At 42.2% G+C, this 68,621-nt stretch overlaps 1 protein-coding gene across 1 annotated transcript; it reads left to right on the plus strand.

Moving 5' to 3' along the window:
- The first annotated feature begins 23,135 nt into the window (after positions 1-23,135).
- LOC145359699 (uncharacterized) lies at positions 23,136-55,539 on the plus strand. Its single transcript, XM_080214462.1, has 6 exons — positions 23,136-23,428; positions 29,654-29,737; positions 32,816-32,915; positions 32,996-33,054; positions 47,723-47,781; positions 55,446-55,539. Exons 1-6 carry the CDS (start codon positions 23,136-23,138, stop codon positions 55,481-55,483), a joined length of 633 nt encoding a protein of 210 aa, XP_080070588.1. The 3' UTR covers positions 55,484-55,539.
- The last annotated feature ends 13,082 nt before the right edge of the window (positions 55,540-68,621 follow it).

The raw sequence follows: 68,621 nt of genomic DNA on the forward strand, positions 1-68,621 counted from the left end.
CGAGTGCCTGGAACTCATTGCCGGGGGAGATAGCAGAAGCAGATATGGTAGTGACTTTTAAGGGGTGTCTTGACAAGTAGATGAATGAGTTGGGAATAGAGGGATATAGTCCCTGGAAGGGTAGGGCGTTTTAGTTAAGTCATGCAGCATGTTCAGTACAGGCTTGGAGGGCTGAAGGGCCTGTTCCCGTGCTTTAATTTCTTCATTCTATGTTCTTTGTTCTTTGAGGATACAGATTTCTCTAAAGGCCCCAGCAATTTCCTCTCTCAGTATTCTGGGGTATATCCCATCAGACCCTGGAGACTTGTCTACCTTGATGTTTCTCAAGAACCCCAATACCACCTTTTTGATCTTAACATGACTCAAACTATCTACACATCCTTTCCCAGACTCAACATCCACCAAGTCCTTTTTGGTGAATACTGACGCAAAGTACTCATTTAATACCTCGCGTATTTCCTTTGGCTCCACGCATAGATTCCTTCCCTTGTCCTTGAGTGGGTCACCGTCTCCCTGGCTACCTCTTGCTCTTTATATATGTGTAAAAAGATGGGAAATCATGTTGCAGCTGTATAAAACCTTGGTTCAGTTACATTTAGAGTATTGTGTTCTGGTTGCCACACTACCAGAGAGATGTGGAAGCTTAGAGTGCAAAGAAGGCTCACCAAGATAAACCTAGTCTCAAGGGTGTTGACCAGGAGGAGAGGTTAAATAAACCAAGATTGTTCTCATTGGAAAGACTGATGCTGAGGAGAGAGCTGATAGAGATCTACAAAATTATGAGGCATAGACAGGATGGATAGTTGGACGCTTTTTTCCCAGGGTGGAAATGTCAATTATAAAGGGGCACAGATTCAAGGTGAGAGGAGGAAAGTTTAAGGGGGATGTGAGGGGGAAGTTTTTCATGCAGTGTGGTGGATGCCTGGAACGCGCTACCAGAGGTGGTGGTGGAAGCAGGCACGTTAGCAACATTTTAAGAGGCATCCAGATGGGTACATGAATAAGGAAGGAATAGAGGGATACGATCTGAGAAAGGCAAAATGTTTTTAGTTCAGTTGAGGCATCATGATTAGCATGGACATGGAGGGCCCAAAAGGCCTGTTTCTATGCAATAATTTGTTGTTTCTATCTCACTGGAGAGTAATGAGGTTGACCCTGAAGGAACCTGGCAGAGGGGGAGATGGCCACTAGATCTATCTACCTTGAGGCCCATCAGGGCACAAGGCCATGGTGCCAGGGGACAGTATACTGTTGGCATTGTCAAGGTGAATGGCCTGAAGGGGGACTGTATGGAGTTCTGACCGGGGGGTGTGCTGTGTGGGGATTCTGACTGGGGAGGGGGGCTGAGAGGAGTCCGGGTCAAGTCACCCTCTTGCCTGCGTGGTGTGCAACTGTGAGCTGTATCACCTTTTGCTTTTCCTCTGCCGCGATTTCATTTGTAGTAATGCAGCCTATCAATATACTATCCCCAGTGTTCCACTTCAGGGTCAAATGGTTTAATCTTTCCCATCAAAGGCATTTTAATGTACTGCCTCATAGTTTTGACACTTAACACTTCCCCCCTCTAGTCCTCTAGTTGCAGACTGCGATCCCTGATAATTATCGAATCCTTTTCTTTGTCTCCAGTGTAATAATTAAAACTTATGCCTTCAAGTTAGTCAAAAGTACTTTGCCTTGCATTATTACTGTGTTGTCTATTTAATACATCATTAACCCATCAATACGTGAAGAGAAAGAGGTTGCTGAAGACAAATGTAGGTCCCCTACAGACAGAAACGAGGGAATGTATAATAGGGGACAAAGAAATGGCTGAGTAACTGAATACATACATTGATTCTGTCTTCACAAAAGAGGACACAAATCAGATGCCAGAAATGTTAGAGAATGCAAGGTTTAGTGAGAGAAGAACTGAGGGAGATCAATATTATTAGTGAAATGGGAAAATTGATGGGATTGGAGGCGGATAAATCCCCAGAGTACTTTAGGAAGTGGCTCTAGAAATAATGGGTGTATTGATGGTCATCATCCAGGATTCTATAAACTCTGGAACAGTCCCTGCAGATTGGAGGGTAGCGAATGTCACTCCAATATTCAAAAAGGGATGTAGAGAGAAAACAGAATTATAGACCAGTAACCTTAACATTGATAAGGAAAATTCTCAAATCCATTATCAAGGACTTTTTAGCAGAGTATTTAGAAAGCAGTGGCAGAATCAGTCAGCATGGATTTATGAAGGGGAAATCATGCTTGACAAATCTGTTGGAATTCTTTTGAGGATGTAAATAGTAGAGTGGCTGGTTCCTCCTTGCCAAATGTGGTATATTTGGACTTTAAGTGTTTGACAAAGTCCTGCACAAGAGATTACCATGCAAGATTAAAATGCGTGGGATTGGATGAAGTGTATTGAGATGGATAGACAACTGGTTGGCAGAGAGGAAACAAAGAGTGGGAAGGGTGCTTTTCAAATTGGCAGGCAGCAACTCGTGAGTGCTACAAAGGCTGGTGCTATTCACAATATATATGAATGGTTTGGATGCGGGAATAAAATGTAACATCTCAAAGTTTGCGAGTGATACCAAGTTAGGTGGGAGGGTGAACTGTGACAAGGATGCAGAGATCCTTCAGAATGATCTGGACAGGTTGGGTGAGTGGGCTAATCAATGGCAGATGCAGTATAACTTGGATAAGTGTGAGGTTATTCACTTTGGAAGCAAAAACAAGAAGATAGATTACTACCTGATTGGCTGTAAATTGGGAGAGGGGAGTGTGCAGCAGGACCTGGGTATCCTTGTACACCAATCACTAAAGGTAAGCATGCAAGTACAGCAGGTGGTAAAGAAGCAAATGGCATGTTGGTCACCTTTTGAGAGAAGTTTCGAGTACAGGAGCAGGGATGTGTTATTGCAACTGTACAGGGCCTTGGAGAGGCCATACCTAGCGTATTGCATGTTGTTTTAGTCTCCTTTTCTTGCATGTTCTTGCTGTCAAGGAAGTGCAGCAAAGGTTTACCAAGCTGATCCCTGGGATGGGGGACTGATATATGAAGAGAGATTGACTGACTAGGTTAGGATTGTTTTTACTGTAATTCAGACAAATGAGGGGGGAATGTCATAAAGACACATAAAATTCTAACACGTCTAAACAGGATAGATGCAGGGAGGATGTTCCCAACGGTGGGGGAGTCCAGAACCAGGAGTCACAGTCTGAGGATTAAGGGTAGACCATTTAGGATGGAGATAAGGAGATGTTTCTTCACCCAAAAAGTGATGAGCCTGTGGAATTCATTACCACAGGAAGTAGTTGATGCCAAAACATTGAATGTATTCAAGAGGCGGCTGGATATAGCACTTGGGGCAAATGGAATCAAAGGCTCTGGGTAAAAAGCGGGATTGGGCTATTAAGTTGGATGATCAGCCATGATTATAATGAATGGCAGGGCAGGCTTGAAGGGCCAAGTGGCCTCCTCCTGCTCCTATCTTTTTGTATGAATGCCACCATTAAGATGCACACGATTAAGACCAAAGAGTTGTACTTGCTTGAGTCCTCTGGTTAAATAGATGGCTAACAGTTCATTGAAAACCACAGCCCCTTGGATCACTATTAGGAATTATTATAAAAATGAAATGATTTTTCTAGACTGATATGTGGAACTCACCACCACACAGAATAGTTGAGCTGAGTAACAACAATGTGTTTAAAGGAATGTTAGATAAGCAAATAGAGGTATAGGCTGATAAGGTTCCATAGACTACAATGCAGCATCTCAGCAAAACCCTTTGAAAATTCAGTCTGCAACTACTACTCCATTGCACTTCTTCTCTCCCTTCCCTTCCTATTACTACTTCAGAGATTCAGTAAGATTAGTCAGCCTTTCCTTTCAAAATCCGTGCTAGCAACTCATTGGTCTTGGATTCCTTGGACTGACTTTTTTTTAATGTTAGGATCTTGTTACCTTCCTGCTTGATCCTTAACTTTTTCTAATGACATTTATTTTAAGTATTTGTTCCTCTGCTATTACTGGCATAATTTTTAACGTGCATATGCAATCATCCATGTCAGGGGCTTTATCCTCTGAATTTCATTAATAAATTATCTCTCCTCTTTAATATTCCACTGTCATTCTCACCATTCTGATCTCCCCGGTAAATACAAGGCAAGGTAATTATTTAATCTTTCTGCCATTTTGCTGTAATTACCTGCAAATTCATTGTATATATCCGCAATGTAATATTTCATTGTTATTTGTGTCCATAGATAGTGAACATTTGCAGATTATTCATTCGATCAGAATTGCAACCAAAAGTTGTCCACATGCACACTCTCTTTCTCTCTCTGTCTTAACATAGACCAGTAGCAATTGAGCAGAAACCTCCAAATCTACTTTTCCCATAACCCAAGGTTGCTGAACAAAACTAGAATAATGGGTAGCATGGTGGCACAGTGGTTAGGAACTGCAGCCTCAGCGCCAGGGACCCAGGTTCAATTCCACCTTGGGTAACTGTCTGTGTAGAATTTGCCCATTCTCCCCATGTCTGGGCTTCCTCTGGATGTTCTGGTTTCATGCCAAATTGCCCCTTGGTGTCAGGGAAGTTAGGGTAAATACGTGGGGTTGCGGGGATAGGAACTGGGTGGGATTGTTGTGGGATATAGGCCAAATGCAGGCAATTGACTAGCTTAGTGTTTTTCTTTTTTTAAAAAAAGGTGACTGTATGGGCAAGTTAGCCCAAAGGGACTGTTTCCATGCTATATTCCTCGATGAGTCTATGATGATGACTTGACTGACCTGTTATATACCACAGGGTACGTGCAGAAAAGTACAGTTGCTTCACAATGATTACACTAAACTTCAAGGATTTGACAAAATATCATGCAACTTCATAGCAATTGTAAAATAATCCTTTGATGCGTGACATTTCAGTATAGCTCCTGAGAATGTTCAGTCTCGTGCCTATCTTTGATATGGTTCAGAAATGTCTTAGACCTCCTGCCAGTGGTTTAAATATCCAGTTTGTCTGTAGTTACAAAAGAAAATCTGTCGTAAACAGCAAACGTGTGTGTCTTGTAATATCTAGAATAATTTATTATTTTGACACCAAATTGAATGATGTACTGAAAGATAATCCAAAATGAGATTGATGTGCAAATTGAACTTGGACAAATCAGCTTGCATGGCAAGAATGAAAATGATCTCCAGTAACCAAACCAACTGTTGCTCATCCAAGTTTGAATTTGTCTTTCGTTTTAATTTTTAAAGTAGCAATATTATTAAATTCATTTCTACTACCTTTTTTGTGCAATGGAAAGCTCTTTGAACTTGTCACATCAGATGAAACCCTTTTATTTAATTCTCCACTGCCAATCAGACTCTGAGAATGGTCATTTAATTTCTTGTGAACTGATTTATCATTACAAGTGTTGTGCTGCATCAACAAACCTATGAAGTGGGAGCACGGAATTTTGCAATGCGCACTCACATCTGTGTCAGATCTTGGCCATCTGTTTTGTTTCAATAGACCCTGGCCTGCGTACAATGATCCAATGATGTGTTTGTGCTTAACTTGACAGGGAGAGAACATGGTACGCATCCCATGAAATCTTCAGTAATATTCCATGGTTGGGTTACATTTGGGCAAGCTTTTCCTGCATAAAGCTTTTGCTTTCAGCTTCTACAAAGTCTGTCTGCTAATGAACACCATCTTTAAGCGATTAAATTAATGAAAACGTTGGGGCTGGGATGGGTGGGGAGTCTAAACAATTGACAAACCTGTTAAAATAGATAGGTTTCTTGTTTTGTTAGAGGTTATTCTGGGTTGACCTGATGGGCCAAGATTGTATTTCCTGGTCACGTACATTCTGGTATTCATCTTGAAATTGTTGACCTGAAGCTGAAAATCCAGAAGGTGAGCCTGTCACTTTGCCAAATGTTTTGCCTTGCTGAATGATCTTAAGACAAGAGTAGACTGATGGTCTTAAAAAGTCCCACATCTCACCAAAATGTAATAGCAGCTATTGTATGAAAGGAAAATTCTAGAGTACAACTGCAGTCAATTGTAACAATCTAAATTATAAAATGTCAATGGGCACATTGAAATCACAATCAAATTGGGTATTTGATTTGTTGAGTTGATTGAAAATGTTATTTGTTCAGTGTTTGCAGGCTTTGCTGTCTAACAAAGCTATTTTTTGTTAATCTAGGAAGTGAAACTACCATCAAATAAGTTTTCAAGGAGGATGTCCACAAAAGGTCAGATCCCAGCAAATGAAGTGCACACATCAGGCACAACTCCAAGGGTTAGAGTTCAGTCACTGAACCAGAGTTGTGGAGAAATATTTTTAGAAGTTGTTATTTTTATAAACCATCTGTTAAAATAGAGTTTTTTGCAACAATTTACATTAAGGCAAATATAACAGTGTCCCAAGGTAGTTTACAGAAGCATTATCAAAAAAAAGTAATTTGTGACACTGAGCTGTTTCAGTTTGTGAAGGTTTTTTTGATAAGTAATATATTTGCAGGAGTTGTTTTCTTTTAAAGATTTTCCAAATACTGCTTGCATGTTGGAGTTCAAATTTAAGACACAGATGTATCATACTCTATTTACATGATGCAGTCTGCAGATCCTAATGATGTTGTTTTTGTAACACTGCAGTGGGAAACTAGAGCTCTCCAGTAAGTGAGTTGTTGTTTGCTTTTGAACATGAAAAAGATTCAGAAATTTGGTTTCTGAACTTTTGCATGTGGTTCACTTTTAAAATTGAAATGCAAATTTACATAAATTCCTGGTAATACTTTCGTTGTCACTTTGTTACAGTGAATGTAAAGCCAAAATGAATTGATTAGAGATAGTCAGCATGGTTTTGTAGCGGGAAGGTCGTGCCTTACTAACCTTATTGAGTTCTTTGAGAAGGTGACCAAAGAGGTGGATAGGGGTAAGGCAGTAGACGTGGTATATATGGATTTTAGTAAGGCGTTTGATAAGGTTCACCATGGTATGCTTCTGCAGAAAATGCAGATGTATGGGATTGGTGGTAATTTAGGTACTTGGATCAGGAATTGGTTAGCAGATAGGAGACAGAGGGTGGTGGTTGATGGTAATTATTCATCATGGAGTTCGGTTACGAGTGGTGTGCCTCAGGGATCTGTTTTGGGGCCACTGCTGTTTGTAATCTTTATTAATGATCTGGATGAGGGTATAGTTGGGTGGATTAGTAAGTTTGCTGATGACACCAAAGTCGGAGGTGTGGTAGATTGTGAGGAAGGGTGTCGAAGTTTGCAGGGTGACTTGGACAGGTTGCAGAGCTGGGCCGCGAGGTGGCGGATGGAGTTTAATGCGGAGAAGTGTGAGGTAATCCATTTCGGTAGGAATAACAGATGTGTTGAGTATAGGGCTAACGGGAGGACTTTGAATAGAGTGGAGGAGCAGAGGGATCTAGGTGTATGTGTACATAGATCCCTGAAAGTTGGGAATCAAGTAGATAAGGTTGTTAAGAAGGCGTACGGTGTCTTGGCGTTTATTGGTAGGGGGATTGAATTTAGGAGTCGCAGTGTCATGTTGCAACTGTACACAACTCTGGTGCGGCCGCACTTGGAGTACTGTGTGCAGTTCTGGTCCCCACATTACAGGAAGGATGTGGAGGCTTTGGAGAGGGTGCAGAGGAGGTTTACCAGGATGTTGCCTGGTATGCAGGGGAGGTCCTATGAGGAGAGACTGAGGGATTTGGGGTTGTTTTCACTGGAAAGAAGGCGGCTAAGAGGGGATCTTATAGAAACATATAAGATGATTAGAGGTTTAGATAGGGTGGATGGTGATAGCCTGTTTCCTCGGATGGAGAAAGCTAGCATGAGGGGGCATGGCTTTAAATTAAGGGGGGGTAGTTATAGGACGGATGTCAGGGGCAGGTTCTTTACCCAGAGGGTGGTGAGGGACTGGAATGCCCTGCCTGCTGCAGTTGTAAATGCGCCTAGTTTGGGGGCGTTTAAGAGATTGGTGGATAGGTTTATGGACGAAAAGGGATTGGTTTAGATTAGTGGGTCAATGTTTTTTTTTAAAAATAAGACTGGTCGGCGCAACATTGTGGGCCGAAGGGCCTGTTCCGCGCTGTAATGTTCTATGTTCTATGTTCTAAAACTACAAGACTATTTTCTTAATAGGCTCATTGCAATTGGATATCAACATACCCCACATGACACCATTTGAAATTATAAAATTCATTTTACATTAAAGACAGTATGTTGTCTCTCATCTGAATTATAGCATTGAATTATAACCCAATTGAGTAATTCCTTGGTGTCAGCACAAATAACGTAAGTGGGAAGGGAAAAAAAACTTGATACTTGGGACTTTTCTTTCCACAGGTAATCTGTGGTTACAGTGTCATAGAACTACCATAGAATCCATAGAGTGCAGAAGAAGGCTATTCAGTCCATGAAGCCTGTATTGACAACAATCCTACCCTATCCTGTAACCCCCTGTTAATCCTCCTGAGGGCAATAAGGGGCAACGAAGCATAGATAATCAACCTATCCTGTACATCTTTGGAGTGTAGGAGGAAATCGGAGCACCAGAGGGAACCCAGTCAGACACAGGAAGAATGTGCAGACAGTGACTCAAGGCCAGAATTGAACTCTGGTTCTTAGCGCTGCGAGACAGCATTGCTAACCACTGTGCCACCATGCTGCCGATGAGAATATTTTGTGAAAGTCTAAAGCAACCAACATTGTTCAGTCTTTTGTTGGCATGATACTTGCATGATAATTTCTCTCCCTCTTTATTGTAATCTTTAATTCTATTTTATACATTCATATGCAGTCTTTGATTTTAAGATGTAAATGATATATTTTTGTTTCTCCTTGGAGTCTTTTTCAGGTCTGCTGTTCTGTTGGGTCAGGATTATTCTTAGTCTCAGTCTTAGTGTTTAAATCTGTAGAAACACAGGAAGAGTATGCCATTCAGTCCATTGATCCTGCTCCACTATTCAATATGATTTATGGCTGATCGGACACTTCAATGCCTTTTAGACCCACAATCCTGATGACCCTTTATATTATTGTTAATCTATCAATGTCTGATTTGAAGGTACTCAGTGACTGAGCTTCCATAGCTCTCTGAGGTAGAGAATTCCAAAGATTCACAAGCATTTGTGTAGAGAAATTTCTCCTCATCTCAGTCCTTAGTGGCATCCTCTTATTCTGAAATTGTGGTCCTGGGTCTACACTTCCCAACCAAGAGAAACATCTTGCCTGCATCTACTCTGTCTATTCCTTTCAAGTATTTTGTAGGTTTCACGCCTCATTTTTCAAAACTGTAGTGTATACAGGCCCAGTTTGCCAAATCTCTTTTCATAAGACAGTTCCGCCATCCTGGTCTGAGTGAATGATTTATCACTGCCAACAATCTATAAGGAAAGAGCAGATTATTTCCTGTAGATATTGTACTGAGGTGCATTGTTGCACAAAGAACCATATGGATAATTTTTACAATGCTGACACGGCACGATAACACAGTTGTTAGCACTGCTGCCTCAGTTAGCACCAGGGACCCAGATTCGATTCCGCACATATTGTGTGGAGTTTGCACATTCTCCCCATGTCTGTGCGGGTTATCTCTGGGTGCTCTGATTTTCTCTCTCAGTCCAAAGGTATGCAGATTAGGTGGATTGGTCATGCTAAATGGCCCCTTAGTGTCAGGGGGACAAGGTCGGATAAATGCGTGGGGTTATAGTGATATGGCCTGGGTGGGATTGTGGTTGGTGCAGACCTGATGGGCCAAATGGCATCCTTCTGCACTGTAGGGGTTCTGTGACACTGAATACAGCAGGTCTGTCCACTAAGTCAGCATAGCTAAGTCAGCAAATGTTCTTGTAACTAAAATATTTGGCTGCTCAGAGGCTGATGTCTGCTTTGTTGTATCAAGTTAAATTATAGTCAGAAAGCATGTTGCAAAGAGTTGGTTAAAATTGAGGGGAAAAGTTAATGTAAACACCAGTGGCTAGACAATGGGTAAAACCATAACGTTTAGAAACTAGCAAAACAATGACTTGTCAGCAGTTTAAAAATACTGGAAAGAATGGCAGTTATATGTAACTTGCCATGAATAATCAGGATGAAAAAAAGTTAAATTATTTTTGTTCTTGGTTGATTGGAAGAATCCATCATTACTCACCTGTCTTCCTAATCTCCTTTCACTTTTTATCTCTTTCTGGTAAGCTCATAACTGCTCTCCGCACATATTGGCATTCTCTGCAGGGTCCATCACAGAATAGGCATTTACTATTGACGAGTAGCATACTTAACTCCCATGTTTCCTTCTCACCTATACCTTCCCCCTTAGTCTGCCAACCGTGGAATCATCTGAAAAAGTGCTTTCCGTGTTCTGTTTATCCTGCTGTTCCCATGATTCTGTCAGCATATCAATAATTACTTCATCGCTCTGCATGTTCTTCCAGAACATTAATTCACTTGTGAATAATGTCTTTGCGATCCAGAGTCACAAGCCTCAATTATGTTATGACTTGAAAGTCTTGCTATCTGGCAACATTTTTATCAACTTCAGTACAAAATAACATCACCAAATCAACCTTAATTCTTCAATGCACAACACCACCCCAGCCCCCCCAACCTGCACCACCAAGCCCTTAAATTCCATCTGTGTTACATTGCAGAGGACCAAAACCATCATAGCAAAAAAAGTTCTACATCAGCTATGCAAGCCTCACAGAAAATTTAAACATCTTACTTTGAAACTCTATGCAAAGAATTGGATGGATGCTGAGGTTTATATCAAGGCTCAAATGGACAAACAAGCAGAGTGAGTATTACAACCCTAGCCAAACCTATGTATACAAGCATAAAACATAAATAGAAACCATTCAGCTCATCCCGTTCAAACATATGGACATACCAAACCTGAACAGATGCAGGCCATTCAGGCCCTGGCGCCTGCCCCACTATTCAATAAGATCATGGCTAATCTGTTTGTGTTTCAAGTTCCACAATCCTGTCTATCTCCAACAATCTTGCCCAACAAGGATCTATTTATGAAAGATGAAAGCAAAGTACTGCGGATGCTGGAATCTGAAACAAAAACAGAAAATGTTAGAAAATCTCAGCTGTCTGACAGGATCCATGGGGAGAGAATAGAGCCAACATTTTGAGTGTAGATGACTTTTCGTCAGAGCAGGTCATCTATATTCTAAAAATCTATTTACTTCTATCTTAAAAATATTTAATAACTCTGTTTCCACTGCCTTCTGAGGCAGAGAAATCTAATGTTGCACAACCCTCTGAGAGAAAGAAATTCTAATGTACGATCGATAAGGACTGAATTTTAAAACAGTGCCCCACTTCTGGACTCACCCACGTCCACCTTGTCAAGATCATTCAGGATATTTATATCCAGTCACCTAATGTAGACAAACTCATCTTATCTAATCTATCATCAAGACAACCTGTCTATTGCAGGTATCAATCCAGTAAACCTTTTCTGAACTGCCTCCAAGCCATTTACTTCCTTAAATAAGGAGACCAAAACCTTATTCATCAATGTCTTGTATAACTGAAGCATAACATCCTTACTTCTATATTAAATTCCTTTCATCATAAAGGTTAGTATTCCATTAGCTGTTTAGCTACTTACTCTACCTGCATACTCATTTTATTGTGACATGTGCATGAAAACACGAGATCCCTCTGCACATTGGAATGCTGCAGTCATTTTCCATTTATCTAATATTCTGTTTTTCATTCTTCCTACCAAAGTGAATAACTTCACATTATATTCCATCTGCCAGATTGTTTTCCCACTCACTCAACCTATCTATATCCATCTGCGATCTCCTTTTATCTTCACAACATACTTTCCTAACTATCTTCCTGCCAACTACAAATTTAGCTATCATGCCTTTGCTTACTTCGTCCAAGTCCTTGATGTAAATTGTAAAAAGTTGAAGCTCCAGCACAAACCCCTGCATGACTCCACTTGTCACACTCTGCCAATCAGACAAAAACCTATTTATGCATGCCTTGTTTTCTGCCAGCCAGCCAGCCACTATTCTATGCTAAACAAGTTACCCTCCCCCCTCTACACCATGAGCTTTTATTTTCCATGATAACCTTTGATTCAGCTCCTTCTGATAATCTAGATACATTACGTCCAGTTATATGCACAGCACGCAATCCTAACATTGTTCCCAGTTCCGGGGAAAGTGGGGGCTGTACTGTTGGGACAGTTTACATCTGAACCATAATGGTGTTCTTGCAAACTGCAGAGAGGGTTTTAAACTAAATAGTTTAAAGCAGAGGCAGACTTGCAATGAAACATGTAGCACTGCAGCATGGGGCCCCGACCAGGTTGGGGGAGGAGGGGGGGGGGGGCAGAGGCACACCGGGAGGTGGCTATAGGAGCACCAATCAGAATTTGGTAGCTCAAATGAGCCAATCATCAGTCAATGCATAACAACATTGGGCTCTGATTGGTGGAGCCCCTGTGGAGCATGAAAACACTGCCCCAGATGTTGAGAGCTGGTGAAGGTTTGAGAGCAGTTCAGATGGATCTCCTGATTGTCTGGCCTGAAGTTTCTGAACTTTCCGTTAGTAAAGCAGCAGCCAGGTTTTCGACATGAGGTCACCAATCTTGCATCTGGGTATGAGCCTACAGGGCCTTTAGCGAGGACTGGAAAGGCAGTGCTGGCCAACGGCCATCTGTGGAAGCAGGTATAATGTGACTATTAAGGGGTGTCTTGACAAATACACGAATAAGATGGGAATAGAGGGATATGGTCCATGGAAGGGTCATGGGTTTTAGTTCAGACAGGCAGCATGGTTGATGTTGGCCTGGAGAACAAAAGGGCCTGTTCCTGAGTTGTAATTTTCTTTGTTCTATTGAGCTATGCCCAAACTACACATTCATCCTCAACAACAACATCATCCACTAAAGGTTTTGGTGATCAATGTGATCACTTTGACTTACTGACTTCTGGAGACAACACATACCTGAAACTAAAGCAGATTAGAAGACGTGAGTCCCATTTCCTGTGGGTGAAGAGAAATGGCCTAATGGAAAGAAGAAATTTGTTGATTTGTTTTTTCAGAAACCTCTAAGGCAGTCTACTGACATGTTTGCAAATGATTCTCTGATCCCAGTAAAGAGAAACAATCAGTGTCGATGGGTACTCCAGTTCAAGAAAGTTTGGAAGAGATCTTGTTGGTGATGAAATTTCCAAAAGTCATTTTAAGGTTGTGTGCATTTAATCAAAGATGCAAATCATCTGGAAGAATTGATCTGCGTTATCAGTTGTTTAAAAAGGAACGCTCTTACTAGAGGAAAGCACTGAGCTGTATTATTGCCACAGTCAAACTGTTGGCTTCCTTTGGACTTCCTTTAAGAGGACATGATGAGTCATCAGTGTCAAGTTGAAGAGCTACATTTTTAGCCTGTCTTGAATATCTCAGTGAATGTGAACTTCTCAAAAATCATTTGAAAAGTTAGCAATATTGTGGCTCAGGGAAGAGTAACTTTGCAATGCACACAACCTACGGTGACTTAATAACTATTGTGGCAAAGAGGCTTCAAAACCAGTTCACTGATGAAGTTAAAGATACCAAATACTATTCCATTATAGTTGATTCAACACCAGATGCGAATCATGTGGACCTATTAACATTAAGATATGTGACCAGTGATGATGAAGCCCTTGAGCCGTTTTTGTTTTGTCCAGCTACAATCCTTCACTTTTTAGTGCCTGGAGACAACTGTTTGGAAATCATTGCAAATTTAGATTTGGATGCCAAAAATCTGCCAAAAATGGGCAGAACTGCAATAATACTGCAAATATGGGAGGAAAACATTCAGGTCTACAAGCAAGACTGAACAATGGAAAACCTGTGCATTATTCATCCCATATTCCTTGAATTTAATCTGCAGTGTAGCAGCTGAATCATGTGAGAAAACCAAGCATTTTTTGACTTTGTTCAAAACTTGTATTTTTTTTTGTTTCCATACCAATGAAATATGTTACAATTATGTGTTTGAATAAATTTGAATATGCTTAAGTTGTCCCCTCGCCAAATTACTCTCCTTTGTGGTATATTCATATCTTGCCGATGTCAGCGAGATTTGCAATCCGTGACCAGTGGTGTTCCGCAGGGATCAGTCCTGAGTTCCCTGCTGTTTGTAATATATATAAATGATTTGGAGGAGAATGTAGGTGGTCTGATATTAGTAAGTTTGCCCAATCTTTGTGTTGTGCGCATGTGGCAGATAGTGAGGAGGATCACTGGAGGATGCAACAGGAGTATAGGTAGGCTGGAGGATGGGGAAATGACAGATGGAATTTATTCTGCACAAATACAAGGTGATGTATTTTTGAAGGTCTAATGCAGGAGGGAAGTATACAGTAAATGGCAGAACTTCAGAGTCTTTAACATTCAGGAATCTAGGCATACAGGTCCACGCTTGCCTTCATCGGTTGGAGTGTGGAGTATAAAAATTGGCAAGTCACATTGCATTTGTACAAAACTTTAGGCCACATTTGAAATTTTGCAAACAGTTCTGGTCACCACACTACCAGAAGGATGTGGGGGCTTTAGAAAGAGAATAGAAAATGTTTATCAGGATGCTGCCTGATTTAAAGAGTTATGATGTGAGATTGGACAAACTTGATTTGTTTTCATTTGAATGTTGGACGCTGATAAATATTTACAAAATTATGAGAGGCATGAAAAGAATGAACAGGCAGTCTTTTTCCCACGGTAGGAATGCCAATTTCTAGAGGCCATAGGTTTAAGATAAAGGGGGGAGAGTTTAAAGGATAAAAGTTCTGTCGAAGGGTCACTCAGGCTCAACATTGCCTCTATTCTCCTTCCACAGATCTGTCAGACCTGCTGAGATTTTCAAGCATTTTCTGTTTCTGTTGTGAAAGTTTAAAGGAGATGTGAGGGGCAAGTTTTTTTTTGAGTGGTAAGTGCCTGGAATGCGCTGCCAGAAGAAATGGTAGAAACAGATACAATAGCAATGTTTAAGAGGCACCTTGACAGATGCATGAATAGGCAGGAAATAAAGGGATATGGGCTGCGTAAAGGCAAAAGGTCTTGAGTTTAAAAAAGTGTCATGTCGGCACAGGCTTTGTGGGCCGAAGGGTCCATTCCTGTGCTGTACAGTTCTTTGTCCTTTGTATACATGCCAAGGGGACTCCCTCCAGGGCACAAAGGTGACCTCATGACATCGAGATTTTTAATAGTTTTTAAAAGATGTAAACGTATAAGGGGATTTTCCCTCGAGGCACAAAGGTATGTATAACCTTCACAGAAGGTGGACATGGCCAAGCAGAGCCCAGCACTAACCTCAGCATAGGTTGTTACTGCCAATCCATGCGGGGGTCAGAGCGAGGGCAGATCTCAGTGAGATTATGATGAGTGTTTTCATTCATTTTGTGGTCTGGAGAGTGGGGGAAGTGGAGAGCATGCACAGAGGAGATGTGCTGAAAATTATCAGAGTGGGGGGGCAGGGTGATGATGCCAACGATGATCGTGGGTGGTAGAGAGGAGGTGGATGCCAACAACGATCATAAAGGATGGGTGGAGAGCCCTTGATACTTCCATGGCAGCAGTGGGGGAGGGGTGTTAAAGGGTGCTCCGCTTAGAACAAATCTTAAGTTCTAGCTGGGTCCAGGAGTCCCCACCCAGTCAGAGTGGTAGTGTAAACCAAATCCACTCATTTATTTTAGCCTAAGGAGCTCAAAATCTGGGGAGAAAACCAGTCTGTGAAGCTGGAGAACTTTATGCTAATTTTCTGATACTTTGAAGAATTTTGCCAGGATTGCCCATGGTCATTTTGAACTTCCATGACACAAGTTTTCAACTGAGGCTAATAATTGTGAAACATTCACTGAAGTTGCAGCAACATCTTGCAGTAATTTGCTAACATCATTGATCCTTTGAAGTCAACAGTTCCACAAAATAGTAAAAACTGCAATATCTTACCTTCTAACCTCCTTTGCTTTTCTGCTAAGGATTTTGATTCAACTTTCACACCTGGTTTCCTGAATTTGCTGCCATGCTTGATGAGCATTCCTTTATATTGACAAAGTTCAGTTCCAAAGCCAAAATAGCATCCAGCTAGGTGGACCACCATTATGAGAATGAACTGGATTGTGTCACCTGAGAGGATGGGATAATCAAGAGATCACAATCTTTGTCGGGCAGATTCAGATTTTTCACCCCAGCCGGTGATCTGTGCATGGAGATTCTGGGCTCAAGATCCTGCCCTACATCTCAGTGAAAGACGAGGCACTAGCATTAACAGAGTACAGGTCTCTGTGTACAAAACGCAGAAAGTTATTTTTGATGAAACTAGAGACAATGAAATCACTTTAAAAGAGAAAAAGCAGGTCATTGTTGAGACTTGACAATCTTATTTGACAATAATGGTGGAATTTCAGAATAGAAGTGAATCTCTGAAGAAAACTGTTCAATTATTTTGTGTGCTTTTGATGAGAATGCTAAGAGCTGCTACAGTAAGAAACTAACTGGATTCTACCAAGAGGACAAAGTCACAAACGATTCATTCATTGATAATGAAGAGCTCTGTACTTCTGGATTATCTGCTAATTTGTACCAACTTGATTGTTTGCAGGCAGTCTTCCCAAGTGTGGAAACCATTCTGAAAATATTTTTAACAATACCTGTGAAGAATGTTTCTGGTGAATGTCCTTTCTCTGTGTTGAAGAGTTAAAAATGATTTTACCTATGGTGATGTTGATGATTTTAAGAAGACAAAATGCAGGGGAAAGCTATCTAGATTACCATGAATTGGAAACATCTGATGAAGAAAGTAAATCTTTAAAAATGCTCCCTCTTCTTATTTTCTGGTTTTCAAATGGGGTTACCATTTGCTAATCTGACGTCATGGCTCTCGCATACAGGCAGTTATAACCGGTGAGTAATCCCCATTCCCCATTGTTCTCAGTTCTGGCCTTCAGACAATCTCTTCTGGACAAAGAATGGAATCCTGCTGGACAATTGCTAGGAAAACTAGTAATATTGTACATATACTCGCTGGACCCCACGTTTGCTCCTGCACTTGACTTTTATTGGCCCATTTTATTCTGCACTGGCCTGTGCTGTGTTGCAGATATATCATTGGTTGATTTCGCCATCTATTGTTCATCATGGCCACTTCCATGTTTGCTCACCTCAAGACGCACAGATCATTAAAATTTACCACCTCTACGTCATATTGACAACAGGTAGGCTTTAATTTCAATTAGTCAATTTACAGGCTTGTTTTCAGAAGTTAAAAAGCAGTGAAAAATAGTGATTTGTGTATTTTTCTGCACTTTTGTGGCTTGCATTGTATGGGTTTAGAGTGAGTGAGATCAGGAGGGCAATGGTGTCATTTGGGGTGTGTTGGTGGGGTTCCTGAGGTGACTGGTACTGCCTAAACTTCAAACAGTACAAGACTCATGAAGCCAGTGTCTCCATTTAAAGGTGTAACTTTATTTAACCAGCAGCTGCTAGGAGACCATCGAAGGGTCAGAGCTGCTCTGAGATAGAGGAGCTAGACCTCTCTGAAATTTGATATATACAATTCAAAACATCAATTATAGGTTTTCTTTCCAATAACTCCTGGCTTTCATTAGCTTAAAATCAATCATCTTCAATATACACAAATCGACAATAATACCTGTCATATATCTAAGTCATATGCATCTTACGCTATGGCATAATGGCATTTTATTAGTCTGTAGAATCCAGAAGCTAACTCTTGTTTTGGCTGACCCCACTTCCCATGTTGCCTAGTAACTTCAAACACTAGCCCAAAGTTCAAATGAATGTTCCCATGCATTACCTTAAAGATCACTGCCAGACCAAATTAACACATGACTCCACATTTGGGCATGCATTCATCTTGTCTGGATAGTGAGTAAGCCCTATTCATGAAATGTTCCTAAATGTTCTCTGTCCAAAATTTTACTGATAAATCTTGCATATTCTCAAAGTCTCTTGGAATACGGCTTCACCCTAATGCCTTTTGCCATGATGCTTTGCAGCAAATAATTATTAACTAAAATGAACAATACATCTTAAGCAATACATTCAAAAATCACATATTTCAAAATCATAATCACTCATTTAAATCTCATACTGCATCTCATGTGTAAACTGCTTTCTTTTTTGCTCGTAAGCTTGTTTTCAAAGTCATTTAACTTAATGTTGGTAGTTCTGTCAATGCTTTAATGTCTAATGGTTTAAAAATCTTACTAGCCTATTAAGGTTCTCCCACTTACAGGTGGGGCTTGATGCCACCAGGGGTAGGGCATGACGTCATGGTTGGCCCTGGCATGAAGGCAAAGTGCAGGACCTGCGGAAGTGTAAGTCTATATGTGAGGGCAAGTGATCAAATGCGGAAAGATGTGACTTACCAAAGGGTAAAGATAAGACAAGAGAAGAAAATAATAACATGGGGAAATAAGGTTCAGAGAATGGCAAGAAGGGATGGAAAGCAGAAAAAGTCAATGGAGACTCTAGGGGTGGAGAATAAATAAATTTTAAGACTGTACCAACAATCAAGACCAGATGTTACAGAAATGATAAAATGACAAAAATTAAGTCATCAGTATCTAAATATGCACCACATTCATAACACAGTAACGGAATTGATAGTGCACATTGAAGTAAATAAATACGATCTGATGGCCAATATGGAGATGTGTCTGCAGGATGCCAAGCATTGAGTCCCGAATATTGAAGGGAATTTGACATTCAAGAAAAATAGGAAGCTAGATAAAGATCATGAGGTAGCATTGTTAACCAAGGGTCGCAGTGGTGAAATAGTTAGAGATGACTTTGGTTCAGGAAATCAGGATATAGAATTTGGTTTGAGTGGAAATGAGGAATAGTAGGGGAAAGAAGTCGCTAGTGGGGTGGTCGCAAGGGCCTCTAATAGTAACCACAATGTAGGGCGAAGTGCACAAGAAGAAATATTGTGTGCTTGTGATAAAGCAATGGCAATATTCATGAGTAACTTTACCTATAAACGGGAAAAATCAGATAAGTAGTAGTCACCTGGGTGAAGAATTAATAAAATGCCTTTGAGATAGTTTGTTAGAGAAGCCCGTTCTGGAACCAATCAGGTTATTATTAGACTTGGTATTGTGTAAAATGGCAGTGTTAATTTATGACTAGAGTGAAGGAAGGTAGCAACAACTGTAATATGATGGATGAAAAATTCAAATTTGGAAAGGAAAAGACTGGATCTAAGACTAGTAATTTAAATAAGGACAAAAATGCTGGTATGAAAACTGATCTAGTTGAAGTAGCTGTCAACCAGCAAGCTAGAAGTGAGATGAGGAGATGCGTCTTTATTCAGAGTTTTTGGGATTTGGAATGTGCTGCCTGGAAGATGGACCAAATGGCCCCTGTCTGTGCTGTACAATTTTATGATTCTATAATGTGAATAACATTGAAAGCTATTGAATGAAGTTAAAAAGTCATTTAGGTTTTGATGCTTGAGCATGGTTGAGCAGATCCAATGTAGAATAAGAGTCAAAAAAGGATGTTGATTCTGTCGCTAAAACAATCATAGAAATGTAGATAATAAGAGGAGGAAATTGTAGATTGTGAGGAAGGGTGTCGAAGTTTGCAGGGTGACTTGGACAGGTTGCAGAGCTGGGCCACGAGGTGGCAGATGGAGTTTAATGCGGAGAAGTGTGAGGTAATCCATTTCGGTAGGAATAACAGATGTGTTGAGTATAGGGCTAACGGGAGGACTTTGAATAGAGTGGAGGAGCAGAGGGATCTAGGTGTATGTGTACATAGATCCCTGAAAGTTGGGAATCAAGTAGATAAGGTTGTTAAGAAGGCGTACGGAGTCTTGGCGTTTATTGGTAGGGGGATTGAATTTAGGAGTCGCAGCGTCATGTTGCAACTGTACACAACTCTGGTGCGGCCGCACTTGGAGTACTGTGTGCAGTTCTGGTCCCCACATTACAGGAAGGATGTGGAGGCTTTGGAGAGGGTGCAGAGGAGGTTTACCAGGATGTTGCCTGGTATGCAGGAGAGGTCCTATGAGGAGAGACTGAGGGATTTGGGGTTGTTTTCACTGGAAAGAAGGCGGCTAAGAGGGGATCTTATAGAAACATATAAGATGATTAGAGGTTTAGATAGGGTGGATGGTGATAGCCTGTTTCCTCGGATGGAGAAAGCTAGCACGAGGGGGCATGGCTTTAAATTAATGGGGGGTAGTTATAGGACGGATGTCAGGGGCAGGTTCTTTACCCAGAGGGTGGTGAGGGACTGGAATGCCCTGCCTGCTGCAGTTGTAAATGCGCCTAGTTTGGGGGCGTTTAAGAGATTGGTGGATAGGTTTATGGACGAAAAGGGATTGGTTTAGATTAGTGAGTCAATGTTTTTTTTTAAAAATAAGACTGGTCGGCGCAACATTGTGGGCCGAAGGGCCTGTTCCGCGCTGTAATGTTCTATGTTCTAGAAAGCTGATCATCCAACTCAATAACTTAATCCTGCCTCCCCGCCCACCTCCATATCCTTTGATCCCCTTTGCCCAAAGTGCAATATCTAATTGCTACTTGAAAACACTCAATGTTTTGGCCTCAACTACTTCCTTTGGTAACGGATTTCATAGGCTGACCATTCTGGGTGAAGAAATTTCTCCTCATCTCTGTCCTAAATGGTCTATACCCTGTATTCTCAGATTGCGACCCTGATTCTGGACACCCCCACCATCCTTGCATCTATCCTGTCTAGTCCTGTTAAAATTTTATAGATTTTTGAGTTCTACCCTCATGGATTCCAGCAAGTAGAATCCTAACTGACTCAATCTCTCCTCATGTCAGTCCTACCCTCCCAGGAATCAGTCTCTGCACACCCTCTAGAACAGGAACATCCTTTCTCGGGTAAGAAGACTAATCACATGCAAGTGGAGAAAACTCCTCTCAAATTATAATGTTCCAGTCAATCAGTTTCTCATGGATTACGTTCTTTGGTTTGTGACCATGAGTGATAATGACAACACAGGAAAAGCAGAATCACCCACATAGCAAAATCTGAAATGAGAATGATTGATTAAGTTAATGAGTGAACTTTTACTTAGCACTGTTGATCTATAGAATTAAAAATACATAAGCCAAGTCAAATGGTCCAGTATAAGGGTGAAAACCAAATTAATACATCCATCAATAATTCAGGGAAACATGTTTTGAAGGTGTCTTTAAAAAATACTTTTTCATCTTATTCTAAATTCTTTGTCCTGTCAAATTCAACATACAATATGCTACTCTATTGCTTAGAAAAAAGCCTAGAAAAGATCTCCAGGTACATATATGCTCACCTTATTCATTTGATAGTCTGGCCCTGTGCATCAACCTCTCCAATGGCAAGGAATACTAATCACAAAGGAGGGCAAACAGAAAGGAAAGCCTGAAGCCAATCTTATGAAGAACATGTGGAAATTCTTCCCCAATGATCCATTTCAACCAAGAAAGATCCCATTGATACACATAATGCATCATAAGAATGGTTAAACTAAATCTCTGTAACGCCTTTAGTTTATTGTGGAACATAGAGGTTGTTATGTCCAACCATCTGGCTGGTCTGAAGAGTCACTATCTCACCACCTCTTAGCTTACTTCACCCCACTTTATACTATTCCTAGATCTCTGCCTCTGATGTTGAAACATAGGAAGTGAGATATTGAAGCCTATGACAAAGAAAAGGAAAATCATAAATATTAACTCTCCTTGCCTTTTTAGGTGCTACTTCCACATTGCATCGGTCTGCAAGCATTCCCTCAGAAATTCCTTACTATGGCAATAGTTATCTGGATAAAGATGAAGACAGTCTCACTCCATTTCCACATTTTAAACCAAAAAGCTTGTTTACATCAGCTGAGAAGTACAAGAAAGCCAAAGGTAAATGGTTTGGGCTTTTGAAGAATGCTGCATATCTTTTCTCTGGTAATTTAAAAAAAAAAGCATTTATAAAAACCAGGTAGAGATATGGATAAAGATAACCAAAGAGAGCTGTGCTTTATAAACAGACATGAATGTATTGGTGAAATAATGCACTAAGTTTTCACATTGAAATTATTCAAATTTTAGTAATTAGGAGATTCCACATGGGGTTGGAATATGGAGTCAGATATGAAACTAAATTATGTGTAAACTAATGCTTATTGCAAGGTGGTTGTTTCAACCTATTGCATTTAACTTGTGGACCACTTCGATGTATTTATTTGAAAACTATTGAAGCTAAGAACTGATAATTGGAAGCATGGATCCTGAACAGCTTATTTTGTCAACCAGATTTGCAAGATATGGGGGAGAATATTCAAAACTCGCTCTCTGAGTTGGATGATGAAGACTCCAGTGGCCCAAACATTAATACTGAGTTTAAAAGCTTCACTGAAGAAATGAGGAAGAAGTTGAGGGTAAACTTGCTCTTCTGATTATCTGACAACAAAGAATTTATTGAGGACCAAAGGTACCTGTGTCATATAGGATATTGGTGCTTTGACTGACTGGTTGTGTGTATTTATTTACAAAATGTATGTTGAACCTAATGGTTGCTTTACATTTGAGGTGCAGTACCTTTGTCACTCAAAACATTTACCACACATTATCACAAAGTGGATGTGATTTTTTTTAAGCTAGATGAATTTTTAATTTTTTTCTTGTGTTTAATCCATCTCTGTGCTTTAATATGATAGAGATTGAGCTAATATGTTAAAGATCAAGGCATTTATAATCTATTTGATTCTATGTGTAAATAAGTTCTTTTTTTCTCCTTTTAAATTTTCTGCTGAATTGTGGAAATAGCCATACAAAAGAAGCAATGTGATGGGCTGAGGATAAATTCCTCTAAGTCCCTTATCTGATCCTCCTTTAAAAAAAGATAAGGTTGCAAAATTTAAGTTCAGACACAGATTCATTGTATCTGTATCACAACAACAACTTGTATTAGTTAGTACCTTTGTAATGAAAGAACCAAATCCACTTCAGGAGTGTTTAATCAACCAAAACACCGAGCTTCACAAGAATGTATTAAGACAGGAGACTAAAAGGTTGGTCAAAGAGATAAGTTTTAAAGATTATTGTAAGGCAGAGAGAGGGATAGGTTTAGGTACATGGGGATTCTTGAGCGTGGGTTTAAGGCAGCTAAAAGCATGGCAGTCTGTAGCAGAGTAAAGAAAATGCCTGAAATGCAGGAGTACAAAGATTTGAGATTTGTGGGAGTGGAGAAGATTCAATGTGGAGCGATGATACCATGGAAGGATTTGAAAACAAGGATGAGAATTTTAAAATTGAGTGTTAGTGGACTAAGAAACAATGTAGTGGCAAGCGCAGTGATATGTGAATGGTGGTTGTATGGGCAGCAGATGTTCTGTACGCTCAAGTTTCAAGAGAGCAAAATAGCAAGGTAGTTATGAATGACTTTTTTGCACATATATAATTTGGTAATTTTACAGAATTCCACACATCTAATGTCTTGTACATGCTTGAACAGGAGTTACCCTTCAGGTCTGTTGAGACTTGAAGACGGTAGAGCGGTAGACAGAGGGGAACTGGTGGATGTGGTGTTTCTAGATTTTCAAAAGGTGTTTGATAAGGTGCCCTGTAAAAGGTTGCTACAGAAGGTTAGGATGCACGGAGTTGGGGGTGAGGCATTAGCGTGGATAGAGGATTGGCTGTCTAATAGGAAGCAGAGAGTTGGAATCAATGGGTGCTATTCTGATTGGCGGTTGGTGACATAGAACATAGAACATAGAACATTACAGCGCAGAACAGGCCCTTCGGCCCACGATGTTGCGCCGACCAGTTACAAAAACAATGACCCACTAGCCTATACCAATCCCTTTTCGTCCATAAACCTATCCAGAGATCTCTTAAACGCCCCCAAACTAGACGCATTTACAACTGCAGCAGACTAGTGGAGTGCCGCAGGGATCAGTGCTGGGCCCTCAGCTATTTACCATTTATATAGATGATCTGGAGGAGGGGGCTGAGTGTAGGGTGATGAAATTTGCTGATGGCACGAAGATGAGTGGTAAAGCAAAATTGTGTGGAGGGTGTGGAAAGTCTGCAGAGAGATCTGGATAGGCTGAGCGAGTGGGCGAGGACCTGGCAGATGGAGTATAATGTTTCCAAGTGTGAAGTTATCCACTTTGGCAGAAATAATAGTGGGAGGGATTACTATTTAAAGGGCGAAAAGCTGCAGCATGCTACGGTGCGGAGGGACCTGGGGGTCCTTGTGCATGAGTCGCAAAAACCCAGTCTGCAGGTGCAGCAGCTGATCGAGAAGGCGAATGGAATGCTAGCCTTTATAGTGAGGGGGATAGAATGTAAAAGCAGGGAGTCTTGCTGCAACTGTACAGGGCACTGGTGAGGCTGCAGCTGGAGTACTGTGTGCAGTTTTGGTTGCCGCACTTGCGCAAGGATATTTTGGCCTTGGAGGGAGTGCTGAGGAGGTTCACTAGGCTAATACCGGAGATGAGGGGGTTGGCCTATGAAGAGAGACTAAATGGACTGGGTCTGTACTCGTTGGAGTTTAGAAGGATGAGGGGGGATCTTAGAGAGACGTATAAGATAATGAAGGGGATAGATAGGGTACAGGTAGAGAGATTCTTCCCGCTTAGAAAGGATAGCAGGACTAGAGGGCACAGTCTCAAGATAAGGGGGGGCAGTTTAGATCGGAGTTGAGGAGGAACTTCTTCACTCAAAGGGTGGTGAATCTCTGGAATTCTCTGCTCGTTGAAGTGGTGGAGGCTGCCTCGCTAAATATATTTAAGTCACAGGTAGATAGGTTTTTGACAGACAAGGGAATTAAGGGTTATGGGGAGAAAGCGGGAAAGTGGAACTGATCCACTTCAGATCAGCCATGATCTTATTGCCATTGCACAGCAGGCTCGAAGGGCTAGATGGCCTACTCCTCCTATTTCTTATATTCTTATGAAACATTTAGTGAAATCCTTTTACTGAACTCCATATAATTACCCTTTGCCTTATATCCCTTAATATATTTGGATGACAAAAATCTATCAATCTGTTTTAAAATTAACAATTGATCTGGCATTAACTGATATCTGAAGAAAGTTCAAACTTTTTTTGCATGAACACGTGTTTACTACTTTCGCACATGAAGGGTCTGATCTAACTTTTATACAGTCCTATAATCCACAACCAGCAGACTTTTTTTATTTTTTTTCTCAAACTGCCCTGAAAACCTTGATTGAATGTTAACAACCTTAATCTCATGTATGACCCTAGTTTGTTAAATCCCTCTTCCTGAGTTAGCCTTTTGGAGTCCAGGTATTATGATGCACTCCCTCCAAGGCCAGTAGATCCTTACTAAGGTATGGTGCTCAGAATACAGCATTGCAGGCATGGTTAAATAGTTAATGCATGACTTCTAATCCATTGCTTTTCATTATTCTGAATATAAAGATTTGCTTTTTGCTAGCTTCTCTGTACCTCTTCATAATCTGAGTAATCATAGAAATCATAAAAGCCTCTACAGTACAGAAAGAGGCCCATTCGGCTCACTGAGTCTGCACCAACCACAATCCCACCCATGCTCTACCCCATATCAAACTTAAGTAACTTTTGAACCTCCACTGTTTCTATTTTTACACCATTTAGAAAATAATCTATTCTGTCCTTCTTGGGTCCAAAATTGATGACCTTACCCTTGCCAACGTTGAAATATATATTTGCCACGGTTTGTTTTCCTCATTTGCTTAATCTCTCAATTACTTGACTGCTTGTCTCTGGCAAAAGTGAATAAATTAATGTCACCCCTCAGTGAATAGAGCTTCAGAGACTACCATCAGAATTTTCAAGCTGTTCATGCCCCACTGCCTCTGCAAGTGAGGACAGAGTTTTTGGCGCTTGGTCAAATCTCCATTCACTGCAGCAGGACCAGAGGGTACTGCTGGCATGAATGGCTGGGGCATTCCAGCCCTTGATTACAGTAAACTGCCATGCTTCAAATATCTCCTGTTCAGCTTGGGAGAAGCCAAATGCATAAAAGTTCATCACCACAATTGCCTTCACTACCGCAATCCTTGCCCTGATCAAATTGTACAGCTGACTTGAAGTCAGCAAAAGCTCCATTAGCACCTGCCACAACATTCCCCTGGGGACCCCACCTCTATTCTTTGTCCTCCGTGCCACTGTGTGGGCAGTGACAGCTGCTGCCACTGCCTTTCAGGCCACATTGGGTCTCCGACCATTGGTGGGGGGGGGTGCGGCGGTGATGGCTCTCCTCTCTTTTCCTCCATGTTGTCCAACACCTGTTCTAGTTCGCCCTCGTGAAGCATGGACAGATCTATGTAGTGCCAACTTCCAGGCGTGACTGACTATGTGTGCATCATTAATGTTTATATAGAGTCCTGCCCTGCTACCATCCTGCTTACTGGTGTACAAATGTGGCCAGTTTGGCTGAGCCATATGCTGTGTTGTGCCTGTCGCACTGTCTGTTTTAATTCTTATACATAGAAAAATTAGAAACCCTACAGTGCAGAAGGAGGCCATTTGGCCCATCGAGTCTGCACCAACTGCAATCCCACCCAGGCACTACCCCCACATCCCTACATATTTACCCACTAATCCCTCTAACTCTAAGGGGCAATTTTTTTAGCATGGCCAATCAACCTAACCTGCACACCTTTGGACTGTGGGAGGAAACTGGAGCACCTGGAGGAAACCCACGCAGACACGAGGAGAATGTGCAAACTCCACACAGACAGTGACCCAAGCCAGGAATCAAACCCAGGTTCCTGGAGCTGTGAAACAGCAGTGCTAACTACTGTGCTACTGTGCCACCCACTATACAATGGACAAATAACTGCGAGTAGACATCTAGTTAGTTTCCCTCAATGTTTATTTAAGCCACATAATCAATAATCACCCACCCAACCAACAATAAGTTATCTTACAGAAAATACTAAAGTTCCAGTCCAATACAAGATCTTGACTCAACTTTGCGTGATTGGCAAGGAGTCAAGCAGATATTGGTCTTTATCTGTGTGGTGGTCTCAGTCATACTCTGTGTAGTCTGGTCTGGCACTCTGGCTCTGGTCTTCCTTTCTTCTCAGGTGTGGTGGTTCTCCTTGTGCTGGTTGTTGCTGGCGATGGTCACTGGTGTTGTAGCTTGTTTGTGGGGTCAAAGAGAGAGAGAGGTTGGTGCGACATTGAGGGCCTGTACTGTGCTGTAATGTTCTATGTTCTAGAGATTCTTGGTTGTACAGCACCCTTTATACCCCCTTGGGTTTTGTGCACCTTTTGGCCATTGTCAATCAATCGATCAGGACTTGATCACCCTGATCGATAAAGTCCAATCGGGTGCTGCCACACCAATCTCTGGGAGTGTCCCCATCGGCCATGTCTGCAGGTGCTGGGAGCACATAGAGTACACACCTCCCTCCCAAATAAGGGGTTACAGCACCTCTATATCTGGTAAACAACCCAGTTTGACCAGAAAGTTCCTTTTTGTCCTGGAAATGACCCATATCCTGTGTATTCACTTGTCTGGGTTGAAGCCTGTTTGTCTCTGTCATTTAGGCTGCAACCTGTCGTTTTAGTTCTTGCCCAATCATCCCAGTGTGCTTTACATATCACAATTTTAGATGGCCTGTTTGGCCTCAGCTTGAAGCCTCGAAGCTGGCTAGAATTGCATCAAGGTTTTTCATTGCACTAAGCATCAAATGATTGTGGTGCAGTGCATGCCGCAAAGACCAACACCTGCTTTTAGACTTTGATGACACTTCATTTTTGTTTTGGGAAGATCACTTCCCACATTTCTGACTTGAAGCTGCTACCTCAGAAGAGTTTCTTTTCATAATTGGACAGCCAGATTTGGCATGAAGCTTCCAATTAGCAGACTAGCTGGCAGATTTGTAAAGAAATGATACTTGCTCTGTGGCTGAGACTTGGAATGGCACAACACAATTGGGCTTTGCTGGCTGACTGAGGTTATGCTGTTTTCTATTGTTTTCCAGGAATTTATCCAATTTCCTTTTGAAAGTCATTGTTGAATCTGTTTAACCACCCTTGTCGATGAAGCATTTCAGATCCTCATAGTTTACTGAATGGTTTTGATAAATTAGGCAAATTTTTGAACAGCTATATTTAATCTGAAAATCACCGCTCTACAAGGTAAACAAATCCAATGTTTCTATTCACTTGATCTATTTATCTTGGCTCTGTTTCCCCTTAGTTAGCCAATCCTCTATCCGTGCAAATATATCACCCCCAACATGGGGTGGTACGATGGCACAGTGTTTTAGCATTGCTGCCTCTCAGCCACAGAGACCTGGGTGTGATTTTAGCCTTGGGTGACTGTGTAAAGTTTGCTCATTCTCCCCATGTCTGCATGGGTTTCTTCCAGATGCTACAGTTTCCTCCTACGGTTCAAAGATGTGAACATTTGGTGGATTGGCCATGGTAAATTGCGCCTCGGTGCAAAAAGAATTAACCGTGGTAACTGTGTGGGATTATGGAGATAGGGCATGAGCCTGGATAAGATGTTTTTTTGGAAAGTCGGTATGAATTTAATGGCCTGAATGGCATTCTTCTGCATTGCAGAAGTTCTATGAGCACCATAAGCTCTTGCTTTTATCTTTTATGTGGCACTTTATCCAATGTTTTTTGGAGAGCTAAATCTGTTTGTTCATCTGTACCATCCTGCTTGTGGCATCCTTGTCAAATGCGTTTCATTTCACAAAATCATGTTGACTGAGTGTATTTTGATTTTCTAAATGCCCTTAATAACAGATTCTAAGACTTTCCTAAAGACAGATAATAGAATAACTGACCCTTACTTTCCTGCTTTCTGTCTCACTCCTTTCTTGAATAGCGATGTTGCATATTGGTGTTATATTGGTAGTTCTCTAATCAGTTGTGACCCTTCCAGAGTCAAAGGAATTTTGGAAGATTGCAAACAACTTCCTTTAAGACTCCAGGATGCAGGCCATCAGGTCAGGGGACATTTCAGCCTTAAGTACCATTAATGTTCCATTACTTCTTTTCCTAGTGATCGTGATTGCCTGAAGTTCCACCCTCTCTTTTTTGCCTTTTGATTTTCTACCATTCTTGACATGCTTTTTGAATGTTCCACTCTGAACAGGACTGCAATATGCATGTTCAACACTTCTGCCATTTCCTCCTTTCCCCAGTCTTGCTGTCCGCCCTCTGCAGGCCCCCCCACCTCCCAACCGCCTGTTCACTTCTTTTATTGTATTATATTTTTACCAACTTTGCATCATGTTCCCTTTCCTCCCTCTCTATCCTTTTTTAATCATCACATAGTTTCTGAAACTTTCCTGATCTTCTGGCCTACTGCTCACATTGTAAACCTTTTGTTCAATTTTCTTGCTACTTTCAATTCCTTAGTTATCCATGGATGGTGCATACTTCAAGTAGAATGTTTCTCAATTGAATGTATTTTTGTTAAGAGTTATGAAATATTTGCTTAAATGTCTGCTATTACTTCTCTACTTCTAACCTGTATACCCATTCTATTTCAGCTAATTCTACCTGCATTCCCTTACTCAAACTGAACGTGAAACTCTGTCATGTTATGATGATAAATGAAGGCTCGTGTGAATCATTCACTAATTTAATGTTTGCTGTAGCTTTGTTACAGGAAAAGGGAACATCACACCAAACAATCCCTGCAGGCTGCTGAACAAAAAACATCTAACTTATTGAATCAGATTCACAAGTGCAGGTTTGAACTTCTGTATAAGGCTATTAGTTGTTCATAATAACTATGCACAGAAAAGTATTCTTAATATACCTTCAGTAATTCTGAAAGTAAGTGTTGATACAAGAAAAAATGTAAATTAATTATAATGAAATGCATTACATAAATCATATTTACATTGCATGTGTTAATGATTGAACTGGTGGAGAACTTCCTGTGTTTATTTACTCAGTCCTAGAAGATGTGCTTTATTCACACACTCAGTTGTTCTCAATAAATTATTTATTAATGAAAGTATTTAAAAACTCCATGTTTTACGAGTTTTTCCTGTACACTTGCTTTAGTCATTAAATTCAGAAAATGATATCCTGTATAGAAAATGAAATACATAGAAAATTACAATTGTTATACATGATACATAGGAACTTAGCTGATTTTTAATAGAATTCATTCGTAACTCAGAAACTTTGTGAAAGTGATGTTAATTGGTGAAGTGGTGCAGGAGGGAGGATTTAGAGACCAATATCCTCAATGAAGTGCGAACTGCTACTTTGAGAGTGCTAAAATTAAATTAGCAAGGGAAGAAAAAAAAGCAATAAAATCCTAATAATTGTCGGGGCTAAATTGAGGAAAATTGCGAAAGTTTTGCAGGTATTAAACAGTATGTACGGTCTTTGTAGTATACTAATAAGCTTGCTCCATAGAATCCCTACAGTACAGAAAGAGGCCATTTGGCCCATCAAGTTTATACTGACCACCCAGGCCCTATTCCTGTAATCCCACATACATTTACCCTGTTAATCCCCTGACACTAGGGTCAATTTAGCATGGCTGGCCAACCAATGTAACTCATACATTTTTTTGGACTTTGGGAGGAAATGGGACCACCTGGAGGAAACCCACACAAACATAAGAACATAAGAAATAGGAGCAGGAGTAGGCCATCTAGCCCTTCGAGCCTGCCCCGCCATTCAATAAGATCATGGCTGATCTGTCATGGCTCAGTTCCACATTCCCGCCCTCTCCCCATAACCCTTAATCCCCTCGCTTATCAAAAACCCATCAACCCGCGTCTTAAAAATATTTAGCGAGGTAGCCTCCACCACTTCAACGGGCAGAGAATTCCAGAGATTCACCACCCTTTGAGTGAAGAAGTTCCTCCTCAACTCCGTTCTAAACCGCCCCCCCCCTTTATCTTGAGGCTGTGCCCCCTAGTCCTTTTATCCTTTCTGAGCGGGAAGAGTCTCTCCACCTCTATCCTATCCATCCCATTCATCATCTTATACGTCTCAATGAGATCTCCCCTCATTCTTCTAAACTCTAACAAGTACAAGCCTAGTTTATTCAGCCTCTCCTCATAGCTCAACCCCCTCAACTCTGGCATCAGCCTAGTAAACCTCCTCTGCATTCCCTCCAAGGCCAAAATATCCTTGCGTAAGTACAGCGCCCAAAACTGCACACAGTACTCCAGCTGTGGCCTCACCAATGCCCTATACAGCCGCAGCAAGACCTCCCTACTTTTATACTCAATCCCCCTCGCTATGAAGGCCAGCATCTCATTTGCCTTCCTGACCACCTGCTGCACCTGCAGGCTGGGTTTTTGCGACTCGTGCACAAGGACCCCGAGGTCCCTCTGCACCGTCGCCTGCTGCAGTTTTTCGCCACGTAAGTGATAATCCTTCCTACCATTATTCCTACCAAAGTGGACCACCTCGCACTTGCCAACATTAAATTCCATTTGCCATTTCCTGGCCCATTTGCCCAGCCTATCTAGATCCTTCTGTAGACTCTCCACACCATCCGCACAATTTGCCTTTCCTCCAATCTTGGTGTCATCAGCAAATTTCGACACCCTACACTCGGTTCCCTCCTCCAGATCATCTATATACACGGGGAGAATGTGCAAACTCCACACACTATGACCCAAGGCCGGCATTGAACCTGGGCCCCTGGCGCAGTGAAGCAGCAATGCTAACCACTGTGCCACCATGAGCCCATGTTGAGGTAAACTGTCAAATTGCCCCATAAGTTTATGATGTTTTGTTAAAGAGGCATAATTCAAACAAGAAGGCCTCTTAACATTCATGGTTACCAAATATTCAGAAATGATTAAGGAGGGAATGTGCCTATTGAATGAGGATATTTTTGCATGTAATAAAAAAAAAATCTAAACTAGATGTTTCTAGACGTATTTGGCTTCAGTTGCGAAATGGGAGAGCTGTTATATTGTGGGAATATCTTTGTGGAGTTCCAGAGAGAGAACGCCAGCAAATAGAATTGACTGGATTTCTGTCCAGAGGACCATGGGGACTTTGGGTTGAAAAGCCTCCTGTGACACTGATGCCAATTTAATTTCATTGGCAAAATAATCAGTGGTGACATGAGAAACTTGTTTGTGGTGATTTGTTGGGACCTAAAGGTGTGTGTGGTGGAAACAGATACAATTAGGGCTTTCTAAAGAAAATGTGATAAACACATGAAGTGGATAACATTGCCGAGTCACTGGGAAAAGGGACAGGATAAGACAGGAAAGTGGGATTAATTGAATTGTTTTTGCGGAGAGCTGATATGGACTTCACAGAATGAAGGTTGCAGTCTTGTACTGAAACCATTCTATAATTTCAAAATGTTTTGCCTCTTTCATTTTTCCTGATTCCTCAAACGGCTTAACCAACGTCACAGCCACCTTAAATCTTGTATGATGGAGTCAAATCTAATACTAATGCTCCTTTCAGCTTTTTCTGTCTGTCTGCTTTTAAGTTTTTTTTTCCTGAGCCATTTTGTCACCCAAGATGATGGTGAACTCCATTAGCCTGATCATTATTTTGACACAAATAAAAAGCTGAGGTGGATAAATGAAGTTAAGGTGCAGATCAGCCATGATCTCATGAATGGCAGAATACGCTGGAAGGAATTGAATTGCCTCCTCGTGTTCTGATGTGCCCATGTTCCAATGTCACTTGTAGATACGTTGGTATCAATTTGATTATCCTGGTTTTTGAAGATATCAATGTGTTCATGGAATCAAAGATTTCTTTTCTGGTTGATGTTTTTTCACAAACTGCTTGTTACAATTTTTCATATCTTGTTTATTTTTGAAAGGTTGGAAGCATTGAACAATTTTGAGGAAATTGTTGTCCAGGAACTGAAGAACCTTGAAGAAGATACACAAATCCTGAAGAACTTGGAGGAAGAAACTCTTGTATGTGGTAATTTCAATGATTGTGCATCATTTCTTTCCATCCGTGACACAATAAATATGCTTTGTTTTTCTCAAAACAGAACTTTTACAAGCAGCAGTGTCTCAAGTTTTCAAAATTTTGTGAAAACCAAAAGCAAAGGTGAGATCGTGTGCACTTCTGTTCATATGTTGTTTTCTCTCATAAGTTTTCTCTGTTCATCCATCTTTCTCATCATAATAGTAATTATATAAATGCATTTATATAAATCCCAAAGCACCTTATAGCTGCATTGACCCAAACGGGTGCCGGACTGTGGTGACAACAGGAATTTCACAATAACTTCATTGCATTGTTAACGTAAGCCTTACTTGTGACTAAAAAAAACTTTAAAACATTCCCCTATTCTGAGCCTCCAACCCTCAAATTTATTTCTCTCAAATGCCCATCCAATTTGCTTTTAAAATCATTGATCATCCTTGTTTTCAGCACCCTTGTAGCCAACCAGCCAAGGCCATTGACAATTGCTGTGTTTTTAAAAAAAATGTCTTCCACAAAAGGGGCAGCATGGTGGCAGTGGTTAGCACTGCTGCCTCACAGTGCCAGGGTCCTAGGTTCAATTCCCGGCTTGGGTCACTGTCTTGTGTGGCGTTTGCACATTCTCCCTGTGCCTGCATGGGCTTCCTCTGGATGCTCTAGTTTCCTCCCACAGTCCAAAGATGTGCAGGTTATGTTGATTGGCCATGCTAAATTGATCCTGGTGTCAGGGGATTAGCAGGGTAAATGCTTGGGATTGAGGGAACAGGGACTTGGTGGGATTGTGGTTGGTACAAACTTGTTGGGCCAAAGGGGCTTCTTCTGCACTGTAGGTATTTTATGAAAAGGTCTTCCAATTAGGCCATGCTTGGAATATATTTTTCAATTCTGGTTGCCACTCTACCAGAAGGGTGTGGAGGCTTTGAAGAAGATTTTACCAGGATGTTGCCTGGTATGGAGGGCTATAAGGAGAAGTTGGAGAAACTTGATTTGTTCTCACTGGAATGACAGAGGTTGAGGGGGTGACCTAATAGAAGTTTACAAGATTATAAGGGGCATGGGCAGAGTGGATAGCCAGCAGTTTTTTCCCAGGGTGGAAGAGTCAATTGCTAGGGGGCATTGGTTTAAGGGGCAAGATTTAAAAGAGCTTTATGGGACAAGTTTTTTTACACAGGATGGTGGGTACCTGGAACTGGCTGCTGGGGGAGATAATGGAAACAGATACAATAGTGAGTTTTAAAGGGCATCTTGACAAATATATGAATGGGATGGGAATAGAGGTATATGGTCCCTACAAGGGTAGGCAGCATGATTGGTGCAGGTTGGGAGGGCTGAAGGGCCTGTTCCTGTGCTGTAATTTTCTTTGTTCTTTGTTTTAAATCCGTCTTGTATCTTTTGCCCAAAACTTTCAATCTCTTAGTCTTTGTACTATCAGTAAATGGGAGTAGTTTATCTAGCTTTATCTATGGTATCTAAACCTGTCATCCTCTCAATCTCCTATGCTCCAAGATCAGGCCCAGCTTTTCCGACACAGCCTTGTTGCTAAAATCCTGTATCCTGGAACCTTTCTGCATCCATTGCATTCTCTCCGCCTTCCTAACATGTGACTGGAACCGAATGCACTACTCCCAATTGTTTATTTTATTCATTGTTTTCTACAGTTGCAAGTTTGGTATCAGTGCTAAATTTAAATTTTTAACCTTTATTCATAAAGCTGTTAGTGTGAGTGGGCGGACACGACCAGTACGGACTCAGAGTCAGGTTCAACAGCAGTACAGCTTTATTTTAATGTTGACGGAGGTGCAGTCGGGACATACAAACAGAACTGTCCCGAAAGCACTCTAAAGGCCCTCCGCAATGGGCTACAGTTATACTCGAACTTTGACACATTGTATGATTCAAATGTTAATGTTTTGTTTACGGTATTTGACTCTGACCATTCTGTTTCGATGTTTTCAAGTATCATAATGATGTTTTTAAGTGTGCGTTAATTGTTTCTGTCTGGGTTTATCAATGGTCTAGAATCTCCGGGGTTTGGTGGATTTTAGGAAGTCTCTGGGTGTTTGGCGGATTTTAGGAAGTCTGTGAGACCAGGGATGCTTCCTTAGTTATGTTAATCTTTAGGTGGTCTCCATAGAGGTTTACTTGATTAGATCAGAGGTGCTGATTTGATTAGATGGGGGTGTACTTTTAATTTAGTTTCTGTAGGTGCCATCCTGTCCTGTTCCCTTTGTGTGCTTTCCCTAGTTTGCATTTTAAAAACATGTCTTTTGCCTGCTTGTCTGGATCTGTTCCCTTGTAACCTTTAGTGGGGAGGTCCTGAGTGCAGCTTTAGTCTGCTTCCATATTGTGTACCCAATTTCAGAAAATTTGTCCGATAACAAAGCCAAGACTTTTTTTAATACATATGACATAACATATAATATCAAAAGGACAGTGTAGCCCACATAGTTTAGAAAGTGTTTTACCATGCTTCATTTACCATGACTCATTGCCTTTAATCCTTAAGTTTTTTTTAACCCAGTCTGACACTGACCCTCCTAATTCATGAACTTCAGTTTTGTTACTCAGCCTTTTACGTGGTACTTGGTCACTGTTTTAAAAATCCATATTGTCAACATCTATTGCATTCCCTTCATCGACCTTCTATGTTACTTCATCAAAAATTCAGTTGTATTAGTCAGACATGATTGTCCTTTTACAAATCTGTGCTAGTTCTCAATTAGTTCAAATCTCTAAGTGGCTTATTAATTATTTCCTTAATCATTGTTTCTAAAAGCAGTAAAGTTATAATGATCAGTCAGTAGTTGCTGGGAATGCCTTTGCACCTTTCCTTGAACAAGGATGACACATTTGTCACTTTCACCTCCAGCAACTTCCCCATCTAAAGAAGACAGGAATATTATTACAAGCCCTTCCACTTGCTCCACCTCCATTTCCTTTAGCAACTTGGGATTAAGTCATGTGGATCAAGTCATTTGTCCACTCTTGCCAACCATTCCAGCATATTATACTAATCAATTTTTTTACCAGGTGTTAAGCACCTCTATTAAATCTCCTCACAACCTTCTCCATGGAAAATAACTCTGGCTTCTCCAATCTATACAAGTAACTGAAGTTGAGGATGATGCTACTCGGACATGTGTTCCTGCATGGATGATCTTGGATTCCTGACCAACAGATTGTTGGACACCATTCTTGGTCCCACAAGATAGTAGGATCTGGGGTGCAGGATTTAATTCCTTTTCTTTCCTTCTCTCCCCCTTAATTATGTCTGAGTGCTGCTTGATGGACAAGTTTTCAGCATTTTGAGCAATTTGCAGCAAGCTCCCCCTAATTATTAATATAATTACTGCCAACTTCAAGGAGACTTTCACAATATTTTTAAAACAATTTATTTGTATTCCATTGGTCATTTGAGCGTTGAGAAAACAGGACCTGGTGGGGAAGATGCCACAATGTCTAATCCTTCATGGAGCCTGTTTTGGCCTGAATTCTTGTGTATTTGGCTTCAGGAAGAATACTAGCATTTGTTTGCTCATCCTCCCATTGACTCTGAAGGATGTAGTGGAGGCATTTCTGATGGTATTTGTCCAGCGCTCTTGTGTCACTGATGCACAATTCAAGTCTCACTCGGACTGTGTCAGTGGCAATTGCTCTGCACACCAAGTCATCAAGACTTGTAGAAATCGTCAAACATTGGCTGTAGTGTGTGAGTTCGTCTAGTGCTGCATCTCCTCATGTCCCTTTGAAGTTTAACTTTTTTTTAACAGTTCATTTTATACATTTCAATTCTTAATCATCCTCTTCTTCCTTCCAATCTAATCTTTCCTCAACCAAAATTTGCCAGTCCAGACAACATCCTTGTACAGCTCTTCTGCACCCTCTTAGTACAATTACATCTTTCCTATAACTCGGTGAGCTGAAGGGTACACAGCCTGTTTTAAACAATTCCAGCATAATCTGCCAAATTTTATGTTCTACGCTGTGGCTAAAAAAAGGGTATCCTACGTGATAGGAACATAAGAACTAGGAGCAGTGTGAGAAACGGTCAGATACTCACTTTATGATTCCCCCCCTTGAATCAAATACACGGATGAGTTCAGCTAACTGTCGGTTTATTCGATCTTGCAAGAAAGGGTGCCGTCCCGTGGGTACACACACCTTGCTTTACACAATCTTAGTTTATATACATTTTTCCTAGATAACAATAGGACAGCCCTCCTTTCTTTATTGGGTACCACTCCTTAATCTCTTTACTGAGTGATCTCCTCCCTTGTTGACATCCCATTAACTCTAATCCAATCACCCCTTTTAAGGCTTAAATCGTTTTACCTCTCATCAATTCAGCTAACTCTTTTTCATTGTCCCGTAAATTGCTTACCCATTTATTTTATATGGTGTAAATCTCTTTCAGGCTATGCTGAAGACCCCGAGCGCCTGCCAGTCTCATGTTTTTATTTTCTTCTTTTTCTGCGTGTTTCATCATCTGCTGGTCTTAGCGTTTAACCCCTCAGGTTACACTAACGGTTCTGTCATGGTTTCCGCCCCAGATGGCTTGACTCAAAAATTACACTACCGCTACTATCCCTCACAATCCCCCCTGTTTTTCTTACGCTTTGTAATTTTTGACATTCTTCTGGTGTTCCAGGCGTTCCAGCAGGTCGAGGGCCTGTTCATCCAGAGTTTTATCGCCTAAGAGGCTTATCCTCTCTTCCGTCTCTAAATTCATATTTATCACTTTTCCATTCAGGACATCCCCCCTAGTCAGGGCTGTTTCGATTAGCCGCTGAGCCAACCCCCGAACACAAGGGATGATACAACACCCTAGGGCGGCCAATACCCCTGCCGTTACCATGAAAGAGACAAGGACGGACATTACTACTCCTTTCCATTTGCCGAACCAAGCTTCCAACCACCCAGTGAGATCTAGGTCTGTACCCAAGTTCTCAGCTAGTTCATTAGCTAGGGTCGTTAGCCCTTCGAGGGCTCGGGTAATTGACCCATCGGGAGCTGTGTTATTTGGGATAAAGGTGCAGCATTCAGTTCCTATCATGACGCATACCCCCCCTTTCTCTGCTAGAATCATGTCCAGGGCTAGCCTGTTTTCCCAGGCCATTCTGCTGGTTGCGTCCAATTGTTCCACTATCCCGCTTATCGCATTTCGGGTATAATTAACAAACCTCTGTTGATTATAATAGATATAGTTGATCCAATCTACATTCTTGTTGACAGTCACCCACCAGAACAGGGATTCAAATCCTGCTGCTATCTGGCTCCTGGCTTTGTACTCATCAGGGACCCCCCTAGGGACCCCTATGGCGTCCAAATATATTCGTTCATCAAAAGAACCCGGGAGGCTCCTTTTCCCTCGTTCTTTTCCACGGGGTCCCTGATGTTCGAATGCCAGGGTAAAGGGTACGGCCAATTGGATAAGTGCACAAGTGCCCTTCCATTTCTGAGGTAAAATGGGTCTCAAAGTCCTCCCTCCACAGTACCACCATAGATCAGCTCTAGGTACCTGGATTTGGGAGTAGTTTCCTCCCTCGGTGGTGTCGCTGACTTCCTTAACTGTTCCACACCTATCGAAGCTTCCCACTTCCCTGTCCAATCCATCCCCAGTCCGGGTGATACAGGTGTGATGTATCCCCGTTACTCCGGAAAAAGGGGGGGGTTGAGACGCCCTGTTCAGTTTGATTGGGGGAAATGTCAGGCTCAAGGAGCGACAAGTGGGGTCTCCCCAAGCGCCTCTGTTTTGATACAGTTTCACCATACACTCCATTTCAGCTGGTTCTTTATCCCATCCCAGCGGGAATGGGACCACCTGGGGAGTTGGCCGGCTACTGGTGCACGCATAACAGTTACCTTTTCCGACACTTTGTACTGTATATTTGACCCATTCTATCCAGGTGTTCGCTTCCCTGAATCCCGTTTCTATTTCAATGGTCTCTCTTAAATCCTTTACCTCCACTACCCTGACTTCTCCCGAGACTCCCCGGCTAGGGGCGGAGGAGTTCCTGGTTTCGGCATTTTTGACTGTAACCCGCACACAACACAGGGCCGCCCCCACCCTCCCTGTGTGTTCCTTGATCTTGACCCCAAAAACTTGTCCGTCGAGGCCCTCTGTCCCACCGTCGTCTGACTTTTTTATGGTGAGGTAGAGGGGGTTACATTGGTTTAGCTTACAGTCTCTGGGAAAGATCTTCCGTGGAACCAGTGATACTTTCTCGCGAATCCTTAACTTAACGTCTTCATTTAACCCCCCTACTTGACAAGATTCTACTTTCCCCTGTTCATTCTTAGTACACTTTGGGTTCTTATCGAAGACAAGTAATTCTATTTCCCTCCCCTGGTATCTCTTCTGCCCCGTAAGGTCGTCTTTGCAGGGTACCATTCGACAGAGGTCGATCTCAATTACCTGTGCCTGGGGTGATTGGATTATAGTAAGGGAGTACACTTGGGCCGCCTGCCCAGCACCTGTGCCCCCATAGAGTAAACATATTATTAGTAACATCCCGCTATTGCCGTATATTGCCCAAATTGACATATCAAAAATCAAGTCCAATCAGTTCTTCGCGGTGTGGTGGCCAGGAGTAGGCACTTCTTCTGCTGGTTCTGGCACCGGTCCTTTCACTCGAGTGTAATGCGTCCAGCCTTTCTCAGCCGTGCGGATAGCCGTTTCCGTGGTCAGAAGTACTAAGTAGGGACCATCCCAGATCGGTTCTAAAGTCCGGAGTTTCCAGTTCTTGATTAGGACCCAATGCCCTGGCTTGATGGTGTGTATCGTAAACTCGAGAGGTGGTGTCTGTGCCAGGAGTCCCTGTTGGCGTAAATGAGATAGAGCAGACCCCAGGACCTCAACATATTTATGCACAAATACATCGCGGGACTCGAATGTGGGGAGTTCCCCTTTTGGCCCATTAAAGGGGAGACCGAACATTATTTCGTATGGGGACACCCCCAAGTCCCGTCGTGGCTGCGTTCGTATTTGCAGCAAGGCAAGGGGAAGGCACTTGGTCCAGGGCAACCCGGTCTCTGTCCTGAGTTTTGTCAGCTGTTTTTTAATAGTCTGATTCATTCTTTCCACCTTGCCCGAGGACGGGGGATGCCAAGGGGTGTGGAAATCCCAGCTTACCCCCACTGCCCGCACTATGTTCTGTAGGACAGTGGACGTAAACTGGCTCCCCTGGTCTGAATCGATGGCCCGGGGGAGTCCGTATCGTGGGATAATTTGTTCGAGAAGGACCTTGCTAACCTGTGTCGCCGAGGCTATGGCGGTTGGGTACGCCTCAACCCACCCTGTCAAGTGGTCCACTATTACCAAAAGATATTTCAGGCGCCCTATGGGGGGGAGTTCGGTATAATCCACTTGGATATACTCGAAGGGCCTATAGGCTGGGCTTCTCCCTCCTTGCTTCGTATTCTGTCTCAGTCCTTTTTTATTTATCTTCCGACAAATTACACAATCTTTCGTGACTTGCTTAGCCACAGTGTATAAACCGGGATGTACGTACTGACGCAGAAATGCATCGCACATCGCCTGTGTCCCCCAGTGTCCTCCCCGATGGAGATGACTAATTATGTCTCTGGTCATCGGTCGGTTTAATAGTTGTCGACCATCGGGTAATGTCCATTTCCCTCTTTCATCTTTCTGACCCCCAAGTGGTTTTAGCTCGGCTTCTTCCTTTTCGCTAAATGCTGGTGTTTCTATTACTTCAGACACTTGGGGCACCCAGACCAAGCAGTCCACTATCTCCTCCTCCGTCCCTGCCAATTTTGCTTGTCCGTCCGCCAACTGGTTCCCCTTTGTCTCTATCCCATTGTCTCTCTGGTGTCCTTTTACATGGACCACAGCAATTTCCCGTGGCCCCAGCAGGTCTTTTAATATTTTAGTAACCAATTCCTCATGTATCAATTCTTTTCCCCTACTATTTATCATTCCCCTTTCCTTCCAAATTTTTCCAAAAGTGTGTACCACCCCGAACGCATACTTGGAGTCGGTGTAGATGGTCCCTATCAATCCCTCTAAGCCCTTGAGAGCCCGGTGTAGAGCATATAATTCACATGTCTGGGCAGACCAGACATTAGGCAGTCGCCCCCTTTCTACCAAATTCCAGCCAGCTTCACTAATGATCGCGTATCCATTATGCCTTTTTCCGTTTACCACCCGGGAGGATCCATCTATATACCATCGCTTTCCAGTGTGAAGAGGGGAGTCCCTTAGATCCTCCCTTACCTTACTCTGGAGATCTATTATGTCCGAACAGCAATGTTCGAGTCCCTCGCCTTCTTCCCCCTTCCAGAGGAATTCAGCTGGGTTCTGACAGGAATTGACCTCTATCTTAAGATCGTCCCGATCTAGCAAAATGGCCTCATACTTCAAGATTCTTGAGTCCGTCAGCCATCTTCCAGCCCTCTGATTTAAAATAGTCCTAACCTGGTGGGGGGTAATGACCGTCAAGGGTGCCCCAAATGTCAGCTTCCTACTTTCTTCCACCAATTTGGCCGTGGCAGCCACCGCCTGGACACATTCTGGCCAGCCTCGGGAAACTGGGTCCAGTATCTTTGATAAGAATGCCACTGGCTTCCTTTTTCCCCCCCAATCTTGGGTTAAAACTCCGAGGGCGGTTCCCTGTTTGGCATTTACAAAGAGTCTGAATGCCTTACTGAAATCTGGCAAGCTCAAGACTGGCGCGGTCATCAATTTCTGTTTCAGGGTCTCAATTAGTTCCTCCTCTTTCTCGTCCCACTGGATTTTGTTAGGAGCCCCCTCTACAAGTTTTAGGTACAGACCCTTGGTTAGGGGGGCATATCGTCTATCCATAATCGGCAATAACCTAAGAGTCCCAAAAACATTCGTAGCTCTCTCTTAGTTCCCGGGAGTCCCAGTTCAACTATTCCCCTCACCCTTTCCGGACTTATTCTCTTCTGTCCCTGGCTTATCAAGTGTCCCAGATACTTAACCTCTCTTTCTGCATATTGGAGCTTCTTCTGGCTCACCCTTAGTCCCTGTCCTGCCAAATAATTCAGAAGGGTATTTGTTCCCGCTACGACCTCCGCTTCTGTGGGTCCGGACAACAGGAGGTCATCCACATACTGTATGAGTTTTAGGGCTGGGGAAAGGATCAGTCCCTCTAATACCTGCTCTAAAATCTGACCAAACAAATTTGGCGATTCAGTGAACCCCTGGGGAAGCACTGTCCAGCGGTATTGCTGCTTCCTGCCCGTGTCAGGGTCCTCCCACTCGAAGGCGAATAAGTCTCTACTGGCCTCGTCCAACGGGCAGGCCCAGAAGGCGTCCTTTAAATCCACTACACTGAACCATTCATGTTCTGGGAGTATCCGCCCCAGTATAGTGTATGGGTTCGGCACCACCGGGTGTCGCACCTGTACAATCTTATTGATTTCCCTCAAGTCTTGGACCATTCTGTAACTGCCGTCAGACTTTCGGACTGGCAAAATGGGAGAGTTATATCTCGACATACATGGTTCCACCAGCCCATCACTTATCAGGTCTTTCATCACTTCTTTCAGGCCCTGTCTCCCTTCCCGGGAGATAGGATACTGACGTATCTTGACAGAGGGGCTCTGGGGCTTAAGATCAATTTTTACAGGCTGAATCGAGAGTCGCCCTCTGTTTCCCTTGGCCGTCCATACTCTAGAGTCTATACCCGTGAGTCGGTCCTCGCTAAGGTATGACATAGTTACCACCAGGTCTTCGTCGTCCCCTACATTTATTCGGAGCCCGAAGCGGATTATCAGGTCCCGCCCCAACAGACCATAGGGGAGATGAGGGAGGTGGAGGAGCTCTGCTAAAAGCTCCTCTTCCTCCCATTGTAGTACCTGTGGTTCAAATAGTTTCGCCCTAAATACCCCTCCCTTTACTCCTGATATGTTCAACATTTTAGTTTGGTAATTGGCTCCTGTAGGATAGATTGGGATTGAAGATCTGCCTGCCCCCGTGTCGACTAAAAATGTAACATCCTCCTTTTGTGGACCCACCTTTAAATTTACCAGGGGTTCTTGGTAGGTCCTTTTTCCGATTCTCCCCTGACCCCTCTAATCAACCTCACATTCCATTTCATAAATCCCTTCTCGTTCCTTCTTAAATTCAGGACACTCTCTTTTGAAGTGTCCCGGTTTCCCACAGTGGTAACACCCGGCCGCCCGGGGCCGGTCACCACCGTAAAATTCTCCTCGTCCTCTACCTCGGCCCCTCCTGGCCCCCCTTTCCTTCCAACCTCCCCTTGACCTTCCTCTACCTACTGTATATCCTTCATCCGTTATCCCGGTGGACTTACATACTTCCCTAACAGCTGCCACCATCATCTTTGCCTTCTGCTTTTCCTTTACAACCTCTCTCTGAACAAAGAACCTTCTGCGCTTCCCGCAATAATTCCGCCATGTCCTTCCCACTCCAATCCTCAATCTTTTGTAGTTTTCTCTGGATATCTGGCCAGGATTTCGTTACAAAATTAATTTTTAGCATTCCCTTTCCAATTTCATCATCAGGATCGATTCCTGAATATTTGCGGACAGACTCCCTCAGTCTGTCTAAGAACGTGCTGGGTGATTCATCTTTTCCTTGCCTAATATCAAATGCTTTTGCCACATTCTGCTGCTTGGGGACACATGTCTGGATCCCCCGAATTATAAGATTCCGGAGATCCGACATGTTTGTCCGCCCTTCCTGGGTATTATGATTCCAATTTGGATCCTCGAGGGTATTTTTGATCTCCCCTGAGTTGTTCTTGCTGTTGGTGATCCCTATCCCAAATTTCCATGGCCCTATTTCGGATCATAACTCCTTCATCGTAGTTGAATAATATGCTCATTATGGCCCGGAGTTCCCCCCAAGTATACATGCTTGGACCCAGGAATTGGTCAAGTTGTGTCGCTACCGCGACAGGGTCCTCTAGGAGAGGGGGCAACTCCTTCCTAAGTTGTTGGATGTCTGCCGAGTTAAGAGGCACCACCACGAACCCTGTCTCTCTTTGTCCGAAGGGAACCTCCCTGAGAGGGTGCATTTCCACCTCGGGCGCTGAAGCCCCATTATTCTGCTGTTGTTCCAGGGACTGTTTTATTACCAACCTCTCGGACCTCCGCAGACCCTCAACTGGGGGTCCGCCTCCTGTGCCGTTCTCAAGATTTATGAGATCATCCCCTCGGGGCCCTTGGGCCCCATTATTATTTGGTTGATATGCAGGGGGTACATTTGGTACAGGAGGGGGTGGCGGCGGGAGGTTGTCAAGAGGGTCCCATTGCCCCGGTCTGCTCTGTGGGATCATTGGATACAGGGAGACTGGCTGTGGCGATCTACTCATCGCGCCCACCCAACAGGCAGCGTACTTACTTTCCTCGGGGTTAAAGGGTTGTTTACTATTAACATATAAATTTAATATCTGACAGACCCAATCCTCATCCGATCCATATTTTGGCCACAATACAGATGGTTTCCGGATTGGTTCCTTCGTCCACACAAAACAACAATATTTTATCATAACCTTCTTTTTTAAGTCCTTAGTCTTTCGGTCCCCATCCCAATTTTCTAACTGTATCCCCAGAGGACTGTCGGGGGGTATTCCCTTTTCATCATTATTATTTCCCGGTTTCCCATCCTTACTCTTGGACGGTTTACCTCCCATGGTTAGTCTTCAGTTGTCGTCTTGGACACAAGTTAATTTATTTGTGCCCTCAGATCAAACTGTCATAACCATAAAGTCGTCAAGGAAGAAAATGACTCTCACCCTTAATCAGCCGAATTCCCGGGAGAGAAATTTCTTACCTTGATCCGTGCACGGAGTTGTCCGACTTCTTCCAATGATGTGTATACCCCCTCACAGATTTCAGTCACAGTCCTAGCAGTCCTAGTGTATAGAAGTCATCCGTGTGATTTCCAGGGTCCAGAATTATCTCAACTGAGTGGTTTCAGATTCCCCTCCTCCCAGACCAAAACGACGTTTTTACGTGTAAATATACACTAGACGCGTCTTATTCCATCGATTTGGTCTAGTCGAGGGAAACCCCCGTTATAATTCCAGATCCCGGACGAGCCCCCAATTGTGAGAAACGGTCAGATACTCACTTTATGATTCCCCCCCTTGAATCAAATACACGGATGAGTTCAGCTAACTGTCGGTTTATTCGATCTTGCAAGAAAGGGTGCCGTCCCGTGGGTACACACACCTTGCTTTACACAATCTTAGTTTATATACATTTTTCCTAGATAACAATAGGACAGCCCTCCTTTCTTTATTGGGTACCACTCCTTAATCTCTTTACTGAGTGATCTCCTCCCTTGTTGACATCCCATTAACTCTAATCCAATCACCCCTTTTAAGGCTTAAATCGTTTTACCTCTCATCAATTCAGCTAACTCTTTTTCATTGTCCCGTAAATTGCTTACCCATTTATTTTATATGGTGTAAATCTCTTTCAGGCTATGCTGAAGACCCCGAGCGCCTGCCAGTCTCATGTTTTTATTTTCTTCTTTTTCTGCGTGTTTCATCATCTGCTGGTCTTAGCGTTTAACCCCTCAGGTTACACTAACGGTTCTGTCATGGTTTCCGCCCCAGATGGCTTGACTCAAAAATTACACTACCGCTACTATCCCTCACAGCAGGAATAGGCCATCTGGTCCCTCGAGCCTGCTCTGTTATTCAAGAAGATCATGGCTGACTTTTTTGTGGACTCAACTCCACTTACCCACCCACTCACCATAACCCTTAAATCTTTGAACAGTAAAGGAATTATCTATCTTTGCCTTAAAAACATTCAGTGAGGTAGCCTCAACTGCTTCACTGGGCAGGGAATTCCACCGATTCACAATCCTTTGTGTGAAGAAGTTCCTCCTCAGCTCGTCTTAAATCTGCTTCCTCTTATTTTGAGGCTATGCCCCCTAGTTCTAGTTCACCTGCCAGTGGAAACAACTTCCCCCTCCTATCTTATCTATTCCCTTCACAATTTTATATGTTCAATAAGATCTCCCCTCATTCTTCTGAATTCCAATGAGTATAGCCCTGATCTACTCGATCTCTCCTCATAAGCCAACCCCCTCAACTCTGGAATCAACCCAGTGAATCTCCTCTGCAGCCCCTCCAGTGCAAGTATATCCTTTCTCAAGTAAGAAGACCAAGTTGTACACAGTACTCCAGGGGTGGCCTCACCCAGCACCTTATACAGCTGTAACATAACCTCACTGTTTTTAAATTCCATCCCTCTAGCAATGAAGGACAAAATTCCATTGCCACCTAAATTACCTGCTGCACCTGCAAACCAACTCTTTGAGATTCCTGCACAAGGACACCCAGGTCCCTCTGCACAGCAACATGCTACAATTTTTTACCATTTAAATAATATTCCATTTTGCTGTTATTCCTACCAAAATGGATGACCTCACATTTACCAACATTGTACTCCATCTTCCAGACCCTCATCCACTCACTTAAACTATCTATATCCCTTCGCAGACTTTGTGTCCTCTGCATGCTTTGCCCTGCCACCCATCTTAGTGTCATCTGCAAATTTTGACAAACTACACTTGTTCCATAACTCCAAATCATCATTAAACAACTGATCCCTGAGGCACACCACTAGTCACTGATCAGCAACCAGAAAAACACCCCCACTCTTTGCTTTCTGTTAGTTAATCAGTCCTCTATCCATGCTATTACGTTACCCGTAACACCACATACCTTTATCTTATGTAGCAGTCTTTGGTGCACCACCTTGTCAAATGCTTTCTGGAAATCCAGATACACCACATCCACAGGTTCCCCATTGTCCACTGCACATGTAATGTTCTCAGAGAACTCCACCAAATTAGTCAAACATGACTTTACCTTTGTGAACCCATGCTGCATCTTACCAACGAGACAATTTATATCCAGATGTCTCGCTATTTCTTCTTTGATAGATTCAAGCACTTTCCCTACTACAGAAGTTAAACTAACCGGCCTATAGTTACCTGACTTTGGTCTACCTCCTTTTTCAAGCAGTGGCATCAGTCTGCCATTTTGCGATTCTGTGCTAAAACAGAAATTTTCAAAGGCCAATATTATGAAAAGACAATGGTAATCACCTATAAGAGAGATCAGTATTAACTGGTATTGCAATACTGAAAGAAGTCACAGGTAAAAGAAAGGTCTGAGTCCCAAGTCTATATTTTGTGTTACTATGCCAACTGACAAATATTGTTTTAAAACCTGGGCACGCCAGAATTAATTTGCCAACCCCCAATTCAAAACTTCATTCCTTTTGAGTGTAGTTCCCCACTAGTAATACAAGATTGGTGGATTTACACTATATTTGAAGAGATTGCTTGCTCCATTCCCAAGATGGAAGAATTTTTCTGGAGAGATGATACCATGGGTGAGATTCTCTGGCCTCCCAGCCACATGTTTCTTGCTGATGGAAGATGGTATAGCGTTTGCTGGTGATGGGATCGTCTAGTCCTGCTACTGTCAGTAGCATTTACCATTGAAGGCACTCTACACCACCAGGAAATCCATGGGCTGGGGTGAGTGCCAGTGGCACCAGAGAATCCCACTAACATGAACCACTGGAGAATTTCAGTCCAAATCTCAACAGGGGTGTGGAATGCTTACACAGCCATATTAAATAGAAAAATAAAAATGCAAATTAAAGCACCAAAGAAGCCTACCTGACCCGACTAGTCAATGTCCATTTTTATGTTGAAAACACGATGCCCTTGAGTACATGAACCTTTTGTTTTCTTTATTTGATGGAACAATTGGTTTCCTATTGAATTGTTTTAAAATTTTCTTTATGACAGAATGAATGCGTGGACCTTACACTCAGAAGATAAACCAGGAATTTCCAAGGAAATACAAGGTAAAACAGAAGTAATATTAATGAAGCCTGTAAAGAAATGGACTGGCTGTAATTCCAAAATCACTGACCTAGCCGTTTCCCAAGATAAACATTGAATTTCAATTTCTTATCACAAATCTTCTCATTTATTTCCCATCCTTTCATCCAACCTTTCCATTTCATTCATTTTTGTCTGTATTTTAGCATACATCAAAGTGAAAGATATTAAAGTGTTGAGTAAACTATTTGTAAGTAACTACATTGATCATTCCAAAGGTGAAGCTAGGGTAAGCAAACTGGGGTCTGTCCAATATTAGGAGACAGAAAAGCCTCAATAAATTACATTCCATAATGTTCCATGTATAAACAGGCACCACATAAATCTCCTCTCTCCCCTTTTCATCTAACCCTATCCTTCTATTCCTTTCTCACGTTTTTCTGACTTCCCTTTAAACGCATCTTTGCCATTTGCCTCATCTATTCCTGGTATTAGTGAATTTCTCATTCTGACTTATCACTGAATTTATCACTGGCTACTTTTATTTATGGTGCCTCGTTTTGGTACCTTCCACATGTAGAACCATCTCTACAGTTGCCTTACCAGACCCAGTCCTAATGTTAAAGACATCTATCAGGTTACCGTCAGTCTTTTCTGGAGAAAAAAGATCCAGCTTGTCAATCTTTCCTGATAAGATTAACTAATATAAACCTATTATTACTCTTGTAAAACTTATTTGCACCTTCCCCAATTCCTCTCCTTTTTTTTGTACTGTGGAAGTGCTAGGTTCCAATGACTAGTGACCAAGGTCTTATAACAGCAACAGGTTATTCAGTACCCTAAGCAGCTTGTGCACACTTCTACTCTGTCCATGCTCTCAGGAGACTTCTCATGGGGCGGCACAGTGGTTAGCATTGCTGCCTCACAGCACCAAGGACCTGGGTCACTGCGTTTGGGGAGTCTGCATATTCTCCCCATGTCTGTGTGCATTTGCTCAGATGCCCTGGTATCATAAGAACTAGGAACAGGAATAGACCACCTGGCCCCTCGAGCCTGCTCCACCATTCAATAAGATAATGGCTGATTTTTGTCATGGACTCAGCTTATCCACCCACTCACCATAGCTCTTTACTGTTCAAAAACTTATCTATCCTTGCCTTAAAAACATTCAATGAGGTAGCTTCAACTGCTTCACTGGGCAGGAAATTCCACAGATTCACAACTTTGTGAAGAAGTTCCTCCTCAACTCAGTCCTAAATCTGCTCCCCCTTATTTTGAGGCCATGTCCCCTAGTTCTAGTTTCACTGGCCAGTGAAAACAACTTCCCTGCTTCTATCTTTTCCCTTAGTAATCTTTTATATTTCTATTAGATCTCCCTTCATTCATCTGAATTCCAATGAATATAGCCCCAGTCTACTCAATGTCTCCTCATAAGCCAACTCTCTCAACTCCGGAATCAACATAGTGAATCTCCTCTGCGCCCCCTCCAGTGCCAGTATATCCTTTCTCAAGGAAGGAGACCAAAACTGTACACAGTACTCCAGGTGTAGCCTCACCAGCACCTTATACAGCTGCAACATAACATCCCTGTTTTTAAATTCTGTCCATCTAGCAAAGAGGGACAAAATTTCATTTGCCGCCTTAATTACCAGCTGCACCTGCAAACCAACTCCTTGTGATTCTTGCACAAGGACACCCAGATCCCTCTGCACAGCAGCAGGCTGCAATTTTTTACCATTTTAAATAAATGTTATTCCTACCAAAACGGATGACCTCACATTTACCAACACTGCACTCCATCTGTCAGACTCTTCCCACAGTCTGAAAGACTGGTTAGGTGCATTGGCCATGCTAAATTCTCCCTTAGTGTACTTGAACAGTTACTGGAGTGAGACAACTAGGGGATTTTCATGATAACTTCATCAGTGTTAATGTATGCCTGTTTCTTAACGCTAGTATATAAACTTAATTCGTACTTCTGTCACGTGACAATTAAGCAGCTGCATCACCAAGTGACCCCTTGGCCTGCATTTTCCCTGTTTAACTTAGGACAACTAGTGGTACTGAGATGTAGTAATGTGTATGAAAGGTAATTACATGTGCAAACTGTTTTATTGAACAGGTTAATAATACATTTACATGGGGTGAAACTATTGCATAGTCCTTCACTACTGTGATGTTTACTGGAGTTGATTAAGATATCCACAGAAGGTGATGCTGGTTTTGCACATAGTGGGCACTGTCTGAACCTCGCATGTAATTGTTTGGATGTGTGGCATGGCTATGCATCAACTCCAATTTGCTGTGACAGCATGTGAACTGGATCCCAACCATTTGACCAAGTGTTAGAGTTCTGAATCTAAGAGCATTGTAATCATAGTTTATTTTCCTCCTTAATCAACATTCCATGAGGGCATAAGTTTCAAGCTTGGGTGGAAAAAGTCTTGGCAGTAGGAATTATGGTCCTGCTGTGCCTAGAGAACAGTTGTTGTGTTGATGAGGGCAGATCCTGTCTTGGCATGTTTCACAGGCTAAAAAGTGCAGCCAAATAATGTGAGATCCAAGATCTTTTTTCTCTGGAAGATATCTAGCTGAGAGTGGTGTTCAAGGCTGAGTGGTTTGGTTGCTCTGGCTGAGCTCCAGCTCCTAACCTCAGACTGACCAGCTGAAAAGTGGCTGGTTTTGACCTGCAGTATTTTGCAGAATCATAGAATCCATACAGTGCAGAAGGAGGCCATTCGGCCAAGTGAGTCTGCACCAATCACAATCCCACCCTGCTAATCCCCCTGATATTAGGATCAATTTAACATAGTTAATCAACCTACCCCACACATCTTTGGACTACGGGAGGAAACTGGAGCACTCAGGTAAAACCCATGCAGACATGGGAGAATGTGAAATTTCAACTCAACTCAAGCTGAGCCTGGAATTGAACTCGGGTTCCTAGTGCTGAGACATAGCAATGCTAACCACTTTGCTGCCTCAAGTTCCATTTTCCACATTTATTGCAGCAGTTATGAAATGCCAAACACGCTGTTTTGTTCTGTGGTTGATGTGGTTGGAGCAGGGTATGCCTCATACTGGGAAAATGTCTGTTTCCCACCCAAACTCGCTGCTACTTTTTTAGACTGTTGCTTTAACATGCAGGATCTGATGGCTGTTGACAGTGTTAAACCTTTTCCTCTCACAACAGCTGTTTGCGAGCAAGATCACTGCGCACCCCACAGACTCTTTGATGTCTGACTAACTCATCAGTAAGAGTGCCTTGTCTGTATTTTTTTTGTGAAGATTTTCAAAGTAGCCATATGCAATTGTGTAAATTTGTCAGATCTTTCATTTGTAATGTTAACCATATACCTATCAAGTATTATGCTCTTCACTGGCAACCAGCTGTTCTCAAACATTTTTAGAATTATTTTGGAGCCCTCTTTCTCCCCCATTTGAAAGACAAACAATTCAAACTTCTCAATAATCTGAGTCTGTATGGTTCTTTACAAATTTAAAACAACTTCTCTGCTATTTCATGCTATCCCTTTACCACCTAGAAGAACAGAGCAGCAGACTTGTGGAAACACCACCACTTGCAAGTCCCTCTCCAAGTCCATGTTCCTGACTTAGGAATATTTCGCCATTCCTTCTTCATTGAATCAAAGTAACAGCACAATGGGTGTGTCTACACCATATGGATGGCAGCTGTTCAAGAAGGTGGCTCACAGTCACCTGAGCGATTTAGAGTGATCACATTCTATGAGCAAATAAAAATGTTAACTGCTACTGCTATTGATTTTTGTATCTATGTCCCCAGATTCCTTTGTTTTTATACTCGCTTCACTCTTGTTTTCCAAAGACTATATCTAATAATGTACCATCAGTTATTTGTGCTAACTAATAAAGTTCATTTTTTAACATTTGTCCTTGGGGTCTAGGTGTCACTGGCTAGACCAGCATTTATTTCCATCCACTAGAGCCTTTGAGAAAATGATGGTGAGCTGTCTTCTTGAACCATTGTAATCCATGTGGTGTAGGTTCAGAATTTTGATGCAGGGACAGTGAAGAAAAAGTGAGCTATTTCTAAGTCAGGATCAAACTACCTTAAATTTGTGCCCTCTCATTCTTGGTCCTTTTTACAAATAGGAAGAATTTCCCCCATCTCTTCTAGTGGACCTTTCATGATTTTGATCTGTCAAATTTTCTCTCTGCTTCCTTTTCTCCAAGGAAGACAGTACCTAACTTCTCCAATTTATTTTCATATCCCTCATCCATGGAACTATTCTCATGAATTATTTCTACACACTCTACTGCCTTCATAGACAGAGTAATTGACAGAAATTAAAGGCTGGTTTAGCTATTACACATGTGACTCTGTCTACAGATCACTGATCTAAAACACTTCTACACAAGAGAACTACTTGTAGCTTAGATCTCCAGAAGCTAGGACAGAACCTTTTTGTGTTCAACTGTGTTGAGGTCTATCTGTTAAGAGCATTTCAACTTAGAGGTTAACATTTTAGGAGCTGACAAGCTATCTCTCTAGGTCATTACAACTTGTCTGACCATGCACATTTGTTAGTATGCCTCATCTATGTAAGTTTTTTTTTTCAAATTTTGATGCAAGAGCTGATTAACATTTAGGGTTAAAAGCTCTCCTGCATCAAAATGCAAAAAGGTTCTGTCCTAGCTTCTTAGAAAACTAATTACAGCTTAGATCTTATGTAGAAGTGTTCTTGGATCAAGCGATCTGTAACCAGAGCCACGTGTAATAGCTAAACCAGCTGTTGCCTTTTTCTCTTCCTCACTATCTTTTTCCATTGCTTGTTATTTGAAGTTGATGTAAAAGTGACATTTCGGTGGGCACTTGGGTGACCCACAGACTGCCATTTGGAAATCAACCAAGATCACAAATTGAGCATTTTGAAATGTCTAGTTTCCATCATTATAAAGTGAGTAGCAAAAAAAATACAGAAAGGTGGTGACGTTTTGCCATTTTCCCATTTAGTTTTTAGTACAATGCCATTCACTCTGACACTAGTGTGTATTGAAAATGCACTTGCAAAAGTCAAATTCAAGCAAGGAATGTAATTTGATAGGGTGGCTGGAAGCCCAAGACGTTCTACCACAATGTAACATGGAAATGTTACATTCAACAGATTAATCTGCAGGATTGTCATTGGAGGAGACATTGGAGAGACTGGATATGTATTCCCTAGAGTTTTAAAAAATGTGGGTTGACCTCATTGAAACTTAAAAAATTCTTACAAGGCATGACAGATTAGAGGTAGATGTTTTCCCTAGCTAGTAGGTCTAAAGTCTGTGGCCATAATCTCAGGATAAATAGTAGGCCATTTAAGACTAAGATGCTGAGGAACAGGGACTTAGGGCAAAAAGGGGCCATGAAATTTCCGTGGCAGGCAGGATTAAGGAGAATCCCAAGGCTTTTTATGCATATATATAAGGAGGAAGTGAGTAGCTCAGGAAAGGTTGGTCCACTCGAGGACAGTGAAGGGAATTCGTGTGTGGAGTCACATGAAGTGACTGACGTCCTTAATGAGTGCTTTGCTTCAGTATTCACAAAGGAGAAGGATGTGGTGGATGGTGTGTAGAAAGGAGAATGTTGATATTCTAGGACATGTTGAGGGGAAAAAAAAGGGAGATGGTATTGGAGATCTTGAAAAAGTTAAGGTGGACAAGACCCCAGGGCCAATAGGGTATTCAGTATCCCAGAATACCGAGAGATGAGAGACGAAATTGTTAAAGCCTTGGCCATGGACGAGGTCATGTAGAAATGCCGGCGTTGGACTGGGGTAAGACTTCTTATGGATGAGGTACCAGAGGATTGGAGCGTAGCTAACATTGTTCCCCTGTTTAAGAAAAGCAGAAGAGACAATCCAGTAAATTACAAGCCTGTGAGCCTTGCATCAAAATTGGGAAATTATTGGAAAGATTCTTAGAGATGGAATGTACTCTCATATGGAAGAGGGTAGGCTTATTAGCGATATGTAGCATGGTTTTCTGAAGGGGAGGTTGTGTCTCAGAAACTTGATTAAGTTCTTTGAGGAAGTGACAAGAAAAATTGGGCTGGGCAGTTTGTTGTATACATGGACTTTAGTAGAGCCTTCGATTAGATTTCTCATGGCAGACTGACTCAAAGTGAAGTCATATGGGATCCGAGGTAAGATGGGTACAAAACTCACTTGGGCATAAAAGCAGAGAGTAGCAGTGGAAGGTTATTTTTCTAACTGGAGGTCTGTGACAAGCAGTGTTCCACAAAGATCAATGCTGGGGCCTTTGTTGTTTGTAATATGATTTGGAGGAAATGTAGGTGGTCTAATTAATTACATTTATAGTAATTAAATGTACAGTAATTTACATTTAATTGGGCAGGGCAGTTTCAGTAATTGTAAATTACTGTAAATTAAATTGTTACTAATTTACAAACTAGTAAATTTGCAGATACAAAAATTGGAGGAGTAGCGGATAGTGAGGACAATTGTCAAAGGATAAAGCCAGATATAAATTGGCCAGAGATCTGGGCCAAAAGATGGCACATGGCATTTAACCCGGATAAATGTGAGGTGATGCGATTTGGAAGGTCTACTGCCGAAGGAAAGTATACAGTAAATGGTAAAGCCCTTAGAAATATTAGCATACAGAGGGATCTAAGAGTGCAGATCCATAGTTCCCTGAAGATGGCAACTCAAGCGGACAAGGTGGTCAAGGCGGCATTTGGCATGCTGGCCTTCATCTGTCGGGGAGTTGAGTGTAGGAATTGGAAAGTCACATTGCAGCTGTTTAAAACTTTGGTTAGGCTGCATTTGGAGTACTGTGTACAATTCTGGTCGCCACAATGCATTGGAAAGGGTGTAGAAAAGATTTATCAGAATGTTGGGTGGTTTGGAGGATATGGACTACGCAGAAAGGTTGAACAAACTTGGATTGTTTTCATTGAAGAGAATGAGGGGGGACCTGATAAAGGTTTACAAGATTATGACAGGCTCAGATAGAGTGGATAGTCAAAGTCTTTTTCTCAGGGTCGAAGGGTCAATTACTCGGGGGCTTGAAAATAAGAGGGGCCATCCAGATCCTATTCCCATAACCCCACGTATTTACCTCGGGAACCGCCCCCCTGATGCTAAGTGTCAATTTGGCATGGCCAATCAACCTAACCCCCAGATCTTTGGAATGTGGGAAGAAACTGGAACACCTGGAGGAAACCCACGTAGACCCTGGGAGAACATGCAAACTTCACACAGTGACCGAGGCTGGAATTGAACCAGGTTGCTGCATTGTGACGCAGCAGTGTTAACCACTGTGCCACCTGTAAAAGGCATCTGACACGGAATGGAGGGATATGGACTGAGCAGAGGCAAGAAAATATTAGATTAGAGAGGCATCCGTCTCGGCACAGAATTGGTGGGCCAAAGGGCTTGCTCCTGTACTGTATTGTTCTTTGAATTTCTTCGCTCAAGTTGTGGTGAATCTTTGGAATTCTTTACCCTTGAAGGCTATGGAAGATCAGTCATCAAGCATGTTCAGAACTGGAATTGATAAATTTCAGGAGCCAGAGTATGTCAGCCAAAAACCCCACCTAAATGAGAATTGTACATTTAAAAACCACACAAACTTTCAATGCATAATCTTTCAAAATTTTAAGCCTTTTCATGATATATTTTCTTATTCTTCTGAACAGAAAGAAGTGCAGCTGACCAACTTGAAGAATTGAATTGATTATTTTGGATAAGTGAAATCATATTCCCTCAATTCAAAAGGATATGGAAAATGGGCACCAGAAAATGTGGAGCTTTACATTCTCATGTTCTGAATGTTCAATATTCATTGTTTCATTTTTGCTCATGAAAATTATTTTCAAAAGTTTGAAAATACTATGCATGTTTTGTTATTTCTGTATTAAACTAATGCTCAAATACAAGAATAAATGCATATGAAACAATGTTGCATATGAATATGAATTGATTTGAAAATAATTTTAAACATGGTGGAGCTGTGAACTGGATCTTGATATCTTTGGCCAGCTTTGAGCTCACTCACTCACCCCAACCAAGCGACCAGAGAGACATCAAACGCATATTCCTACAAGAGAAGGATCACAGATGTCTTTGCTGCTTTGAAATTTGAAATTTGTGGCTTGATGAGGTGTCCTGACTTTGTTCCAGTCTCTAATCCACATTCATGGTTCCTCTTGAAGATTGTACAGAGTTTGAAGATTTTGAGTTTTTTTGAGTCATGATTCAATGTGATTGTGGTATGAAATTTTAATTAACGTAAATGATAACTATAGGTACAAGGTCCTAATTAGTATCTGTTTATTAATGCAATGAACAAAGAACAACACAGCACGGGAAACAGGCCCTTCGGCCCAACGAGCCCGCACCGCCGTCCCACTGTCTCGTGTGAAAGAAATTTTTTATGATGTGCACATCACTAACAATGTCAGCATTTGTTGTGCATCCCTAATTGTCTTTGCAAAATCGGTCAAGTCTGGATTTCCCAAAGATAAACCCTGGAAAAGGCAATCTGATTTTTGATTAGGTTGATTGACAGAGGCAGAGTCATGTAAATTGGCAGAGGTAAACTTGCAGGGAAAGCACCATTCTTTTTGATTTTGAAACAATGTTTCTGCCAGGTGTGGGAAGAAATAAGAAATGACTTTGTCACTCTGTCTCTCTGGAGGCTGCTGTTCGGCTGAGTGTCAGAAGACTAGTCTTTCTCTGTCCCCCTCTCTCTCCAAAAGTGTTCGAAGGCTGTAGGACTATTAACAAGTAAAAATATGTAACCCTGTGTTGTTGAAGTGGTTTTGAAGAGGAGTTTAAGCCTTTAAGATAAATATTGCTTAAATTGAAACTAATAAAGCTATGTTAGCAGTTAGTTTAAAAAGGGTTTATTTATTAGTCACAAATAAGGCTTACATTAATGCTGCAATGAAGTTACTGTGAAATTCCCCTAGTCGCCACACTCTGGTGCCTGTTCAGGTCAATGCACCTAAACACACCTTTTGGATGGTGGGAGGAAACCCACGCAGACATGGGGAGAACATGCAAACTCCACACAATGACCCAAGCTAGGAATCGAACCTGGGTCCTTGGTGCTAAGGGAGCAGTGTTAACCACCATGCTGGTTAAGAATTGTACCTGGTCACATTTAAGTGTTTCAATTGGTATAGGTTAAGCTAATTCATTTTTTTACAGTTAAATGGATTGTTAAATACAAGGATATCTGCAAGTGAGGTATGAAGGTGATGGATATTGACACTGATAGTTGCTGAGACTGACTTCTGAAAGCTAACCAGTTGGAAGAGCATTGGAAAAGATTGGCAGAAACAAGAGCTGATTTGGGAAGAGGGTTCGGAGAAGAGGCCAGCAAATTGTATATCTTTTCAGCCCACTGTTTTCCTCTGTAGCAAATGCAGCAGAGACTGCCATGCCAAAGTGGGGAAAGCCTAAGCACTGAGTTCATCATCATTGCAAACACCATCATCTTATGGAATGGAAGGATGCTACAGGATGTGGACTCAGACACTAAGATAAAGCCCATGGAATAGAAGGGAGAGCAGCACCATGGATAAGAAGTTGGCTGAGTTACAAGAAGTAAACATTGGGGTTTCCCAGGAATCTGCTTTTCTGGAAAAATATTCATTTCCTAGATTTGGGTGTAAAGGACAGGATTTTGAGATCAACATCTGATTTGAAAGATAGCTGTGCATGTGAACTGGCCTGCTCTGTGGCTGCTGTTGCATGATGCCTATCTGTGTTATACAAATCCCAATTGCTGCACAGTCTAGCTAGCTTATTGAATGATTAATGAGGCTCTTATTCCAAAAGTCATTCAGTATGTGAATGGCCCAACTAAAGAAGGGACAAAACTTGACCTCTTCTTGGGAAGTAAGGAAGGGCAGATGACAGAAGTGTTAGTGAGGGATCAATTTGGGACCAGTGACCATAATTCCATTAATTTTAAGATAGCTATGGAGAATGATAGGTCTGGTCCAAAGTTAAAATTCTAAATTGGAGCAAGGTTAATTTTGATGGCATCAAGCAGGAACTTTCAAAAGTTAATTGGGGAAGACTGTGGGAAGGCAATGGGCTGTCTGGAAGTGGGAGGCTTTCAAAAGTGTTAAACCAGGGTTCAGGGTAAACACATTCCTCTTAGAATGAAGGGCAAGGCTGATAGAAGTCAGAACCCTGGATGACTTGGGATATTGAGGCCCTAGTCAAGAAGAAGGAAGCATATGACATGCATAAACAGCTGGGATCAAGTGGATCCCTTGATGAGTATTGAGGGTGTAAGGGTAGAGTTGAGAAAAATCAGGAGGGCAAAAGGTACACAAGATTGTTTTGGCAGAAAAAGCAAAAGAGAATCCAAAGAGTTTCCACAAATATGTAAAGGGCAAAAGAATAATTAGGAAGAGAGTTGGGCCTTTTGAGGATCAACAAGGTCATCTATGTGGGATCCACAAGAGATGGATGAGATCCTAAATGAATATTCCTCATCAGTATTTACTGTTGAGAAAAGCATGGATGTTAGGGAACTTGAGGAAATAAATAGTGATGGTTGAGGAGTGTACAAATAATGGAGAAGAAGGAGCTGAAAATTTTTAAAGCACATCAAAGTAAATAAATCCCTGGGACCTGATGAAGTGCATCCCAGGACATTGTGGGAGGTTAGGGAGGGAATTGTGGTCCCCTAGTAGAGATACTTGAATTATTGATAGTCATAGGTGAAGGCATAGACTGAAGGCTTGAAGGGTGGCAAATGTTATGCTTTTGTCTGAGAAGAGCTGCAGGGAAAAGCTAGAGAACTACAGGCCAATAACCTCACATCTGCAATGGGTAAGTTGCTAGAAGCTATTTTGAGAGATAGGATCTACAGGCATTTAGAGATGCAAGGACTGAAATAGGGATAGGCAGCATGGCTTTGTGAGTGGAAAATCATGCCTCTCAAATTTGATTGAGATTTTTGAAGGGATAACCAAGAAGGTAGATGAGGACAGTGCTGATGATGATGTCTACATGGATTTTAGCAAGGCCTTTAACAAGGTACTACATGGTAGATTGTTGCATAAGGCTAAATCTCATGGGATCAAGGGTGCGGTAGCCAAATAGACAAAAAATTAGCTTGATGACAGAAGCCAGAGGGTGGTTGCAGAGGGTTATTTTTCAAACTGGATGCCTATGACCAGTGGTGTGCCTCAGATCGGTTCTGGGTCCACTGTTAATTGTCATTTATACTAATGATTTGGATGAGAATTAGTAGGCACGGTCAGTAGGTTTGCAGATGACACCAAAATTGGTGGCATAGTGGAGAAGATATCTAGGATTGCAGCGGGACCTTGATCAATTGGGTTAGTGGGCTGATGAATGGCAGCTGGAGTTTAGATAAACGTGAGATGATGCATTTTGCTCGATTGAACCAGGGCACTGGGGAGAGTTACAGAACAAAGTGGTCTCAGGGTGCAGGTTCACAGCTCTTTGAAATTGGAGTCACAGGTGGACAGAGTGGCAAAGAAGACATTTGGCGTGCTTAGTTTCATTAGTCAGAACATTGAATACAGGAGTTGGGATGTCTTGTTGCAGTTACCCAAGACATTGGTGATGCCACACTTGGAAAACTGTGCACAGTTCTGGTCACCCTATTATAGAAAGGATATTATTAAACTAGAAAGAGTACAGAAAAGATTCACTCGGATACTATCAGGACTTGAGTTTTAAGGAGAGGCTGGATAAACTGGGACATTTTTCTCTGGAGCGTAGGAGGCTCAGGGGTGATCTTATAGAGGTTTATAAAACAATAAGGGCATAGATCAGCTAGATAATCAATACCTTTTCCCAAAGGTAAGGGAGTCTACAACTATCGGGCATAGGTTTAAAGTGAGAGGGGAGAGCTTAAAAAAGGGGCCCAGAAGGGCATTTTTTTCACATATGGTGGTGTGTCTGGAACAAGCTGCTAGAGGTGGGTACAATTTTGCCTTTTAAAAAGCATTTGGATAGTTACATGGGTAAGATGGGTATAGAGGGATATGAGCCAAACACAGGCAACTGTGACTAGCTTAAGGATTTTTAAAAAAAAGCGGCATGGACAAGTTGGGTCTAAGAACCTGTTTCCATGCTGTAAACGTTTATGACTGAGTCCCAATGTGCAGAGCAGTGAAATGAATGCCCTTCTGACCCAACTAACCCCCTCCCTTTCATTTACTTACTAATCTCAATTATTCATCAAAAGGCTTGAGACTTCTAAAAATTTACCTGAGTATGGCAGCTAGTGCTATAAAAAGTGGATGTGTCCTTGCATTCCTTTGACTCCCCTATGTTCACTGGGCTCATCTGGAGAGACTGCACTGATCCATTTCTGCTTCAACTGGAGTAGAAGACCTAGCTGAAAATGCTGAGAGCTGTGTAGGAGTGGGAATAAACCCAGCATCATTGCTGACTGGAACATTAAGCAATGATTTATTTAAATTAGGGCAGCACAGTGATTAGCATTGCAATCTCACAGCATCAGGTACCCGGGTTCAATTCCAACCTTGGGATTGTCTGTGTGGAGTTTGCGTGTTCTCTCTGGGTGCTCTGGTTTCCTCCCACAGTACAAAGATGTGTAAATTAGATGGATTTACCATGCTAAATTGCTCCTGAGTGTTCCAAGATGTGCTGATTAGATGAATTAGTCATGAAAAATGTGTGGGGTTATGGTAACATGGTGGGGGGGTGAAGGGTCTGGGTAAGATGCTCTATCAGAGAATCAGTGCAGATGCAATGGGCTGAATGGCCTCCTTATGCACCGTAGGGACTCTATGATTTGTTAATTCTTTTTCATTGAAGGCATTGAATAAAGTCTATTGTCTCAGGGTGAAAAATTATACAAAGCGAGTCGTGGTTTCCTGGGAGCTCCCGATTACCGATTGTAGAAAATAGCAATGATAAATAATGCAGGATTGGAAGTGCCCATACATTTTCATGTTATCTTCAAAAAGTGCTATTAAAATTCTAATGTATTTCCAATGAGAATTTGAATAATGCAAATAAACAGAACATTTTGAAGAACAAGCAATTCCAGCATGATTCTGTTTTAATTTAGTCTCTAATACCTGGTTTCAGTTTGTATCTCTTGGCTAGTTGCAAAGAATAAAGTGAAGAGAGACCAGCTGCACTTCTGCCTATGTACATGTGCAGCAAGTGCTCCCCCTCGTGTTACAGCACAAATAAACACAGCCTTTTACCATTTATAGATGACATAATTTAGAAGTATTATGAAGTGTGAGGAAGATAAAGTTACGCTTCAAGAGGAGATAGACAAGTTGATGGAATAAGTGGAGAGCTCACATCCTTCCTCAAATAACAGAGACCAAATTCTCCAGGTGTAGTCTCACCAACACTCCAATTGCAACCACAGTTCTCTATACTCCTGGGCCTTTGCAATAAATGCCAACATCCCTTTTGCTTTTTTTTATTACATGCTGTATCTGCATACCAACTTTTTGTGATTCACGAACATAGAGCCTAGATCTCTTTGCACAGATACATTTTGAATCTGCTTTCCATTTGGGTAATAATTTGCTTTTCTATTTTTCTGCCAAAATAGACAACCTCACACTTATCCGCATTAAACTCCATCTGCCAAATTTTGGCCTATTCTCCTAAGCTATCTGTATTCATCTGTAAAATCTTTATATTCTCTTCACTGCCTACTTTTCCACCTGTTTTAGTATCATCCACAAATTTTGCTATGTTACACCCTGTCCCTGTTTGTAGATCATTTATATAGAACAGAAACAGTTGAGATCCGAGGACTGATGCCTGCGACACCCCACTTGTTACATTTTGCCAGCTGGAGAAGGATCCGTTTAGTCCAATGTGCTGCTTTCTGTTAGTCAGCCAATCCTCAATCTAATCTAGTTGATCCACTTTACCCTCAATCCCCTGCAATCTCATCTTCTAGATCAGTCTTTCATATGGCATCTTGTCAAATGCCTTTTGGAAATCCAGATATACCACATCCACGGGTTCCCCACTATCCAACTAAAGAACTTGAGTGTGTTTATCCTTCATAAAACCATGCTGACAATGGTGGATTGAGCTTTGCCTTTCCAAATGCTCATTCATCTCCTCCTTAATAATAGACGCCATCAACTTCCCCACAAAAGGGTTCAAGCTAACCAGCCTATAGTTTCCTACCTCATATGTATCTGAATTAAGTCATTCAATACCTACCTGACCAATCTATTTCCCTGTCTTTCTAGTACTTAGACCTTTCATTGTTAACTGCATTTTTAAAAAATATTTTGATGGGCCCAATTCTCACCCCAGATCATTTGTTTGTATTGTGAATAGTGATCCCTTCAAGGACACCATTATTAGTATCATAGAATCATAGAATCCCTACAGTACAGAAGGAGGCCATTTGACCCTACAAGTCTGCGCTGACCCTCCGATAGAGCATCTTACCCAGAGCCTTTCCCCATAACCCCACATATTCTTCCTAATCTTCACATTTTGGGACACAAATGGGCAATTTAGCAAGCCCAATCCATCTACACTGAGCATCTTTGGAGAGTGGGAGGAAATCAGAGCATCTGGAGAAAACCCATATAGATTTGAGGAGAATGTGCAAACTCCACACAGTCAGCCAAGGCTGGAATTGAACTCCGGCCCCTGGTGCCGAGAGGCAGCAGTGCTAATCACCGTGTCACCGTGCCCTAATTTAACAAAAACATTAGTTTTAATAATTCAAACTCAGTAAGGGAGTATAGTGAGGAGAGATTGAGACTGTTTTTTGCAACAAACAGCAAGAGTTCAAACAGCTGTGTTGCCTGCCCACTGCCAAATTTGTGCCATCGTCTCAGGTCTGCAAAGGAACATGCAATAAGAAGGAAAGGATCCAGTTGCCATGATACATGTATGTAGCAATGACATAGACAGGACAAGAGGTTCTGCATTGTCAATGTGAAAGGTTATGCACCAAATTAAGAAACAAAACCTCAAAGCACAAATTGACATACGTCTCTTGACATAAAATAAGTGAAAAAATGTGCGGCTCAAAGATTGGTGTAGGAGAAGTGGGTTCTGGTTCATGGGGCACTGGGGAAAGTAAGGGCTGTATCATTAGAACAGTCTACACTTGTACTGTGTGAGAATAAATGTTCTAGTGAATTGCATAACCAGGAATGGCAGGGGGAATTTAAAATAAACAAGCAGGGTGAGGGATGAAGTTCGAGTAGAAGTAATAAATTAAGGGATAGAGTCAATGCAGGAAACCATATTAATAATATGGGAAATAGGGATCATAGGAAGGGCAGAGAGATAAAACCTAAGAATACATGAATAGTCAAGACTAGATATTACAAAGATAAAACAGAGACAAAACTAAAAGCTCTGTATCCCAATGCAAATAGTATTCATAACAAAGTAAACAAACAGTGCACATTGAAGTAAATCAATAAGATCTGGCAGCCATTACAGAGACATGGCATGATGACAAGGATTGGGTCCTAAATATTGAGCAGTGTAATGTATTCCAGAAGATTAGGAAGTTGGGCAACAGTGGAATGGTAGCACTGCATCAAGAACGGCATTGGTGCAATAGTTAGAGATGACCTTGATTTAGGAGACCAGGCTGTAGAATCAGTTTGGGAAGAGATGAGGATTAACAGGGGAAAAAAATCATTAGTGGGAGTGGTCTGCAGGCCCCAGACATTAATCACAATGTGGGACAGAATATACAAGAAATATTGGGTGCTTGTGACAAATAAGCATTGGTGATTTTAATCGACATATAAATTCCAAACTGTAGTTTGAGGGTGAACACCATAGGTGCTCAGCCAATGTCTGCAACTTATGTAAGAGCAATTATAATGGTATGAGTGAGGAGTTGCCTAAAGTGGACTATGTAAATAAACTAAGATACAGGTCAGTTGACGAGCTGTGGCAGCGTTCTCATTGTTTGTTGGAGCAAACAGAGAGGAGGACCGATTTGTGGTGGGAATGTGAAAGTAAGTGATTGACTATTTCTTAGTTTTTTGCGGGGTTTTTTTTTAACAAGGTTCTTTAACAGTAAAGTTGAAGTAGGCCATGGGGTGACCTGGGAAGGCTTTGTTAGCGTGCGAGGTTTAAAAAGCAGGCTGCGCTCACCAGCAGGCAGCGTCAGTAGCGGGCAATGGAGTGAGCAGGTAGCAGAGTGAGAGCTGAAGGCCTTTGGCTCAATGGGCTTAGGTGGAAATGGGCAAGGCAGAGTAGGTTTAATTCTAAGTTTCATTTCCTGCAGAATTTGAAGAAAAGGGGAATTATGAATGTGAAGCCAATTTGTTGTTCTCACTGTTGGATGTGGGGGGTCCTGGAGTCTCCTAGCTTCCCGGACGTCCATATCTGCGCCGGGTGCGTCGAATTGCAGCTCCTAAAGGACCGTGTTAGAGAAGTGGAGTTGCAGCTCGAGGACCTTCTTCTGGTCAGGGAGAACGAGGAGGTGATAGATAGGAATTACAGGCAGGTAGTCACACTGGAGCCATAGGAGGCAGGCATGTGGGTCACAGTTAGGAAGGGGAAAGGTCATGTGTTAGAGAGCACCACAGTGGATGTGCCCCTTCACAATAAGTATTCCTGTTTGAGTACTGTTGGGGGGGGAACCCCCCAACTAGTGGAAGAATCAGTGGCCGTGCCTCTGGTGCCGAGTCCAGCCCTGTAGCTCAGAAGGGTAAGAGAAGGAGGAGGAAGGCAGTAGTAATAGGGACTGTACAGTGAGGGGGTCGGACAGGCGATTTTGTGGGGGCAGACGGGAAACTCGGATGGTAGTTTGCCTCCCTGGTACCGGGATCCAGGGTGTTTCTGATCACATCCAAGGAATCCTGGAGGGGGAGGGAGAGGAGCCAGAGGTCATGGTACATATTGGTACCACTGACATAGATAGGAACAGGGAAGGGGCCATGAAAAGAGAATGTAGGGAGTTAGGTAGAGAGTTGAGAAGGAGGACCACAAAGGTAGTAATCTCGGGATTGCTGCTTGTGCCACGAGAGAGTGTGAGTCATTAGTCATTAGTGGGAGTGGTCTGCAGGTCCCAGACATTAATCACAATGTGGGACAGAATATACGAGAAATATTGGGTGCTTGTGACAAATAAGCATTGGTGATTTTAATCGACATATAAATTCCAAACTGTAGTTTGAGGGTGAACACCATAGGTGCTCAACCCATGTCTACAACTTAAGTAAGAGCAATTATAATGTATGAGGGAGGAGTTGCCTCAGGTGGACTGTGTAAATAAACTAAGTTACAGATCAGTTGATGAGCTGTGGTGATGAGGAATGAGGTGGAGGATAAATGCATGGCTAAGGGATTGGAGCAGGGGGCAGGGATTCAGGTTCCTGGATCATTGGGACCTCTTTAGGGGCAGGTGTGACCTGTACAAAAAGGACACTTGAATCCCAGGGGGACCAATATCCTGACGGGAAGGTTTGCTAAGGTTACTGGGGAGAGTTTAAACTAGAATGGTTGGGGGGCGGGAATCAAAATGAAGTGACTGGTAGAGAGGAGGTTAGCTCGCAAATAGAGAGAGCTTGTCGACAGTGTGAGAAGGAGGATAGGCAGGTAATGGAGAAGGGCAGTGCTCAGGCCAAAGGTTTGAGATGTGTCTATTTTAACAAAAGGGGTGTTGTTAACAAAATGGATGATCTTAGAGCGTGGATCACTGCTTGGAAACGTGATGTGGTGGCCATTACAGAGATTTGGGTGACTCAGGGACACGACTGGATGCTTCAAGTGCTGGGTTTCAGATGTTTCAGGAGGGACAGGGAGGGAGGTAAAAGAGGTGGGGGAGTGGCACTGTTGATCAGAGATAGTGTCACGGCTGTAGAAAAGATGGACGCCATGGAGGGATTATCTATGGAGTCTCTGTGGGTGGAGGTTCGGAACAGGAAGGGGTCAATAACTTTACTGGGTGTTTTCTATAGGCTGCCCGTTAGTAACAGGGATGTTGAGTAGCAGATAGAGAAACAGATCCTGGAGAGATGTAATAATAACAGAGTTGTCGTGATGGGAGACTTTAATTTCCCAAATATCGATTGGAATCTCCCTAGGGTAAGGGGTTTGGGTGGGGAGGAGTTTGTTAGGTGTGTTCAGGAGAGTTTCCTGACACAGTATGTGGATAAGCCTACAAGAGGAGAGGCTGTACTTGATGTGGTATTGGGTAATGAACCTGGACAGATGTCAGATCTCTCAGAGGGAGGGCATTTTAGGGATAGTGATCATAACTCTATCTCCTTTACATTAGCATTGGAGAGGGATAGGATCAGACAAGCTAGGAAACTGTTTATCTGGAGTAAGGGGAATTATGAGGCTATCAGGCAGGAAATTAGAGGCATAAATTGGAAAGAGGTTTTCTCAGGGAAATGTACAGATGTAAGGTGGCAGATTTTCAAGGAATATTTGGCTGGAATTCTGCACGACAACATTCTGATGAGACAGAGAAGTTTTGTTAGGTTATAGGAACCGTAGTGCACGAAAGCTGTAATGAATTTAGTCAAGAAGAAAAGCATAGAAAGAGTTCAGGGAGCTAGGGAACGTTAGGGATCTAGAGGAGTATATGGCTTGTTGGAAGGAACTTAAGAAGGAAATTAGGAGAGCCAGAAGGGGTCATGAGAAGGCCTTGGCCGGTAAGATTAAGGAAAACCCCAAGGCGTTCTACAAGTAGGTAAAGAACGAAAGGATGAGATGTGAAGGAATAGGACCTATCAAGTGTGACAGTGGGAAGGTTTGTATAGAACCGGTAGAAATAGCAGAGGTGCTCAATGAATACTTTACTTCAGTATTCACAGTGGATAAAAGATCTTGGTGGTTGTAGTGTGGCTTGCAGCCGACTGAAAAGCTTGAGTATGTTGACATTAAGAAAGAGGATGTGTTGGAGCTTTTGAAAAGCATCAAGTTAGATAAGTCATTGGGACCGGATGGGATGTACCTCAGGTTACTGTGGGAGGCAAGGGAAGAGACTGCAGGGCCTCTGGCGATGATCTTTGACCGAGCTCTCTGTAATAAGGCGACCAGAACTGTGCACAGTACTGAATGGAGATGAGAGTGGTTCCAGTGGATTGGAAGATTGTGGATGTGGTTCCTCTATTCAAGAAAGGGAAAAGAGATAACCCAGGAAATTATTGACCAGTGAATCTAACCTCAGTGGTTGGTAAGTTGATGGAGAAGATCCTGATAGGCAGGATTTATGAACATTTAGAGAGTTATAACATGATCAAAAATAGTCAGCATGGCTTTATCAAAGGCAGATCATGCCGTATGAGCATGGTTAAATTTTTTGAAGATGAGACTAAACACATTGATGAAGGAGGAGCAGTAGATGGCATTTATATGGACTTCAGCAAGGCATTTGATAAGGTGCCCTATGCAAGGCTTATTGAGAAAGTGAGGGGGCATGGGATCCAAGGGGCCATTGCCTTGTGGATCCAGAACTAGCTTGCCCACAGAAGGCAAAGAATGGTTGAAGATGGGTCTTTTTCTGCATGGAGGTTGGTCACCGGTAAAGTGCCCTTAGGGATCTGTTCTGGGACCCTTACTCTTTGTGATTTTTATAAATGACCTGAATGAGGAAGTGAAGGGATGGGTTGGTAAGTTTGCTGATGACACAAAGGTTGGAGATGTTGTGGATAGTGTGTGGAATGTCAGAAGTTGCAACGAGACATAGATAGGATGCAAGACTGGGCAGAGAAGTGGCAGAAGGCCTTGGAGTTAATCGGTAAATTAAAAACCGATGCGTACAGAGCGACTAAAAATAGTGGGGAATTAGAAGATTGGGAAAGATTTAAAAAACAACAAAGAATGCGATAAAGAAAGGAAAAAATAGGGTATGAAACTAAACTAGCTCTAAATATAAAAAATGATAAATAAAGTTTTTACAAATATATAAAGAGGAAGAGAGTAGCTAGAGTGTATGTTGGACCCTTGGAGGACGAGAAGGGGGATTTAATAGTGGGAAACGAGGAAATGGCTGAGACTTTAATTAAGTTTTTTGTGTCGGTCTTCATGGTGGAGGACACAAAAAGCTTACCGATAGAGAGTTGGTAGGAGATGAGATCCTTAATACAATTAGTGTTACTAAAGGGGTAGTGCTTGGTAGACTAATGGGACTGAAGGTAGACAAGTCCCTGGGACCGGATGGAATGCATCCCAGGGTACTGAAAGAAATGGCAGAAGTAATAGCAGATGTGTTAGTAGTTATTTATCAAAATTCGCTGAACTCTGGGGAAGTGCCGGCAGATTGGAAAATGCCGCTGTTTGAAAAAGGTAGTAGACAAAAGGGCGGGTAAGTACAGGCTGGTTAGCTTAACGTTCGTAGTTGGGAAAAGGCTAGAATCCATCATTAAAGAAGAAGTAGCAGGAAAAGAACGGTTCGATCAAGCAGACGCAGCATGGAGTCATGAAGGGGAAGTCGTTTTGACAACTTTACTGGATTTTTATGAAGATGTGACTAGTGCGGTAGACAGAGAGAAACTAGTAGATGTGGCATTTTTAGATTTCCAGAAGGCATTCGATAAGGTGCTGCACAAAAGGTTGCTGCAGAAGGTTGGGGTACACAGAGTTGGGGGTAAGGTGTGAGCGTGGATTGAGGATTGGCTATCTAACAGGAAGCAGAGAGTTGGAATAAATGGGTGCTTTTCCGGTTGGCAGTTGGTGACTATGTGTGCCACAGGGATCGGTGCTGGGGCTTCAACTGTTTATCATATACATAGATGATCTGGAGGAGGGGGCTGAGTATAGGATAACAAAGTTTGCTGATGACACGAAGATGAGTGGAAAAGCGAATTGCGTGGAGGACGCGGCAGGTCTGCAGAGAGATTTGGATAGGCTGAGTGAGCGAGGAC

This window comes from Carcharhinus amblyrhynchos, chromosome 2 (genome assembly GCF_965287045.1).
Source record: "Carcharhinus amblyrhynchos chromosome 2, sCarAmb.v2.hapA, whole genome shotgun sequence".
Lineage (NCBI taxonomy): Eukaryota > Metazoa > Chordata > Chondrichthyes > Carcharhiniformes > Carcharhinidae > Carcharhinus > Carcharhinus amblyrhynchos.

Bases quoted from the DNA above. Each gene is read 5' to 3' on its own strand.
- LOC145359699 (XM_080214462.1), top strand. From the start codon at position 23,136: ATGGGGATTCTTGAGCGTGGGTTTAAGGCAGCTAAAAGCATGGCAGTC. The intron at 23,429-29,653 runs GTAGTTATGAAT...GCTTTGTTACAG, and splicing joins CAAGAGAGCAAAATAGCAAG to GAAAAGGGAACATCACACCA. The intron at 47,782-55,445 runs GTAAAACAGAAG...TCTTCTGAACAG, and splicing joins AATTTCCAAGGAAATACAAG to AAAGAAGTGCAGCTGACCAA.